The 54,003-nt window shown below is 52.1% G+C and overlaps 1 protein-coding gene across 5 annotated transcripts; it reads right to left on the reverse strand.

Annotated features, from left to right (window-relative positions):
• Positions 1-22,546: 22,546 nt before the first annotated feature.
• LOC133347489 (high mobility group protein 20A-like) lies at positions 22,547-42,971 on the reverse strand. Of its 5 annotated transcripts, none has more exons than XM_061578783.1 (10): positions 42,803-42,971; positions 38,100-38,201; positions 37,386-37,533; positions 36,749-36,961; positions 33,684-33,804; positions 31,060-31,094; positions 30,110-30,188; positions 28,688-28,903; positions 27,847-27,979; positions 22,547-26,894 (listed from the first exon to the last, which is right to left on the reverse strand). In XM_061578783.1, the coding sequence occupies exons 2-10, from the start codon at positions 38,189-38,191 to the stop codon at positions 26,882-26,884; spliced, it is 1,050 nt and encodes a 349-aa protein (XP_061434767.1). In that variant the 5' UTR covers positions 38,192-38,201; positions 42,803-42,971; the 3' UTR covers positions 22,547-26,881. The 5 variants fall into 5 exon arrangements, with proteins under 5 accessions (XP_061434767.1, XP_061427580.1, XP_061419702.1 ...); XM_061571596.1 differs by having other exon boundaries at positions 36,749-36,964; XM_061563718.1 differs by having other exon boundaries at positions 36,749-36,970.
• Positions 42,972-54,003: the final 11,032 nt, after the last annotated feature.

Raw genomic sequence — 54,003 nt, forward strand, 5'->3', positions numbered from 1 at the left:
TATGTAGTTACCCCATGGTGGTTACTGGTTATGTAGTTATCCCATGGTGGTTACTGGTTATGTAGTTACTGGTTATGTAGTTACCCCGTTGTGTTTACTGGTGATGTAGTTACCCCGTTGTGGTTACTGGTGATGTAGTTACCCCGTTGTGTTTACTGGTGATGTAGTTACCCCGTTGTGTTTACTGGTGATGTAGTTACCCCGTTGTGTTTACTGGTGATGTAGTTACCCCGTTGTGTTTACTGGTGATGTAGTTACCCCGCTGTGGTCGCTTAATAAACGTGTTGCCTCCTGAATGTCTCTCCAGTGAACCCGCTACACTTGTACGCTGTTGGTCAGGGTTGCCACAGAGAGGACCAGGCCGCTGAGCCGACACCACTGAGAAGCGTGGGCTCCAATACAAGTCCCATCCGCCAACGGCACGGCCCCGCCAGCATCGCCCGCATTGATCCATGGGATCCGTTCATTTTGTTTTCAAATGCCGTATCAAAGTATGGAAACAAATAAGAATAGGCCAAAATAATATGAAGGTTTTACCTTTTCTCGCAATAAAACGGGAGGTGCTAAGGTGTTCAGCCAACCGCGCTAATCGGAGGTGATGTGTGTGTGTGTGTCTATGTGTGTGTGTATATGTGTGTGTGTATATGTGTGTGTGTATGTGTGTATGTATGTGTGTATGTATGTGTGTATGTGTGTGTGTTGAACTTCTTTCGCACCGTACGTAGCCAGCCGTGACAAACGGAGGTGCGGTGGAAGGACAACAAACTGACCAGGACGAGGGCCACACACGACCGCAGTCACATGACACAATTACGCACAATTACATGCAAAAGCATTGATCATAGATTGCACAAACAACCACAGTCACACACGTGCACGCATATTCTTGGGTTTTTTCGGTAAAGTCACGTAGGTAAAAAATTTAAATTAATAAAAGTAGAGTATGAATCCTTGCAGTCACGAAAGCTTCAAATCTAGAAACATGTGTCTGTTCAAAATGTTCAGTGTACTTCCCGACATGCAACCAGCGTCTCGAGAAGCTGTGACTTCTTGTCTCGTCTGTTAAAAACTCTAACAGATAGGTGGAATTCCTCCCCGTAGAGGGTATTAATTCTAGATTTGAAGCTTACGTGACTGCAAGGATTCATATTCTTGGGTTTTTTCGGTAAAGTCACGTAGGTAAAAAATGTAAATTAATAAAAGTAGAGTATGAATCCTTGCAGTCACGAATAGTCGCGTACGCCCAATAATAAAAAGACGCGCGCCAATGCAGCGCAGTTTAACTCAATCAGATCCATGGTGGTGGTGGCGGTGGTGGCTTTCGTCATCCAGCAGTAGATATATCAAGAGTAGTGTCTGACAATTCATTACCAACAAAACACCACGCTCATTTCGCTGTTAATTTAACCCAATTACGCTCCTTTAATTCCGCGTTAGATCCTGCAAGGTTAATTTAAAATGCTTTAATTATTTCTGCGAGAAAATCTATTTAATTCGTATGATTGTTAATTTATTTTTTCCTCTCTCGTAATTTCCAAATTATCCGGCTGCATAATTGCTTCATTATAGACGCCGCGGACGACTTCCACGACACGGAAAGCGATTTTTTATTTTTGTTGTACCGCATTCTCCAGAGCAGACGACGCTCCCGAAAGTAAGACGCACCCACACAACAGAGACGCCAAAGTAAGACGCACGTGATGATGATGATGACAAGCATGACGAGTATGAGGACGACGATCGTGATGATGATGATGATCGTGGTCGTGGTTTGCCGTGCCAAGTTAAGCGACGGCAGATGCCACCGAATTTGCCGATAGGGCGAGACCCCCCCCACCACCCCCCCACGACCCCACCACCCCACACCACCCGCCACCACCACCCCCCCCACCAACCCCCCCACCAGCACCACCCCCATCACCACCCCCCACCAACTCCTCCCACCACCACCCCCCACCAACTCCCCCCACCAGCACCACTCCACCCCACCACCCCACCACCACCCCCTACCACCACTACTCCCCCCCCACCACCCCACCACCACCACCAACTCCCCCATCACCACCCCCCCACCACCACCCCCCACCACCCCTCGGTAACCTCGTTCCGATCCTATCTTAAAGCCTCACCTCTTCTACCCTGCATATCGTATATGGGCAGTGTTGATTCTATGGGTAGTTTTTTTTTCGATTTAAAGATTTCGTGACTACAGGGATTCATCTTCTTGGTTCTTTCGGTAAAGTCACGTATAATGGAAATAATAAAATAATAAAATATAAATCAAACATAATAAAATAATTCTCACGACGTTTCGGCCACAATTGTATTATTTCCATTCTACGTGACTTTACCGAAAGAACCAAGAAGATCTATGGATAGTGTTGAGTCTATGGGCAGTGTTGAGTCTATGGGTAGTGTTGAGTCTATGGGTAGTGTTGAGTCTATGGGTAGTGTTGAGTCTATGGGCAGTGTTGAGTCTATGGATAGTGTTGAGTCTATGGGTAGTGTTGAGTCTATGGGTAGTGTTGAGTCTATGGGTAGTGTTGAGTATATGGGTAGTGTTGAGTCTATGGGCAGTGTTGAGTCTATGTGTAGTGTTGAGTCTATGGGCAGTGTTGAGTCTATGGGCAGTGTTGAGTCTATGGGCAGTGTTGAGTCTATGTGTAGTGTTGAGTCTATGGGCAGTGTTGAGTTTATGGGACAGTGTTGAGTCTATGGGCAGTGTTGAGTCTATGGGACAGTGTTGAGTCTATGGGCAGTGTTGAGTCTATGGTGCAGTGTTGAGTCTATGGGTAGTGTTGAGTCTATGGGCAGTGTTGAGTCTATGGGACAGTGTTGAGTCTATGGGCAGTGTTGAGTCTATGGGCAGTGTTGAGTCTATGGGACAGTGTTGAGTCTATGGGCAGTGTTGAGTCTATGGGCAGTGTTGAGTCTATGGGACAGTGTTGAGTCTATGGGCAGTGTTGAGTCTATGGGACAGTGTTGAGTCTATGGGCAGTGTTGAGTCTATGGGCAGTGTTGAGTCTATGGGCAGTGTTGAGTCTATGGGCAGTGTTGAGTCTATGGGACAGTGTTGAGTCTATGGTGCAGTGTTGAGTCTATGGGCAGTGTTGAGTCTATGGGCAGTGTTAGTCTATGGGCAGTGTTGAGTCTATGGTGCAGTGTTGAGTCTATGTGCAGTGTTGAGTCTATGGGCAGTGTTAGTCTATAGGCAGTGTTGAGTCTATGGGCAGTGTTGAGTCTATGGGCAGTGTTGAGTCTATGGGCAGTGTTGAGTCTATGGGACAGTGTTGAGTCTATGGTGCAGTGTTGAGTCTATGGGCAGTGTTGAGTCTATGGGCAGTGTTGAGTCTATGGGCAGTGTTGAGTCTATGGGACAGTGTTGAGTCTATGGACAGTGTTGAGTCTATGGGCAGTGTTGAGTCTATGGGACAGTGTTGAGTCTATGGGACAGTGTTGAGTCTATGGGCAGTGTTGAGTCTATGGGCAGTGTTGAGTCTATGGGCAGTGTTGAGTCTATGGGACAGTGTTGAGTCTATGGGGCAGTGTTGAGTCTATGGGTAGTGTTGAGTTTATGGTGCAGTGTTGAGTCTATGGGCAGTGTTGAGTCTATGGGGCAGTGTTGAGTCTATGGGTAGTGTTGAGTTTATGGGACAGTGTTGAGTCTATGGTGCAGTGTTGAGTTTATGGTGCAGTGTTGAGTCTATGGGTAGTGCTGAGTCTATGGGCAGTGTTGAGTCTATGGGTAGTGCTGAGTCTATGGGTAGTGTTGAGTTTATGGGACAGTGTTGAGTCTATGGGGCAGTGTTGAGTCTATGGGTAGTGTTGAGTCTATGGGTAGTGTTAAGTCTATGGGGCAGTGTTGAGTCTATGGGCAGTGTTAAGTCTATGGGGCAGTGTTGAGTCTATGGGTAGTGTTGAGTCTATGGGACAGTGTTGAGTCTATGGGCAGTGTTGAGTCTATCACTCAACACTGCAACATAAACTCAACACCGCCCATATATATCTCTGGGACCTCTGTTTCTAGTGTCGCAGTATGAAAACAAATCAGAACAGGTTGTAGACCCTTTCTGGCAATAAAATAGCCGTTCAGATGTTCAAGCACCGGATCGAGAGTTGCTCCAAGGCTCGCTGTGTTCTACCGCGGGTTTTGTTTGCTTCTCGGCAGATCCGCAGGGGGAGCATGCGGGATGCGTTGGACAATCGTCTCTATAACATCGCTGGGGACTTCCCCTAACGAGTGGTCAGGCAGCGGTCAGGCACGCGAGAGACGTTCGCGCACAGGACGCGGTCACTTTGCTGCGCGCAACAATCCTGTACAACGATGAAGTTTCAAGTAATTACCATCCTTCCATTCACGAGCACGGGAGAGAACTCTGGCGTCGGCGTGCGCGGAGTCTGAGACGTCTCTCACACGCGCGTGGTCCAACAGCGGACGTCTCAGCTCATGGGGAGGGATTCTTTCTGTCCAGTGTAAGTGGAGATTACGTTTATCAGAGAGGGAGAGAGAGAGAGAGCACAACACGTTTCGACTGTGTTTGTATTTGTTATCTTATCTTAAAACAATTTCAATCGACGCCTGAGCCAATGCGCTCTGTGAAGAATTGAGAATGGTGGACAACATTTGAATGTGATGGTGGAGACGAGGTGAGTAGAAAAAGATGAGAAAGAAGCAATGGGGGCGAAGCTGTGATGATGATGGTGGTGGTGTAGGAATTCGGTGACAGCAGCAAAACATTGATGCCAGTGAATGGATTGAATGAAGAGGGAATGAGTGATAGCCATGAGAGCGATATAACGCTGTGGTGCAGTAACGGCGGTGGTGATGAGTGGGGTGATTAAGGGGGGGGGGGGTCGTGGGGTGAGCTGGGGGCAACAAGAAGTGAGTTTTGAGTGAGGAGCAGAAATTTGGTGAGTGGAGGTGACCGCGTGATGTGGGTGAAGGTGGGAAGGGAGAGAGACAGCGTGAAATGAGCTCTAGATAGGAGACTGTTGACTTTTAAACAACTTTTATTGCCGCCAGCAGCAACAGCACTGGAGGCGATTTCGATACTAAATACACAAAGTCACCAGCAAACAAATGAAATTAAACGCTACAAATCCACGCGCTGTGGCGCTAAATGCATCGCGCACAACACGAAAGAAAAGTCACGTGGTGGTGGTGGTCATCGCGCACGCCACAGTGACGAGCGAGCGCTTCAGAAGGTGAACACGAGGGTGCCGTGCACGTGGTACAGAGAGGGGCTTGTCCGGCTCCCCAGCGTTCGAAGAAGACGTGCACATCACCGACATGTGTGTGGTACGCGTGCTCCAGCCGGAGCCGCGCCTTGAGCAGGCCCCTGAACACTGGAAGCGCAGAGCAGCCGTCAGTGTCACCTTCCAGCATCTTCTTCCTCGTTCTGTACACCGCCAACTTCGCCTGAGCACAGGCGAAGTTGGCGAGGAACAGAGAAAAAGAGAGCGACAGCAAATGTCGAGAAGGTAGAGGGCAAGAAGGCGACACGTACAAAGAAACTTTATTTGTTTTATCGTTCTCCGAACCGCGTGGTTGCTGAGCTGCTACTGCGTAGCCGACGGCCTTCAAAAGGGGTCGTCCCATCACAGGCGCGCGGTTCGTTCGGTCGTCAACGCAGCCTCCAGAACACTCGACATGGACACGGGGTTCCGTTTCAGGGCTTCGATAGAAAGATTACACAAAAACACCCCCTCCTGCCCGCCCCGGGCGGTAAATATCCTTGCCACCGAGCGTCATGCTCGCCTGACAGGCCACTATTGAGGGCCCAGACAGAAAGCCCCGACGCGATGCAGATATGCGGCTTGCGAGATTTTCGGGCGAACAGAAATTGCCGCAATTTTCAGATCGAGTCGGACAAAAGGTTGGGGGGTGGGGGGGAGATTCAGAGGCGGCACAAATGCCTCTGCGATTTCATTTTTACCCCTCCCCTCCACCACCACCACCCACCCAACCACCCCGGTCTTTAACACTTTGAGATGTGTAAATGTTTCACCCCACCAAAGAAACGAGCGTTGAGAGTGTTTCGGCTGGCTGTTATACATTTGCACGTGATGATGATGATAAGATGCTTCATTAAAGATATAATTTGCGGCGGCCAGGTCGCTTCTAAAAAAGACAGAGCTATATTATAGCTTAAGTAGGCCTTTACCTGGCAAAATAAAACAATGTTTAGTTCAGAGTGTCGGGCAAATGATCATTGCACGTGGTTGTTTTTGTTTTACTCAAAGAGGGCCTCAACAGTGGAAACTATCGATTCATGGTTGAATTGAAATGTACAAAAACATATCTAGCCTGGAATGTCTCTGCAAATGTTTAGGCAGAGGTGGGTTTAGGCCTTAGTGCCCACGTGTCTTGTTCCACGTGGGCATCTGACAGCCGTCGTTACGACCGCGACGATGTTTAATGTTTTGCTGGTAAGGTAATAAAAGCCAGCGAACATCACTGACGCGCTCGAAGATGATTAGAACCAAATTTCTACCAAATCAGTTGTGAAATTGACTCACGGTGATCACACGCACGCACCTCCCCAACGGCTACACGTTGCATTAAAAATAATAGGACTCATTATTATGTTTTATTTCAAGCTAACAAGTGAGTTTTAAAAATACCACTAATTATCAACGTGTGGCTGCAGCGGCGCACATTCGATCGCTTTATTATTTCTAAGTATGTTTTAATATAAATATCTATCCTTCATTTTAAGCGCCACATGCCGATGCGACTGATGTTAGGCTACGCCATTTCATGCGGCAGAGGGTTAAAGTAAAATGAAATAGAAGGGGACGCTGTCAAAATGTTTGTGTCGAATCCGAGTAGGGGCGGGGGGGGGGTGTTGGAGAGATCTCAAAGCGAAGCTTCGAAATGTCGAGGACATAAGTGCCAACCGTGTCGCGCTCACGCGTGACGCGTCCTCACATTTAACAACAACAACAACAAACAACAATCAATGTGACGCGCTCACTCACTCACACACAAAGATCGAAGCGCCCCGTGTAGCCTCAGCAGGGCCCTCGTTGGGCTCAAGTGCACCGTGCGAGTTCCGTGCGCCTCTGAACACCAGGGCAAGTTGCGTGGCCACAAACCACTGCGGCACGACCGCCTTTGTCTCCCCCAGTGGCGATTATTTATTTTTTACAACTACGACAAATACACCTCGACCGGCTACTCAGTTGGGGCTGAGTCGACCTAGGCGGGCGGGCGGGTGGGTGGGTGGACAGGCGGGCGGGCGATTGTCTGCGAGTTGGCAGAACGCTCCGAAGTGAAAATTGTCTCGTCACCGTGGGAACGACTTCAATTGGTAACCCAGATTCGAGTCGTTCTATTTCTGCACATTTCTGGGCCGCGTCATCACGCGCAGCTAGAGATGTCCGCGTGAGCGCTACGGAGGCGGGGGGGGTTGGAGGTCCGCTGATAGATCCGCCGCTGTGTGCTGCTATGGCTCCCGCAGAAGGCAGTACAGCAAGTAGGTTACCCTACAACCACCGACCACCCCATCACCCTTTTGATGGGATCCAATCGGCGTCAATCCAATCGACGATCGGCAAAACCCTCGACTTAATCGAGGGTTGCTAAGTTCAGTTCGTGAACAAGCAGCGTGGAGCGAAACGTCCGACATCGTATCGACAACAACAACAATAACAACAACACGTGGTGCAACTGCAGCCCGAGGGGCTTCGTGTTACAGTCGTGCCACTGAATCTCCAATCTCAGAAATTGAGTCTTGGTCACTTTGAAATATCTATATATATACGTGACATATGGTATGTACGATATGTTATTAACTTCTTTCGCGCCGTACGTAGCTAATTGGAGGTGCGGGTGGAAATACAACAAACTAAACACTTAAAGCAGTGCCAATTAAACGAGTTCTCAATTTAATATATTGGCGTATAGTGGGGTATATATAGTACTGTAGTGTGTAATAGTGTGCCGTGTATAGTGTAGTGTAGTAGTATTGTAGTGTATAGTCGTGTGTAGTGTATGGTAGCAGTGCAGTGTTTAGTCGTGTGTCTGTATGCATAACTTTTTTCGCACCGTACGTAACCAACGGTGCTAATCGGAGGTGCGGGTGGACGGACCGCGAGCCGAACGCACACAGAGCCGTGCTAGAGACGTGAGTTTGGCAATCAAAGCGATGCTGATGGCCACCTAAGACAACGCAACTCGTTCTTTCTTTTTCGATTTAAAGCTTTCGTGACTGCAGGGATTCATCTTCTTGGTTCTTTCGGTAAAGTCACGTAGAATGGAAATAATCAAATAATAAAAATAAAACATCATCAAATAATTCCCACGACGTTTCGGCCACAACGCAAGCAGCCGTCCTCAGATGGAGAGCAGGACTGTCGAGTAGACATTCAGACTCTGTCTACTCGACAGACCTGCTCTCCACCTGAGGACGGCTGCTTGCGTTGTGGCCGAAACGTCGTGGGAATTATTGTATTATGTTTAATTTTTATTATTTTATTATTTCCATTCTACGTGACTTTACCGAAAGAACCAAGAAGATCGTTCTTTCTTGATTTGAAGCTTTCGTGACTGCAGGAATCCATGCTCCTTGGTTCTTTCGGTAAAAGTCACGCGGCGTAGAAAACGGCGTTGCGATCGCAACACAAGCGGTCGTCCTCAGGCGGACAAAAAATATAATCCAGCAGTTGGAACTGGTTCTTTAGGAACTGCTCATGGGACTGAGTTTTTTGTTGTTCCGCAATGCACAGGGGCTTTGAGTGTTGCCCGCTATCGTTCATGCGTCCAGGACGCAGGGTTTATCTCGACATTCGCAGCCGCCGACGCTGGTGTGGTCGCAGTTGTTGTTGCCAACTCCATCTCCGCCTGCTATTTTAGAAGCGGCTCTGAAAATGACAAAGAGCGACATTGGGAACGTGTCCCCTTTGCTGCAAGTTGTTAATTTAATTACACGGACGTGCTGGCGTGTGGGTGGGTGTGTGACCAATTGTTTGTGATAATTAAAAGTGCTACCGTGAAGAAAGAGTAACAATTTAAAACTAATTAGGGGAGATATTAGCGGCTCAAACGTGTTAATGAGAAAGTGAGTTTCCGGCGGTGAGCGGACGCGCTGAAAACTCATCCCGTTCCGAGCACGGGGAAACGCTTCCACTTACAGCTGTCGACAGGAACGATGGCACCGTTACGTTACTCTGCGTCGTATATTGTTTGCAACAAAGATATAAAAAATAAATTAATTAAATAGTTAAAAGTGATTTGATTTTGTTTGATATGTAACATTAATGTTGAATCTGTTTTAATATATCAAACAATTGCAGTACATTTCACCACGTTTAAAAATATAATATAAATGCGTTTAAGTCCACGAAGGTTCCTCGACTTAAGTTTCTCTGTGCAGGAAATATAATCAGCTGCTGTTGTTGTTGTTGCGATGTTCTCACCTGGCCCCTACTGGATACCTGCGAAACAAAACGCTTCATAGCTCATCGGATTCCTCCACGACAAACACCGACTCTGAGCCGTAACCTTGCAGCGCATCGCTAACTCTACAACACAAAGAGTTTAAACACCCCCCCCCGCACCCCCCCCCCGCCCCCATTATCACCATCGTGCTGCTGTCAAAGCCCCCAATGGTCTCAAATGTGCGGCGGCCGTCATCACGCTGCTGATGTCTAATTATATTATCAGCGAAAGTGCCACCACTACCCCCCCCCCCCCCCGCTTCTGAAAATTCGTGAAGAACACTGGAATAAATTTCGATTTAAAGTTTTCGTGACTGCAGGGATTCATCTTCTTGGTTCTGTCGGTAAAGTCTCGTAGAAGGAAAATAATAAAATAATAAAAATTTTACATTATAAAATTATTCTCACGACGTTTCGGCCACAACGCAAGCAGCATTCAGACTCTGTCTAGAGACCTGCTCTCCACCTGAGGACGGCTGCTTGCGTTGTGGCCGAAACATCGTGAGAATTATTTTATTATGTTTTATTTTTATTATTTTATTATTTCCATTCTACGTGACTTTACCGAAAGAACCAAGAAGATGAATTGACATTCGTTTTTATTTTCACAGGTAAGGCCCACTCAGCTACGTCGCTTTATTTTCAGAAGCTTGAAGAAGTGGATTCATCGTCGTCATCATCATCATCATCGTCGTTGTCGTGTGGATACTTGTAGCAGCAGCTCAATACTCCAAGCGGGTGACCTTCACTTTCAATGTGGTGGGGGAAAAACCGGATGACCGCAAAGAAAAATCCACGCGGACACGGAGAGAGAGAAAGAGACACGTAGACTCCAAATATACAGCAGCAGGCATCGTCAGGGTTGGGATCGAACCCGTGACCTCCTGCACACCAGGAGAGGTCGTTAACATCTCCTAGCCACCGGCACACCTCTGCTGGGTAGAAAGTGGTGGTGGGGGTGCGGTTCGGAATGGGGGGGTGGGTGGTGGATTTAAGAACCTTGCCGTCAGTATTTCAACTGCCTGCACCAGGAGATGGACTCGAAGCATCACGCCAGAGGGTAGCGGCTACGCTGCACGTGTCTGCCTGTAATCCAGCAGCTGTGTGCAGTATGCTGAACTTCATTCGCACCGTACGTAGCGGACCGTCGCTAAATCGGAGGTTCTGACCTGTGGAGAGAGCAGCGAGGAATGGGTGGATCACACGACGATGCTGCCATACCTTGACTCAGCCAGCAGAGGGCAGTACAGCAAGTGGACTGAAAACCATCTGTCCCTTCTGTATGGGATAGAGTCTTGGCCCCTCGGGTTATCTCCGCGTGCTCCGGCTTGCTGTCTCGTTGTATGTTGACCTTCTCTCGCACCACTGAACGCAGCCCACCGCGCTAACCGGAGGTGCGGGGTTAAGGGCAACAAACGAAACACACTCAAAGCGCTTCTAAACAAAATGAGTTTGTCAATCTTGGTGATGATTTAAAAGTGGCTTAGCTCCCAGCGGCTTCCCGATGTCGGAGGGAAGAGCGTTCCAGACGGCCGCGGAAGCAGCGGCATGTGAAAGCGATGCGGTGTGGCCAGCGTCTCTGTTCGAAGTGAACGCCGCGTGGGTTTCACTCTCCAGCACACGAGCCGTGTTGTGTGCGCCGAAGCAGTGGCAGCTAAATGGGCCGGTGTGGATTTGTTACCCGACAAACAAACCCCTTGTTACACCTGGCTGTCGCCTGATGATGCTAGTTGCCATTGCTGGTGAAACGTCGTACTCTGGCGGTTGTAAATGTTGGGGATTTGCTCTCCAACACAACCGGTGTGCGCCTGTGCTCGTGACGAATGGGCCACGTTCTGTTAACGTGGCAAACCTTACTGGTTGTGGCTGTGTCGGGTGGTGGCGGGTTTAACGACACATTTATACTTACGCGATCTAAGCCAAAACAACTCTATTATGGATATGATTGCCCTGAATAAATTGGATGTGTGGGGTGGTGGAGGGTTTCACGACATATTTAACCGCGCAAAAATAAATAACAACAACAACAACCCTTTATTATGGCACGCATTGTCCAAACAACAACAACAACAACAAATGGACAAAGCGGGGGGGAGGTCTCACTCCGTTGGTGGCAACAACAACAACAACAACAAAAATCCTCGCTGAAGGGGGGGGGGGGGTGGAAAATCGTTCAGAATTAATTAGCTAAGCATTTCTCACTGCCGCCGCGATCGTTCGAGAAAGTGTGATAATCACCCCCCCCCCCCCCCCCCCATTGTATCGAGTTGGGTTTTAATGTTTCGTTTTACATCGACACGGCTTTTAGTTATTTTAGTTAAAGGAAAGCTTTTTATTTATTTCTTTATTTTTTTTTATTCCCTCCCTCTCATTATCGTTCCCTTTCTTCCGCCGCGCTGCAGAGCGGAGCGCGCGCAGAAACTGTTAATTTCTGTCAAAGCTTGAAAGAGGGGACGCTGTTTTCCCAGCTGGAGTCGCACAAGTATTGTACTTTTTTTTTGGGGGGGGGGGTTAATTAAAAATATATATCGGTGTTAAAAGATAGATTTATCGCGGCAATGTTTTAAAAAAAATTTAATTTTTTAAATCATTTTTTTAATAATGTTGAGAAAATGAACTGAGGTCTCTTTGAGAAAGTCTTCAATGTCCTTTGGTGGCTGTCGCACATTCTAAAGAGGTTTTTATTCTGCAATTATCACCTAAGAGAACACGCTTTCATCATATATATAAAATCTCATGAAACAAACACTTCTGTCTGTTCGAAATATATGAATCTGCCTTCGAATCGGCTCTACGCATGAGCGCGAACGTGTCCGATAGACAGCGAGAGGGAAAGAAACGAGACGCTGACCTCAATATAAGAAATCCGAATCTTTATGTCGACTGCAGCAAAAATCATATAAGCTACGAAACTCGTTTTACTTCACGTCTCAAAGGCACCGCTTCACTCTTGATTTGACGCTTTCGTGACTGTGGAATCCATACTCTTTGGATCTTTCGGTAAAGTTCAATTTCGAAAGAGACTTCAGCCGGTCGGAGACACACCGGGTCCACGTTTGTGCAAATGTGGGTCATTTACATCGCGAATTACGACTCTAGCAGCACTACACAGCAGCAGCAGCAGCTGGAGTCGTAGTCGCCCCCTCCGCAAGCCACGTGGCGAGTCACCGTGTGTATCGCACAGGGGCAGCTGCCACTGGGGGTGGGTGTCCTTGAGATGAGATGCGATGTAGGCACGGCGATTTAAGATGCTGAGATTTTTATTTTTTAAGTTGGTCGAGTGAGCGGTTGGGTGTGGGCAGTTGGTTGGGTGGGTGGGTGAGTGAGTGAGTGGGTGTGTGGGTGGGTGGGTGGGTGAGTGGGTGGGTGAGTGAGTGGGTGTGTGGGTGGGTGTGTGAGTGGGTGAGTGGGTGGGTGAGTGAGTGGGTGTGTGGGTGGGTGGGTGAATGAGTGAGTTGATGAGTGAGTGGGTGAATGAGTGTGTGTGATTGAGTGGGTCGACTCAATACCACGTGTGATAATACAATGCAATGCTTGTGTGTCTATGTGTCTGAGTGTGTGTCTGTGTGTCTGTCTGTGTCTGTGTGTCTGCGTGTTCCCTGTATCTGCGTGTGTGTGTCTTTGTGTCTGTGCGTGTGTGTCTGTTTGCGTGTCTCTATGTGTGTGTCTGTGTGTCTCTGTGGTTTCAGGAAACGGCGGTCCTGCACAGATGCCATAGTTTCTGTCCGACTGCTACAGCAGAGGTGTAGGGAATTCCAACAGGATCTACATCTCTGCTTTATTGACCGGTCAAGGCCTATGCCACCATCAATGGGCCTGGGCTCTGGGTTATTCTTCGTGTTTTCGGAGTCCCTGACCCTCTGCTCACGATCATTAAGGACATTCATGATGGTGAGCAGGCCCAGATAAAACTACGTGGCCGGGAGTTGGAGCCATTCCCTGTTCACCTTGGGGTGCGACAGGGATGTCCTCTGGCTCCCACATTATTTCACATCTATTTCGACCAGGTAGTTCGGGAAGCCTTCCATAGCTGTACCGGAGGAATCTCCATCTGGTACAGCAGATACAATTGGAGGCTATTCGATGCCCGGGTGCGGTCAAGGGATGGCTCCCTACTGGTCAACTACGTTATGTATGCCAATGATCTGGTAATTGCTGCTCACTCAGAGGTGAAGTTGGAGGCGCTGCTTCTGAACCTGCAGCGTGCCACGAAGAGGTGGGACCTTACCATCAACCCCACCAAAACTAAGCACCTTCCTGGGTATTTTGTGCCATCAGACACTCCACCACCACAACTCCCAATTGGTGATGGGGCAGTTGCAGATAGAGTGGAGAGTTTCCCATACCTGGGCAGTGTGCTTATGACCGGCTTCGGTTTGACAGCAGAGGTCTCGCTCCGAATCGGTCTAGCGGCATTATCTTTTCATCGGTTGCGTAACGCTGCTGTGTGGAAGCTACCTGGTCTGTCGCTCCGCACGGAGCTTTTGGGGACCGCTCGGCCACGGTCATTCCCTCCCTCCTCTACGCTTGCGAAATGTAGACCCACTCCTCTAATGGAACGTCTTCGCCGGTGAGAAACATTCAGGCTTGCCCGCTTGGGAAGCGGATGTTGTGGGTGAGTGGAGGGCGGGTGTGTAGTGGTGTGTGTGTGGGTGTAGTGGTGGGGTGTGTGGGTGTGTAGTGGTGTGGGTGTGTAGTGGTGTGGGTGTGTAGTGGTGTGGTGTGTGTGTGGGTGTAGTGGTGGGGTGTGTGGGTGTGTAGTGGTGTGGGTGTGTAGTGGTGTGGGTGTGTAGTGGTGTGGTGTGTGTGTAGTGATGGGGGGGGGGGGGTGGTGGGGAGTGTGGGGGGGTGTGGATCTTTATATGTTGTTTTCTCAATCTGGTGTATCCACACGAGGGAGCGCCCAACACTTAAATCCTTTCGTACTTGACACGGAGGGGTGAGTGTAGGTCTTCAGCCAGGTATTACCTCGTGTAATTGAATGCAGCGCCACGTAAATTACGAGTCATAACAACAACAGCAACAAAATACGCTCGCGGGTGCCCGCTAAGCAACGTGATTCATGCCGAACGTTTCCTTGGCTGTGGTCTCTCTCCTTCTCCCCCCCCATCTCTCTCTCTCTCCACAGCGCGCCCTTTAGCGGTCGGTCAATAAGTTTTGAGAATTGTGGAGCAGAGCAAAACAAGAGGCAACGCGGTTGTGCCGTGGAAGCAACCGCTCTCATCGATATGCGAATCCGCACGCGGCTAGCGAAGTGAAGATATTGGGGTTGAAATCGGTGCGTCGGATGTCCGCCTTTCGGGAGGCGATAATTCGGTGAGTTTCAACAAGCAGGAGTTTGTTTTTTTGGGGGGCAACTTCCACGTTCTGGGTCTCATCAGCGGCGGAAAGTTAAAGAGACGCGCCTCAGTGCTGCGATTGTGGCCATGGAAACCCACAGAGACACATTGAACATACACAGAGACACATAGAGATACACAGAGACACATAGAGATACACAGAGACACATAGAGATACACAGAGACACATAGAGATACACAGAGACACGTGGAGATACACAGATATACATTTATATACACAGAGACACATATAGATACACAGAGACACATAGAGATACACAGAGACACATAGAGATACACAGAGACACATAGAGATACACAGAGACACATGGAGATACACAGAGACACGTGGATATACACAGAGACACATATAGATACACAGAGACACGTGGAGATACACAGAGACACATGGAGATACACAGAGACACATAGAGATACACAGAGACACATAGAGATACACAGAGACACATGGAGATACACAGAGACACGTAGAGATACACAGAGACACGTGGAAATACACAGAGACACATGGAGATACACAGAGACACATAGAGATACACAGAGACACGTGGATATACACAGAGACACATATAGATACACAGAGACACGTGGAGATACACAGAGACACATGGAGATACACAGAGACACATAGAGATACACAGAGACACATGGATATACACAGAGACACGTAGAGATACACAGAGACACGTGGAGATACACAGAGACACATGGAGATACACAGAGACACATAGAGATACACAGAGACACATGGAGATACACAGAGACACATAGAGATACACAGAGATACGTGGATATACACAGAGACACATAGAGATACACAGAGACCCATAGAGATACACAGAGACTCATAAAGATACACAGATACCCATAGACACACACAGAGACACATAGAAACACAGACATACATAGAGATACACAGAGACACATAGAGATACACAGAGACACGTGAAGATACACAGAGACACGTGGATATACACAGAGACACATATAGATACACAGAGACACATAGAGATACACAGAGATACGTGGATATACACAGAGACACATATAGATACACAGAGACACATAGAGAAACACAGAGACACATAGAGATACACAGAGACACATAGAGAAACACAGAGACACAGAGATACACAGAGACACATAGATACATAGAGACACGTGGAGATACACAGAGACACGTGGAGATACACAGAGACACGTAGAGATACATCGAGACAGAATAGAATCGCAGTGGAGTGTTCAAAATCATCTGGAATCAATCCAGCATCAATGATAGAGCGGACCAGCTTTGTAGGATTCAAGGCCAGGCCCTGTCAGCGAGCACCTCTCAAGGCTGGCGCACCCAACCACCTTTGTCTCCCCCCCCTCCCCTATCCTCCATCATCCCCCACAATCCGTGGTGAAGTATGGTCAAACAACCCCCACCACGAGCCGTAGCGGATTGCCACAGAGGCGTTCAAACAGTCACACGCCTGGACGTCTCTGTGGCAAAGCGCTTCACAGCTCATCGGATTCCTCCAGCATCAATATTCTCATTCTGACATGCGCCGTACGTGGATGATGATGATGACGACGACGACGATGGCGGTGACCTGGGTTTGAACTGGTGCCCCTCTGGTCGGGTGCGTGGGAGAGTTTGCCAGCGGTGGGGCTCTCTCCTTGTGTGTGCGCTACATCTCACTGCAAGGTCTTGGCATCAAAGTAGCCCCCCCCTCCCCCCCCCGTTGCATGAGTGATGAGAAGGCGTCTGGCCAAATGAGAGGAATTCATGTCTGGCATGAGTTCGACTCTTTTAGCGCAACTCTCTCTGTCTCGCTCTGTCTGTGTCCCTCTCTGTCTCTGTGTGTGTGTCTCTGTCTCTGTGTGTGTCTCTCTCTCTGTGTCTCTCTGCGTGTTTCTCTCTCTGTGTGTCTCTCTGTGTGTGTCTCTCTCTGTGTGTCTCTCTCTGTGTGTGTGTCTCTCTCTGTGTGTCTCTCTCTGTGTGTCTCTGTGTGTGTGTGTCTCTGTGTGTGGTAGTGAATCGATGCATTTTAAAAATCGAATTACCTTCCTAATTCGACGGCGATGTTCTGGTGAAACGACGTTGATGGGAGTGACGTGATAGAGGACTTGCTGTACGCACATGCACAGACAAAGGTCCCCCGGATAGCCTTTAACAGGGTGTTGGGAAAAGCGCTGTTTGCGAGCACCTATGAAGGCCGGCACGGTGCACGTGGGTGTGGTGTGGCCGGGATAAGCAAACCCGGCCGCCTTTGTCTCCCCAGGGCTGATGTTTCTACGCAGGCATCCAGGTTACTCAGTTAAGGTTGCGTCGATCAAGGGGAGGTTCGCAGGAGCGGTTGAGGTAATCGTCGAACTTGAGGTAATCGAACTCTGGTCCGCCAGGTTCCTAGCACAGCAGCGAGCGCGAACCACTACGCCAACACTCCCCACCCACTACACTAGACAAAAGACAAAGATCCCCCGTATAGCCTTAACAGACTGTTGGGGCAAGTGCTGTTAGCGAGCACCTATGAAGGTTGCCGCGGCACACGAGGGGGTGGGTGGCCAGAACCACGCTCGACCGCCTTTGTCTCCCTCGTGGCGATGTTTTTACGCACCGCACCAGCTACTAATTTGAGGCTGAGTCGACCTAGACGAAGCCCAGGACCGATTCAGATAATCGTCACCGGTGTTTGCCGTGAGCGGGAATCAAAAAACCCACGTCGCCGGGTTCGTAGCGCTAACCACTACACCACCGCTCCCCACAAAGATAAAGACAAAGATCCCCCGTATAGCCTTAACAGACTGTAGGGGCAAGTGCTCGCACCCACACACACAGGCACGCACAAACGAGGAAGAAGAATCATGCGTACGCAAAGGCGTATTGTTGTTGTTGTCACCGAGCCCTTTGCCCGTCCAAGGACGGGCTGTGTTGCAGTAAATCTGAAACTTGCAGGCGACAAGCAGACCGCGACGTGATATTAATGGCATTAACGCGCGTGCCAGTTTGTAAGGGCGCGGTGACGCAGAGATATTTCATTTTAAGGTTAGGTGAGCAGCTACATAAGCACGTGTGGTTAATGCAGACACGCTTCCTTGCAAAAGGTTTCAGTTTGGTGTTCTAACATCTTAACACAAAACCTGTTTTATCGAGGCCAGAAAGGGGGGAAACCCATTGTGATATTTCGATCGTGGCAAAGGAGGTCCCGTGATGAAGCTCTCAATGTCGTGACGGTGGCATCGTCTTTGTGCTGTTCGCCTTTAGGCGTCCGCTGGCCTAACACCGGTTTGAGACGAGGCTCTAAAGAAAGCTGTCTCTGCTGTGGACCAATCAGTTTTAAAGACAATTCATCAGCATCATCATCGTCACATACTACCAGAGCTGATCAAACGATCGGGCGCGCGCACAACGAACGCGAAAAACGACTCGACGCATCCGTCAACGGCGTGTTCTGTGAGCGGGAATCGAACACGGGTCGCTGGGTTCATAGCGCAGCGCGCTAACCACTGCACCACCGCTCCCCATACGAACACACACACGCACGAACACACACACACACACATGCGAACACACACACACACACACGAACACACACACACACACGAACACACACACAAACACACACGAACACACACACGAACACACACGAACACACACACACGAACACACACACAGACACACACACATGAACACACACACACGCGAACACACACACACACGAGAACACACACACACACGAACACACACACACGAACACACACACACACACGAACACACACAAACACGAACACACACACGCGCGCGCATGGCGTTATTGTCGAATGTTAAACTTTCAATTTGCTTCATTTTGTCTCACGTGGTAATACCATTGCACGGTTTCAATTGTGCGTGTTTTATATAAATATATATATATGTGCGTGTGTGTTGTTATTTGTATTGTTGTTGTTGTTGTTGTGAGTGTGCACGGCTCCCCCAGCTTCTCGCTATCACCACCGCTCTGTGGAGCGTGACGGGGAAATTGGAAAAGTGGAACCCATTAGTCGGGGGGGGGGGGTAACGCTGCACCTTCGACAGGCAAGACCCCCCCCCCCCCCGTGGAGTAATCAGTCGCAAGCAATCAAAATTGGTTGCACGCAACACAACCGGGTGGGGGCGAGGGGGGTCACAGCAGAGACGAACTCCGCGTGCCTGGCGACAATCTGCCCCGTGGAGACTCGTCATCGTATTCCTCTCCTTCTACGTCATCTTCTTCGTCTTCATCATCTTCGTCTTTGATTTAAAGCTTTCGTGACTGCAGGGATTCATATTCTTGGTTCTGTCGGTAAAGTCACGTAGAAGGGAAATAATAAAATGATGAAAATATTAAACAATAAAAAAAAATTCTCACGACGTTTCGACTGCAACACAAGCAATCATCATCAGCTGTGAAATCCACAGCAAAAAAAAAATTATTGCTGTGGATTTCACACCTGGATGATGATTGCTTGTGTTGCAGTCGAAACGTCGTGAGCATTTTTATTGTTTCATATTATTATTTTATTATTTCCCTTCTACGTGACTTTATCGAAAGAACATCTTCGTCGTCTTCGTCTCGCGACAGGTACTAGTCTACTTTACCGAGTTGTTGTCATCATCAGCGTTCAACAGTGCTGCTACTTTGTATTTTGTATTTGGCAGCCAACATCGGCCGTAACAACCAGGTAAGGTGCACCAACTGCACCCTCCCTTCTAGCCCCCCCCCCCCCCACCGTTCATTCCCTGACTACCACATTCAGATAAGCCCCCCCCACCTCCCCCTTAACTTGTATTTGAGATCTTGTCTCTTGGATTTTACCTTCACTTGATACAGTAAATCTGGCCGTGACGGTCCCACGTGAAGACGGAGACTTGTGTTGCCTCCGAAACGTCGTGATTTAATTGATTTATTTTCATTTAATATTATTTTATTTCTATTATGTTTTACCTACGTGACTTTACCGAAAAAACCTAAGAGTATAAGCTCAGTGGCGTTGAAATCTGGACATTTTTTTGTTCCATTCATGGATCGAGTTACTATTTTTTATTTAATTTTACCAGGTAAGGCCCAGTGAGCTACGTAGCTCTTTCTCAGACCTGGCAATCACGAATTATAGTTCAACCGAAGTGGCTTAACACGTGGAAATATATAGCAGCCAAATACTATAAATTCGTAGTGACTTTAAATGTAGAGGGAAAAACCGGAGGACCCGGAGAAAAATCCACACGGTCACGGAGAGAGACGCAAACTCCAAATATACAGCAGCAGCAGGCGTCAGAGTCGGAATCGAACCCACAACCTCCTGTATACCAGGCGAGGTAGTTAACATCTCCTAGCCACCGTGATGATGATGAGAGAGAGAGACACGCAAACTCCAAATATACAGCAGCAGGCGTCAGGGTCGGGATCGAACCCACGACCTCCTGTATACCAGGCGAGGTAGTTAACATCTCCTAGCCACCGTGATGATGATGAGAGAGACACGGAAACTCCAAATATACAGCAGCAGGCGTCAGGGTTGGAATCGCACCCATGACTTCCTGTGTAGCCGGCGAGGTAGTTAACATCTTACCACCGCGGCGCCCCGATGATTATGTCGTTGGGCACACTCGGACCCATACACATCTGGGCAGTTCACCAGCTTTGGTCCAATCGAGGCTGACACTGAATGTCGAAACTTGCTTCTCAGTTTTGTAACCGGTTCAATTCTGCTGGAATGATGCGCTCCCAGGAAGGGCCGTGTCGATGATGGGATGTTGAACAAAAGATTTAATTTTTTTACTTTCCATGTAGAGGACATCTTTTCTTCTCGTTACAACACTTGTATTCTCCACGACGACGATGATTGCGTAGCTTTCGAACCAATTTTTTGTGTTGAGGTCACGGCTGCTTTTTTATTCCACGTCACGTTGTCGCCACCTCGTGGCTTTTGACAACAACAACAACTTTCCAAGCGTCTCCCACAGAAGCGTGAGGACGAAGCGCCTCTGATCATCTCTCCCCGCCGTGGGGCGGCGCTCCTGAGCCAGCGGTGGATATTCCACGTTCCCATGACAGGGGCCCAGTTTTGCCAACGTGACAATTTCCGATGACTCTCCCCACAGTGGTCCAAATTAAACACATTCCTCCGCAGGAATGTGTTTAATTTGTGTTTTGACGATTTACCTTCTCAAAAAATCTGTCCATGTCTCGCACGCCCAGGGAGTGGAGCGTGCACCCCAGCTTAAGATGAAGAACCACTGCTCTAACGGGTAAGTCTGGCCTACACTTCCACGCCGGCGAGATGTTTTGCAAGAGATGGAAGTCACCCCCCGACCCAAACGTTACTCCACCAAACGCGAGCTGCCGATACACCAACCGTGGCCGTTGCTACCGACTTACGGCCATTTGACTTGCGAACTTTCAAAGATACGAACCTGTCCGTACGTCCAGTTGCCTGTTCGGACAGTCGTAAGTTCAACAGCCGCACAATAGATGGCGGTGGTGGCATATACACCTACAGAACGTGAAGAAGCGGTGGCATCTACGTCCACGGGAAGATGATACAACTTTTACAGCCATTCCCCGTGTTTAGTGTACATACCGTATGTTTGGAATCGACAGAAATTGGACAAATCGACTTACGAACAGGCATCTAACTTGTTCGTAAGTAGAAGACTCCCTGTACACTGCCAGAGACAACAGGATACGGCAGACATGAACACAAGTTGGCTCATCGCTTCAACTTCTGCTATGCCGGGAGATGGAGCCGGTGACCCACATCCCGTACGTTGAACTTCCTTCGCGCCGTACGTAGCCAAGCGCGCTAATCGGAGGTGCGGAGGGAAGAACTAATCACAAAAAGCAGTGTAGTGTATAGTGAAGTGTAGTATATAATGTAGTATGTTGTGTATCCTGTAGCGTAGGTATCTTGAACTCCTTTCGCACCAACCGTGCTAATCGAGATGTGGATTTGGAAGTGTAAACTCTACAACCGATGCAGCAGTGGCGTCCATCCCGTGCGTCGCGTCGTCTGCACAAAGACTCGCAGGCTTGGCACGCACATCTAAAGATGATACCGTTGGGGCCCCGGCGTTTCATCCCCGGTCTAGTTGATGTCTGATGGGTGTGTGTCTGTGTGGGAGCGGTAGCCGCCCGGAGCGACGGGCTGCTAAGATGCAGCAAGTTGGCACTGGGGGGGGGTACAGCTGGTGGTGCCTCTAACGGTCATCTCAATCAGCCAGCCCATGGCACCTGGGTCTGCCCCGAGACCTCCTGTCAGCAGCGAGCCTTCGACACTCCACGTGGACTCAAAGTGCACCTGGCCTGGCACAGGCGCCGTGGTGACGTCACCATCACTTAGTGGCGAATGGCGGATGTTGGTATTGGTGGAGCGGTCGTTTAGTGCTACGAACCTGGCAACCCGAGTTCGATTCCCGCTCAAGGCCACCAACACCTGTGACGATTATCTACACCGTCCCTGGGCCTCCCCCCTAGGTCGACTCGGCCTCAAATGAGGACCTGGTGCAGCACGAAAAAAGATCGCCACTGGGAAGACAAAGGCGGCCGGGTGTGGTGCTGGCCACCCACCCCTCGTGTGCCGTTCTGGCCTTCATAGGTGCTACACACTAACAGCACTTGCCCCAAGTATGTTTAAGTCTACATGGGGGATCTTTGTCTTTGTGTGCGTGCATCACAACGCGACGTAACCGCCCCGTGCAATTGCCTCGATAAAAAAAAAAAATAATGACACCTTTGGGACAGTTATTTTTAAAACATCTTTAAGTTTTGAAACAACACCCACCGTCAGATCGTTTGTTAGAAAACAAACAACGTATGCCGAGAGAAAATATAGAATTGCGCTATTTTGACAGAAGCCGTCGATCAAAAGCCACTCGCCGAAATAAAATGTACAAATTATGTAATATCTCCGATAAAAAAAAACGAGACGCCAACAGTTATGAAGAAACAATTGTAATTAAAACCATCCACGCGACAACACTGTTACAAAAAAAAAAGCCTTTCCGAGATTAAAAAAAATGAACTAAGAAAGAGAAATGAACCCCCTTCATAGCAGGTCCAAGCAGCTGCTCCTCTGCGTTAGCGGTGGCCAGGTGGTTCAAGAGGACACGGCTGGAGTCCAACATCACCGGTGCCAGGACCAGCTAACCCCGTTGACGACGAACAAACAAGTCGATTGTGTAGGGCTACGATGGGTTTGGTGACGAGTGGCCGGCATCCGAATACTTCGTTATTTTACACTTTTAAAGCGAGCGAGCCATGGCCGTTGGGGGGGGGGGGGGGGGGGGGGCAGGGGGTTGGGCAATTCTGGCCGCTGCACGGTGCACCGGAAGTTCCGAAAAGTGGCGCTGGGCACTGCCAACGACGTCGCGCACGCGCCACGCCGTGTCCTCGCGGCGCCCCCACCGACCGATCGACCGAACAAGCCAACCGACCCATCGACCGATCAATCGACTGACCGACCGATCGAACAAACCAGCCGGCTGGACGACCAAATGATCAATCGACAGACCGATCGATCGAACAAACCAGCCGGCTGGACGACCAAATGATCAATCGACAGACCGATCGACCGACGGACAGACCGACTGACCGGCCGATGGACTGACCGATCGACTGATCGATGGACAGACCAACCGACCGATCGATCGACCGACCGATGGACAGACCAATCGCCCGATCGATGGACAGACCAATCGACTGATCGATGGACAGACCAACCGACTGATGGACAGACCGATCGATGGACAGACCGATCGACTGATCGATGGACAGACCAACCGACCGATCGATGGACAGACCAACCGACCGATCGATGGACAGACCAACCGACCGATCGACCGACCGACCGATGGACAGACCAATCACCCGATCGATGGACAGACCAACCGACCGATCGATGGACAGACCGATCAATGGACAGACCAATCGACTGATCGATGGACAGACCAACCGACCGATCGACCGACCGACCGATGGACAGACCAATCACCCGATCGATGGACAGACCAATCGACCGATCGATGGACAAACCAATCGACCGACCGATCGATGGACAGACCGATCGATGGACAAACCAATCGACCGACCGATCGATGGACAGACCGACCGATGGACAAACCAATCGACCGATCGACAGACCGATCGACCAATCAACCGACCGACCAGCACCACGCACGATGAACGCGTCGTCACCGGCTCTCCGCTCCAACAAAGATCCAGGCGGCTTCTTGCGAGAACCAACCGTGGCCCCGGTTCGTTTCCGGCTTGGTGGGCGTCAAAAATAGCCAAGCGGAAACCCCCCCCCACCTGTACCGTGGGGGGGGTGGGAGCAGAGGGGAGTGGGGCGCCACCTGCCCCCCCCCCCACCTGTACTGTGGGGGGGGGGGGGAGCAGAGGGGAGTGGGGCGCCACCCGCCCCCCCCCCTGCCACGCTGGTTTGGCTCGGAAGTGGCCAGTGGTGAGCCAACAAACTAAGGCACCCAAGTGAGACGAGGGCTCTGCATCAGATTAAACGGGGGTTCTGTGTGGGACAGGGTGAGGGGGTTCTGTATGGGACAGGGGGTTCTGTGTGGGACAGGGAGAGGGGGTTCTGTGTGGGACAGGGCGAGGGGGTTCTGTGTGGGACAGGGTGAGGGGGTTCTGTGTGGGACAGGGTGAGGGGGTTCTGTGTGGGACAGGGTGAGGGGGTTCTGTGTGGGACAGGGTGAGGGGGTTCTGTATGGGACAGGGTGAGGGGGTTCTGTGTGGGACAGGGTGAGGGGTTCTGTGTGGGACAGGACGAGGGGGTTCTGTGTGGGACAGGGAGAGGGGGTTCTGTATGGGACAGGGTGAGGGGGTTCTGTGTGGGACAGGGTAAGGGGGGTTCTGTGTGGGACAGGACGAGGGGGTTCTGTGTGGGACAGGGTGAGGGGGTTCTGTGTGGGACAGGGCGAGGGTGTTCTGTGTGGGACAGGGTGAGGGGGTTCTGTGTGGGACAGGGAGAGGGCGTTCTGTATGGGACAGGGTGAGGGGGTTCTGTGTGGGACAGGGTGAGGGGGTTCTGTGTGGGACAGGACGAGGGGGTTCTGTGTGGGACAGGACGAGGGGGTTCTGTGTGGGACAGGGAGAGGGGGTTCTGTATGGGACAGGGTGAGGGGGTTCTGTGTGGGACAAGGTGAGGGGGTTCTGTGTGGGACAGGACGAGGGGGTTCTGTGTGGGACAGGGTGAGGGGGTTCTGTGTGGGACAGGGTGAGGGTGTTCTGTGTGGGACAGGGTGAGGGGGTTCTGTGTGGGACAGGGAGAGGGCGTTCTGTATGGGACAGGGTGAGGGGGTTCTGTGTGGGACAGGGTGAGGGGGTTCTGTATGGGACAGGACGAGGGGGTTCTGTGTGGGACAGGGTGAGGGGGTTCTGTATGGGACAGGGCGAGGGGGTTCTGTGTGGGACAGGGTGAGGGGGTTCTGTGTGGGACAGGACGAGGGGGTTCTGTGTGGGACAGGGTGAGGGTGTTCTGTGTGGGACAGGGTGAGGGGGTTCTGTGTGGGACAGGGAGAGGGCGTTCTGTATGGGACAGGGTGAGGGGGTTCTGTGTGGGACAGGGTGAGGGGGTTCTGTATGGGACAGGACGAGGGGTTCTGTGTGGGACAGGGTGAGGGGGTTCTGTGTGGGACAGGGCGAGGGTGTTCTGTGTGGGACAGGGTGAGGGGGTTCTGTGTGGGACAGGGAGAGGGGGTTCTGTGTGAGACAGGGTGAGGGGGTTCTGTGTGGGACAGGGTGAGGGGGTTCTGTGTGGGACAGGGCGAGGGGGTTCTGTGTGGGACAGGGTGAGGGGGTTCTGTATGGGACAGGGGGAGGGGGTTCTGTGTGGGACAGGGTGAGGGGGTTCTGTGTGGGACAGGGTGAGGGGGTTCTGTATGGGACAGGGTGAGGGGGTTCTGTGTGGGACAGGGTGAGGGGGTTCTGTGTGGGACAGGACGAGGGGGTTCTGTGTGGGACAAGGAGAGGGGGTTCTGTATGGGACAGGGTGAGGGGGTTCTGTGTGGGACAGGGTGAGGGGGTTCTGTATGGGACAGGGTGAGGGGGTTCTGTATGGGACAGGGTGAGGGGGTTCTGTATGGGACAGGGCGAGGGGGTTCTGTGTGGGACAGGGTGAGGGGGTTCTGTATCGGATGACCACAAGTGCTGCTTTGGATCAGACGAGGGGGCTTCTGCATTAAGACTCGACTGGGTCTGCATTGGCTGCAAGGAGCGCGGTGCTTTGCGATGAGATGCAGCAGTATCACGCTCTGGTAACGGGCCCCAAGCCAAGGATTCTAATAACACTGGTCAACGAAAAAAAAAATTTCTGGCCTGGACTTTTGCAGCTGTTTTAGACTAATTTCAGGGTGCTGATTCCAAATCTGATCTCAGATTTGCTCTATCGCATCTCATTTTTATGCTATCGGCATACCCCATTTTCATTGATTTTACCCGAAATTAACTCTGTCACTTATGATTGCAAGTTGTTGCGAGTCAGTGACTGCTTTAGTGTTAAAATATGGTGCTGTATTTTTAGGATAGTGTGTTTATAATATCATTTTATGTAGATATCCACATTTATTTAATATTTTTCTTCTGCAGTTTTTATTGAAAATGCAATATTTGATATCTCAAAAACCTGATGTTATAGACAAAAACTAATGCCAGATTTGGAATCAGCACCCCAAAATTACCTTCAAACCGTTGGAATACCTTTTGCCAGAAAAAGTGTGTTGACCAGTGTCATCGGACGAAAATTCTTCAGCGGACCGAGCCGACGGTGTTTCTCCGAGACATTATTTTTTTTTGCCGTGAAAAGTCCTCCGTGGAAAATTCCATTGATATTTCATCGTCGACTTCCGCCAACGGGCAAATACGTCGTCGCAGCTGTCAGCATTTCTTTTTTGTTTAAGCCGTTGCCATTTTTTTGTTCTCATTTTTCCGTTGTGTATTTTTATACATATATCCAGAATGCATCCTTTCTCTTCAAAGATCACGATGAGAGCGCTTCATGGAAAACCCAGCATGTGACTTTCTTTTCTTCCCTCCCCAAAAGCCCGTCGGAGCGTCCCTTGCATTTCAAAGCTTGTCACTGAACACACGCGGCGCACAGAGAGGACAGAAATCAATCGTTGATCAGCGGTATCCGTCGGGGGACGAGAGTTACTGTCGAATCGCTACGAAGGCCCGCCGGTAGCTCACGAACACCGGGGTGGTCCTGTCGGTAGCCACCATGCCAGGCCACCTTCCTCTCCCCACTGCCGTCGATGTTTTAGGCACTTGCAGCAGCAGGGACCAATGTAAGGGCCTGTCGCCCTCAGGGAGGCCCAAGACTGGTTGGGACGTCACTGGCCGTCTTGCAGCGCGCCGTTAGGGGTGCCGTTAGCGGGCGACTATTGTGCGGGCGGGGGTTTGCATGAGGGGATGTGGGGGGGTATGCGGGGGGGGGGGGGATGCGGGGGGGGGGGGTGCGGGGGGGGGGTATGGGGGGGGTCACGGGGACGGGTCGCGGGGGATCGTCACGAGGGGTCGCCACGAGGGGTCGTAGCGTTGGGGGTCGTAGCGGGGAGGGGGTCGTAGCGGGGGGGGGGGGGTCGTAGCGGGGGGGGTCGTAGCGGGGGGGGTCGTAGCGGGGGGTCACGAGGAGTTACAAGGGGTCACGAGGGGTCACGAGAGGTCACGAGAGGTCACGAGGGGTCAAGAGGGGTTCACGAGGGGTTATCGCTAGGGGTCATGAGGGGTTCCCGTAGGGTTCACGTGGGGTCGTCACGAGGGGTCGTCACGAGGGGTCGTCACGAGGGGTCGTCACGAGGGGTCGTCACGAGGGGTCGTCACGAGGGGTCGTCACGAGGGGTCGTCACGAGAAGTCGTAGCGGGTCACGAGGAGTTACAAGGGGTCACGAGGGGTCACGAGGGGTCAAGAGGGGTTCACGAGGGGTGATCGCTAGGGGTCACGAGGGGTTCCCGTGGGGTTCCCGTGGGGTCGTCCCGAGGGGTCTTGGTGAGGAGTCGCCAGCGAGTCTCTGGCGCTGCGAAGGCTTCACCTGTCAAGGCGGGACACCACGTCGCGCACCGTGGCCAGGAGGCCCTCGTTCTCCTGCGGGCTCGCCAGGATGATGTTGTGCAGCTTCGTCATGTACGAGTCGATCGTCTCCAGCGTCGGCGTCTCGCCAGAGCCTGCCGCCAGCGCGCACACACACACACAAGCGTCAACAATGATTGCGAGCAGACACGCACGCGCACAGAGACAAAGGAGACCCTTCCCACTCTCCCCCTCCCCCCCGTAGAGCCTGAACAAACTGTGCTGTTAGGAGCACCCACGAAGGCCGGAAGAGCTCATCTCCCAGACGTTTACACACCGCACCGGGTACTCATTGAGAGGCTCGGTCGACCTACGGGGGGAGGCCCACAACCAGTTAAAAAATATTCGGCTCGATTGTAAAGTGAAAGAATGAAGTGTTAAGAGTGCCAGCCACTCGTTCCCAATTCATGACAGCGCCACCACTCCCCACACACCGAACAACCACTGTGCTGCAATGTGTCTCTTTGTCAGAAGCGACAAGGCTGTCAAGCCCAACGAAGTGGCTCAACCATCCTCATCGCGCGGGAATTTATAGCAGCCCAATACTCTAAAACGCGTGATTCTAAATGTGGATGGAAAAACCGAGAAAAATCGGTGAAAAATCCACACGACCACGCAGAGAGAGAGAGAGACACGCAAACTCCATATATACAGCAGCAGGCGCCAGGGTCGAACCCACGACATCCCGTATACCAGGCGAGGCAGTTAACATTTACGCCACCCTGGCGCCCCCCCCCCCTCCCGTCCCCCCACGTATTCAACCGGCCAGACGCCGAAGGCGGCGCCGGGGCGGCAGACGGTACCGGGCAGCGGCACGGCGGAGAAGCCGTTGGTGAGCGCGTGCCGCAGCGCCTCCAGATGCTGGTGCAGCGCCAGGTTGTGCACGCGCTCCGCGTTCACGTCGCGCTCCAGCCGCTCCACGGCGGCGCGCATGTTCTCAATGTGCTTCTGCAGGATCGCGTTCTGCTCCTCGTACTCCGTGTTCGTCTTGCGCAGCTGCCGCAGCTCTGCCTCCCGCGCTGGGGGGGGGCGGGGCGGGGGGGGGGGGGAACGTGGGTGCAACGACGAAGAAGTGGGGAGATGTCGGTCGATCGGCTGGTTGCTCGGCCGGCCGGCCGGGCTGTTGGTGCGCGGGGTCGAGTGAGCGCGAGAGATGGAGGGAGCTCAGCCAGGCTGAGAGCGTCGCTGCACAGGCCAGTGGGAGGCTGCACAGGCGAGTGGGAGGCTGCACAGGCGAGTGGGAGGCTGCACAGGCCAGTGGGAGGCTGTACAGGCCAGTGGGAGGCTTTACAGGCCAGTGGGAGGCTGCACAGGCGAGTGGGAGGCTGTACAGGCCAGTGGGAGGCTGTACAGGCCAGTGGGAGGCTGCACAGGTGAGTGGGAGGCTGCACAGGCGAGTAAACCGAGCGACCGAGCTCTGGAACGAACGGGGCATCATCACGGCCCCTTTTGTCAACTCGATGCCGGATGAAGACCGTCTCGAGACCGCGTTGGTCGCCGGCTGTTTGTTTGACCGCACTTGGCCGCGCTGGTCAGTGCGAGTCCGTGAACAAGTGGGCGGGGGCTCAGCGTTGCGGCGAGAGTCGAGGTCACGATGAGAAGCCACAGACAAGCAGGCAAAGGCGGCCCACGCGGTGAGAGCCGGCGCCAACAATTGCCCAAGCTCTGGGGCCCTCTACACAGATTAAGGCGTCGTCAGCCAATGAATGAGTTGTACGTACGTATGTTGAGCTTATTTTCGCAGCGTACGTGGCCAACCGTGCTAATCCGAGCGTGCGGGCGACTGATCTCTCAGACGACTGTGGTTTACACTCCACGCTCTTCAGAGTAGGACCTTACGACTACACCCTCCCTGCATCGGCTCTTGCGCTCGACGCTGGGGTACGGGCCTTCTCAAGTGTTGCCCCAAGTCCCTGGAATTCCTTGCCAGCGATGATCCGGCACGCTACGAGCCTCGGTGTGTTTAAGAGTGCATTATTTTCTCGTGGGTTTTACTTAAACATGATTTTATTGTCTCAGCATTTTGTTTTAGTGTACAATTCTTTGATACCCCCTTGAGTGGAGGTGGTATTACATTTAAAATAAATGTGTTTGATGGTTTAGGACAACGAGCTAAACACGCAAAAATGCAGTTCTAAAAGAAAACGAGTTTGTCAATGTAGATGATGATTTAAAAGTGCCTGGGGCACAACGTTTGCCAGGAGCGGGCGAGCGGAAAGAGTTACCTTTGTTGTGGTCGAGAAATTCTTCCGTGAAAATCGGTATGTCAAATACCGACAGCTTGTCTCTCGATTCGTCTTCGTTCTGAAAGGATAAAAACACAACACCACACCACATCGGGGAATGACTAAAACTAAACTAAGAAGCGCCGGTGGGGGGTACAATCGACGCGACTCCATAAGGCGGGTTTCACTCCAACAACACGATGGGCAGAAGGGATGACGTTTACGGATGCCGGCGAAGCTCAAGGCCAAAGCCTTTGACAAGAGGGATACACAAAGATGACGATGAATGTCACACAAATAGATCCGCCGTGTCGAGATGTTAAATCCCTCGCCTTGGTATAGTAAAGCATATCTTTGGTTAAACATACCATTATCCATAAGGCTCTTCTGGGGCTGTATAGTTCCAGCGGAATTGGTTTGGTTACAAAACTGAGAACCAGTTTCAACGTTCAGTGTCTTATGGGCAGATTCAAGCACACGCTTTAAACCAAAGCTGGTGAAACTGCCCAAATGTAAATGCGTGCGAGTTTACCAAACTACATAATACAGAATAAACTACATAATACATTTTTATTTAAAGCTTTCGTAACTGCAGGGATTCATATTCTTGGTTCTTTCAGTAAAGCCACGTAGAAGGGAAACAATAAAATAAAAAATATATAAAACAATAAAAAATTCTATCAAACAATAAAATGCATTTTATTGTTTTAGTTTTTTTGCGTGAATGGATCGAGTTACCGATTCTTTTTTATTTTACCAGATAAGGTCCACTGAGCTACTAGCGTGGAGTGAACCAATGGGCGTTCGACGATTTGCAGGGTAAGCAAAGTCCACAAAGCGAACACACCGATACAGAAACTCGTCGTTAATTCGTCCCCCCCCGAACACCGTCCACCCACCGCTCACCCGAGCCCGACGGACAAGGGAGCAAGAGAACCAATCCACCGTACCTCATTTGACGAGCCATTAACAGAACAAGGTTCCTCTGCGGGAAAGGGGAAGAAACACAACAACAGGCCAAAAGTCGACGTCATTCGGCAACAGCGGATAGGACGGGCGTTGCCCCACCGACTCGCTCCCATGATGCAGTCTCCCCCCCGCCCCCGTGCAGCGTTACCGTACCGGCGAGCCCTCGCTTCGCGCGTCCGCGGTTTCGATCCGACAAACAACTTTCATTGAGCTTCTCTTAGGTGTTTTCGGTAAAGTCACGTAGGTAAAAATTTAATTTAAATTAATAAAAGTAAAATAAAAAATCACGACGTTTCGGAGGCAACACAAGCTTCCGTCTTCAGGTGGAACCGTTACAGCACGATTGCTATATCAAGTACTTTACTTGTGTTGTATTTTACTTTTATTAATTTTTATTTTATTTTTTACCTATGTGACTTTACCGAAAAACCCTAAGAGTATGAATCCTTTCAGTCACGAAAACTTCAAATCTAGAATTTCATTGATCTGTGCGGCCAAGTGGTACGGCGATACGGTAACGCGGAATGATGCGGTCTCGCGATGGCCGCGTACCCAGGTTATTTGCCCCGCCATCTCACTGCGCGGTGTGCGTAGCAGTGGTACATCGTACCTCGCCAAACTTCACCGTTATTACATCACTTACGGGGAGATTGTTTTCGCTTCACGCGTTTTTTTTTTCCGCTGAACGCGAAACTTTACAGAAACCCGTCAACTTCCGCGTTAAATGGGGACTTACTGTACATACAGTATAACCAATGCTCCCCCCCCCCCCACCACCCTTCCCGTTCAGAGCGATCGCAGTCGCAGGAACGCGTTCCCTCGTCAGGATCTCTACCTCCTACGGTAACCCAGGCGACGCTGCCCTCTAGTGGTGGACCGCTGTCATTCCGGCAGAAATCATCCGTCCACGGCTCCCACGTGGCTCGTGCGCCTCTTGCTGGTGCCCTCGTACGTACGTCGAACTTCTTTCGCACCGTACGTAGCCAACCGTGCTCACCGGAGTGCGCGGAGGTGGGGGGGGTGGGTGGCTGAGTGAGTGAGTGTGTGGCTGGGTGAGTGAGTGGGTGGCTGGGTGAGTGAGTGGGTGGCTGAGTGGGTGAGTGAGTGGGTGAGTGGGTGAGTGAGTGGGTGGCTGGGTGAGTGAGTGGGTTGCTGAGTGAGTGAGTGTGTGGCTGGGTGAGTGAGTGGGGTGGCTGGGTGAGTGAGTGGGTGGCTGGGTGAGTGAGTTGCTGAGTGAGTGGGTGGCTGGGTGGGTGAGTTGCTGAGTGAGTGGGTGGCTGGGTGAGTGAGTGGGTGGCTGGGTGAGTGAGTGTGTGGCTGAGTGAGTGAGTGGGTGGCTGGGTGAGTGAGTGGGTGGCTGGGTGAGTGAGTGGGTGGCTGGGTGAGTGAGTGGGTGGTTGGGTGAGTGAGTGGGTTGCTAAGTGAGTGAGTGGGTGGCTGGGTGAGTGAGTGGGTTGCTGAGTGAGTGAGTGGATTGCTGAGTGAGTGAGTGTGTGGCTGGGTGAGTGAGTGGGTGGCTGGGTGAGTGAGTGGGTTGCTGAGTGAGTGAGTGGGTAGCTGGGTGAGTGAGTGGGTTGCTGAGTGAGTGAGTGGGTAGCTGGGTGAGTGAGTGGGTTGCTGAGTAAGTGAGTGGGTGGCTGGGTGAGTGAGTGTGTGGCTGGGTGAGTGAGTGGGTGGCTGGGTGAGTGAGTGGGTTGCTGAGTGAGTGAGTGTGTGGCTGGGTGAGTGAGTGTGTGGCTGAGTGAGTGAGTGAGTGGCTGGGTGAGTGAGTGTGTGGCTGGGTGAGTGAGTGGGTGGCTGGGTGAGTGAGTGGGTGGCTGGGTGAGTGAGTGGGTTGCTGAGTGAGTGAGTGTGTGGCTGGGTGAGTGAGTGGGTGGCTGGGTGAGTGAGTGGGTTGCTGAGTGAGTGGGTGGGTGGCTGAGTGGGTGGGTGGGTGAGTGAGTGGGTGGCTGGGTGAGTGAGTGGGTGGCTGAGTGGGTGAGTGGGTGAGTGAGTGGGTGGCTGGGTGAGTGAGTGGGTGGCTGGGTGAGTGAGTGGGTGGCTGGGTGAGTGAGTGGGTGGCTGGGTGAGTGAGTGGGTGGCTGAGTGAGTGAGTGGGTTGCTGAGTGAGTGGGTGGCTGGGTGAGTGAGTGGGTGGCTGAGTGAGTGAGTGTGTGGCTGGGTGAGTGAGTGGGTGGCTGGGTGAGTGAGTGGGTTGCTGAGTGAGTGAGTGTGTGGCTGGGTGAGTGAGTGGGTGGCTGGGTGAGTGAGTGGGTTGCTGAGTGAGTGAGTGAGTGGGTGGCTGGGTGAGTGAGTGGGTGGCTGGGTGAGTGAGTGGGTGGCTCGGCCTTTCCCAATCGGCTCTCTTGAGGGGGAGGCGTGACCTTTGGTGGGCTCAAGAGGTCCCCGTGGAGCCGGGGGTGTGTGTCGGGCGTTGAGGACTTTTCAATCATTTTGTGGGTGGTTATTGCCAGTCTCCGGATATGTCGGGGGTGGGGGGGGGGCGGCAGGTGGTGTTGTTTGCCAGCACGGGGAGCCAGGCTATTTAAGGAAAAAGTTTGATCGTTTCTTCCTAAACTAAGAGATGGTGGGGGGGGGGGTCGGGGCGGGGGGGGGGGGGAGTTACCTTTTTTCTGCTTCTTCTCGTGCGTCTTGCGGTTGAAGATCTTGTAGGACTCCGTCTGCTGGTACTTCTCCAGCTCCTTCATGTATCGCTCCTTGTCCTTGTCCGCCTCGTCCAAGTACCTCTGGCGGGACACGTCGGTACGATAGCTGATCGGACCGTACCATTGTACTAAAAGAAAAAACTATCAAACTAATTTCGTTATTTTTGTTCACAATAGTTATGCTAATTTTCTCTGCCCCCTCCCTCTCTCCGTCCCCGCCCCCCCTCTCTATATTTAAGGGACCGTCACAGAAACGACCCCTCTCTTTGTGCCGATATGTGTCCTCTCTCTGTGTGCCCTTGTGATGTCTGTCTGCTTGTATGTCTGTCTATAGTTTTCTAGTTAGATTTTTTGTTGCTATTTCTTTTAAGCCTGATGATGATTGCTTGTGTTGCAATCGAAACGTCGTAATATGCTATTATTTTAATTTATTATTTTATCTTTAGACGTGACTTAACCGAAAGAACCAAAGAATAATTCCTGCAGTCACGAAAGCTCCAAAATTAAGAATAGTAGAGGTGTTTGTTTGGGTTAGATCGCGTGAAATTCAAAAGTGCGTCGTAAACCCGCCTCTACATGACGAGGCCGATTCGTCGATTTGGTCGGTTTTACGACACATTTACGTGATGTAACACGACAAGAAAACCTTCATCATGAATACTGGTCGCGAAAGCCTCCGTGTAAAAATACTCCGCTTCATTCGACACCGATTTGGCGACGGATTACGAAACGATGTTAAGGAGTATAACGAGTATATCATAACGTACAGGTTTACGTCTTATAGCGCTGCCTCTAATAACCACGTTTCCTTATCACGCCCTTCGTCCTGGGAGGAAAATTCGTGCGGGGTTCAGCCCATATATGGAAGAAAGTAGGCATGGCCTTGCCTGCAGGGGTCACATCTCTACCCATATATGGAAGAAAGTAGGTGTGGCCTTGTCTGTAGGGGTCGCGTCTCTACCCATATATGGAAGAAAGTAGGCGTGGCCTTGCCTGTAGGGGTCATGTCTCTACCCATATATCGAAGAAAGTAGGCGTGGCCTTGCCTGCAGGGGTCACATCTCTACCCATATATGGAAGAAAGTAGGTATGGCCTTGTCTGTAGGGGTCGCGTCTCTACCCATATATGGAAGAAAGTAGGTATGGCCTTGCCTGTAGGGGTCACGTCTCTACCCATATATGGAAGAAAGTAGGCGTGGCCTTGCCTGTAGGGGTCGCGTCTCTACCCATATATGGAAGAAAGTAGGCGTGGCCTTGCCTGTAGGGGTCATGTCTCTACCCATATATGGAAGAAAGTAGGTGTGGCCTTGTCTGTAGGGGTCGTGTCTCTACCCATATATGGAAGAAAGTAGGCGTGGCCTTGCCTGTAGGGGTCGCGTCTCTACCCATATATGGAAGAAAGTAGGCGTGGCCTTGCCTGTAGGGGTCATGTCTCTACCCATATATGGAAGAAAGTAGGTGTGGCCTTGTCTGTAGGGGTCGTGTCTCTACCCATATATGGAAGAAAGTAGGCGTGGCCTTGCCTGTAGGGGTCGCGTCTCTACCCATATATGGAAGAAAGTAGGCGTGGCCTTGCCTGTAGGGGTCGCGTCTCTACCCATATATGGTCTTTGCGGAACCTGAAAGGAGCCGTCTATTGTATCGATTCTGCTCAGTCGAGCAGAGTATCAATTAATCGAGGGATAATCAGTGCGTCGATGCATTAGCGATCCGTGGATCGAGTAATCTCGTTGGTTAGTATGACTTCGCGCGGAACGTGCGTCTACAGCAGACGGTTAATCTTGCGCAAGCTCCGACCGAATGGTGAGTACGTAACTTATTGTATTTTTCATGTTATTATCATAAGAAGTTATTATATTTAATTTCTAAAACGCTTTATTACATTTAGCATGCATACAGTATCATTATTAAGGCAACTGCCGACACCCCGATGAAGCCCTCATGTATTGCTCATCGGTAACAACAATATAGCGCTGTTGGTAACGAATCTCCATTGGAACCACGTGATAATAACCTCCTATAAAACTAAACTACCAGACTAATACAAGTTTTTATTTTACCAGGTAAAGCCCACCATGCTATAGAGCTCTTTTTACACGCTTTTATTTAACTCACTCAGTCTGTTGTCGTATCCTCAAAAAATCTTGTGACTCAATTTCAACCGTCTTCCCAATGTCATATCGACTGCAAACTTGAAATACCTATGTCATACCTATGTAAAAAAAAATTTAAACGATCATTTTTACGGCTCTAATTGTCCACGCTCAACTCACGTTGGCTGTAAATCACCACGGTCCCTTACGGGCAAACCTCGAAGAGCCACGCCGAGGGGTGGGGGTTGTGGAAGGAGGAGAGGGGCGATGAGGGAAGGGGGCAGGGGGGGGAGGGGCAGCTCGGAGTTGGGGGGGGCTCTCTGACGCTGTGGCAAGCTGCGGGCCCACTTCCTGGAGTCGTGGAGTTCTGCCATTACTCGTACGGTACATTTCATTAAAGCGTGTTTTAAAAAAAAGTATTTTTAAATATTACTTATTCAGAAGCGACCTGGCAATCAACGAAGTGGCTTATCGCGTGGAAATTTATAGCAGCCAAATAACTCCGATGCGCGTCGATTCTAAATGTGGAGGGAAAAACCAGACGACTGGGAGAAAGATCCACGCAATCACCACGGGGAGAGAGACACGCAAACTAAAAACATACAGCAGGCATCAGGGTCAGGATTGAATCCCATGACCTCCTGTATACCAAGCGAGGTCGCTAACATCTCGCCACCGTGGTGCCCCACCCCAATGAAGCCCTCAAATATGGCTCATAGGTCTAAACAAATAGCGCTGCTGGTAACGCATATACATTGGAACCATAGTGACCTCCGATAGCACCGCTTGGTATAGCGCTCCGTTTGACCAAGAACGCATCCTTTGCGCTAAACGTGGTATGCCTGTGTAGGCAAGTGGTGGTGGTGATGGGCAACGTTGTTGGTGGTGGTGGGGTGGTGGTGTGTGCGGGGGGCGGTGGGGGGGGGGGGCACCTGCTTCTCCTGCGCGGGCAACTTGCTCCACTCGTTGCCGAGCATTCTCGTGATCTCGGGGAAGGAGACCTCGGGGTTCTCGGCGCGCACCTGCTCCCGCCGCTCGTTCAGGAAGCGCACGTAGCCCGTGAGCGGCGCCCGCGGGGCGTTAGTGTCGCGTCCCGTCTTCTTGCGCTTCTTCCCCTTGGGCCAGCCGCCCTTCTTCACCACGCGCTGCTGCGGCTGGCGCCGCCGGTGACACGGGGCGCAAGGCAAGGGCGGGTTGCGGAGGGGGGGGGGGGGTGGCGGTGGGGACAAGGAGAGGCAGCGAGCGCGCGGACGGGGGGGCGGGCGTTAGGGGCGGCGGCGACATCACGACGTCGCTATCGGTGGCGGTGTCAAGATGCGCACGGCGATGGGGGGGTTGGGGGATTGACAGCAGCACAACGATGATGGGAGGCGTTGTCACCATTTGCGTATTGTCCGGGAGGGCAGCACGTCAGGTGGCCGCACTGAAGGCCGCCCGGGGGGGGGAGGGGGGGGCTCCAAGGGGGGGCCAAGTGGCCTGTTGGGGCCTTGCGATGCGGCGAAACGAATAAACACAGCGGCGGCAGCGGAGGAAAGGGGGGGGGGGGGCGGACGCCGCCGCCGTTTGTACCTCCTCCTCGGCGCGCGGCTCCGTGGCCTCGCCGCCGTGCGGAGACTCGTTCTGCGGGAGCTGCGCGTGGGACACGTCCTCCGCAAACTCGGGGCTCGCCAGCGCCTGGGAGACGTTGCCTGCAAACGCGCCCTCCCCGGCCGGCAACCTGCAGGCGCGCGAGCGGCAGATCGCGGGCGACACGCGCGCGGGCGTGAGGGCGCGGGCGGTAGGGGCCGCTGGAGATGTATTGATTACATCACCCACGCGCGTCTCCGCTCGTTCACCACAAGTGACGTTGGTCGGTACGCAGCGAGTACGCGGCATCGCCGTGTCATCTGCACACGTCGCAGTGTTGTTGACAAACGTGTTGAGCTTAGTGCTAATTGTGCACCACTGCCAGCGGGTTTTTTAATTCATTATTATTTATTCACTCATGGTCCACCGCAAACAGCACCCGCACCAACTAGGGCTGATGCAGATACCTGACGATGCACAAATGGAAAATTAAAAACTCTTCAACAGACCATACAACGTATAACGACGCAATGCACCGAGACCCACAGATACGAAGGAGACATCACGGCGATAACACTCCGCCGCCGCTCCCGACGCGGTTTGTGCGGCTTGACCACCCGAACGTGAAATTGTAGCTGTTGCTGTCCTGCGTCTGCATCAGCCGTACGAAAAAACAACAAGATTTGTTCAGCCATTAAACTTTTGGAGGAAACTCACGAGGCGTCGACTGCGAGGTCGGTGCTCTCCTTTGAGACGTCGTCGTCTGCAAAGAGCGTGACGAGGGTGGGGTTCGCCATCAGCCCATCCATCCTCCTCTACCTGGAGGAGCCACGGACAGAGAGAGAGAGAGAGAGAGGAGACGGGAGTGAGGAGGTCAAGGGCAGCACAAGTGGGTTGACGACTCTGGGGGAAGCGGGCGTCGTGCAAGGTGGGTGGGTGGTGGCTCACAATGGCCATTGTTGGTGATGCCCCGGGAAAAAGGCAAGCGGCTGCTTGCGCACGGCGGGGTTGGGTTGCGCGAGGTACAAGTGGTTTTAATTGCGGGGGGGGGGGGGGGGGACGCCGTAGCAATAAGGCCGAGACCCACTGATACATTTCATCAACGGGGACGGTGTCATAATGGCCACGTGGCAAACAAGCCTGAGGGCAGCGTGCCTCTTCCACGCAGTGGCTGCGTGTCCGAGGCCCGGGACACCTGCGCCACTGCGGCTGTCACGTGCAGTGCGTGCGACGTTCGTTACAAGCCGTCGGTGGCTGTGTAAATCACCCTTTGTGAACACGCGCTTGCTGGTGTCATGTTGTCCTAGCCGAGCTGTGATGCAAGCGACCTGTGCACATATTGGACGAATGGAACGTGGTAAAAACCACTCTTTGAAGTTCACAAAGCTTGACAGACCTAATAATGGGCACGAATTTAAATATTGTTATTCTCCTTGAGCGCTGAATAGAGATAACATCAATTCGAAGTTGGTTAAAGAGTGCACGGATAATAAAAAATAATAATACTCCTTCATGGATTCTCACATGGCTAAACAAAGGACATCAATTAAAAGACAATGAATCTCAGCGGAATACATTAGCGAGCCTGCATAGCATTTGGGCATAATTAGATACCCACTTATCACAGTATCATAGTGGGCTTGACACGGTCAAGTAAGTACACCACTGTCAGCCATGGTCGAGCCGCTGTTGGATGAAGGCCTTCCCATGGCGTCAACAACTCCGACATACAGGCCACTGCAGCTCTCCAATAGCTGGTGGGTGGGGGGCAGGCGTGACGTCAGTACGACGTAGGAACCGGGCTCAAGCGCTGTGGGTGGCGTCACGTGCGTGATGACGCCACCACCACCACCACGCACACTTCTCGAGACCGCCTCCGCACGGGAGACACAGCATGAATATCTAACGATGATGAAGACGATGATGATGGATCATAGCCGATTGTTTGAGACTGGTGGGTGAATGGCAGCGAAAGGAGAAACGTGGGTTTGAGGGGGCCGACCACGGCAGGGATGGCGCGATGAGATATCGGTTCTTGGGCAGGATTACGATGGATTGCGTGAGTGCAGGACCGCTCGGGGGATGGGTGACAATGTCATGATAAGAGGCCTTCATCCAGCGGCGAAAAAAACCACGGCTTGTAGTAATCTATGGTTTAAAAAAAAGGCACGGGCAGATTGGCACACCTCAATAAAATCGCACGAGTAACTGGCACGGAAAGAAAGCAAACTTCAACCGGTTCCGATGGTCTAATAACAGAAATATATTTTCTTATTTACCCAGCCAAGAAAAAAGCTGCATTGGGTCCTGAAGACGAATTTTCAGGAGGGTCCTGCACTGCAATGTTTGAAATTGTGAGATTGATAAATCATTCAACTTAATTATAAAGCCACGTGGTGATACTAATAACCCACACGTCTCGACTGGTAAAAGGGGCACCTGCCAATCTAAACACTGTACGGTCAAAACCAATCTCAATGTTTTCCCAAAGAGAATAAAAACATTTCAGAAAGTTCAACTAGTTTACAAAAGAAATTGTACTAAATAGAGGGTTCGTACATCAAGTAGAACACAATTAGATACTGTATTGCAAAACACCAACAACCTACGATGGTAACACATCAGTTGGTTAAATAATGGGGCCCCACTTCATGCAATGAATCTCAATATCTAGAATTACTCCGTGGGCTCAGAGTAGTAAATCAAACTTCAGGTAATAGTTATGAAACAAGACACTTGGGGGTACATAGAAAAACATCAACTAATTACCGGCCATAAGCCACAATGGTTGAATAATAAACACCAACATAGAATCTCAATGGGGTTAAATTACTTCAATGAGGAAATATCACTGGGGCTCACAGTACACCAGACAGACTGAAGGTGAAACACATGAAGTGGTAAGAATTAGTAGTTACCTGCACATTGAAAATGTCAACAAATTGCTGAGCTAAAACTGAAATGGTTCAATCAAGGGCTGCCGTAGCGTGTCAAAAAGCTTATGAATATACACTTCAATGTTATTATTGCTGTGAGTTCGTGTACATTACACGTCAGGCTATTGAAAAGGGACCAACGAATCAACGCAAAAAGCTTTCGGTGGTTAAATAAAAGGGCGCCGATTACAAGAGGCTACGCATGGCAAAATGCACCGTTAACTCGATTCTTAAAATAAGAACTCATCTCACTGGGCTAATGTCGAAGTGAAGTTAATATCTCACAACAATCATGAAACAAAAACGATTTTATACACCCCAATAAGTGAGTTTAACACACAGTAGGCTTTCACGACCAATATTATCCATCAAAGGTTTTTTTGGGGGGGTTAGATCGCATCAATATGAATGTGTCGTTAAACCCGCCACCACCCGACACAGCCAATTAGTAAGGTGTGTCACGTAAACAAAAAGTGCCAATTAGTTACGAGTTCGAATTGTAAATGTAGTGCTGAACTAGTAACGAATTTGGCACGTTCTATTTACGTGACAACCCCATCACTAATTGGCCGTGTCGGGTGGTGGCGAGTTTAACGACACATTTATATTTACGCGATCTAACCCAACAAAGAATCCCCCTATGGACCCAATAAGTTATCTTTACACAAACATCGAATGGTTGAACGGCGGTCACCAATCAAAACCAGCAAATCATCAATTCAAGCAGCATCACGGCTCGATCAGCGACTTTCTTACCAATAATCTCTATTTTTGCACACTCCTATCGTGTTTCGTGTATTCGTTTGATGTTGTAACCATGTCCCCCCCCGCCAATACTTGACATATGTGAGGGGGGGGGGGGCTTTATAGCTCATCGGATTTCAGTCTAAAACAAAGATCATGATTCTTAACGATATCGACATCTAACCTCGAATCCACCATCGTTGGAACCTCCGTGGACACTGCACGAGAGAGACAAGGGACGTGACGTGCTTCCAAAAACGCCATACTTTGCCGGTAACCTTTAACAGACTGTTGGTGGCAATCTTCTTGGTTCTTTCGGCAAAGTCACGTAGAAGGGAAAACATAAAATAATACAAAATTTTACATGATAAAATACAATTCTCACGACGTTTCGGCCACAACGCAAGCAGCCGTCCTCAGGTGAAGACCAGGTCTGTCGGAAAGACAGCGTCTGAAGTGTTGGGGCAAATTCTGTTTGCGAGCAGCACCGAGGGGGGTGGGTGGTCAACGACCCCGCCCGGCCGCCTTTGTCTCTCTCTGTGGCGATTTTTTTTGTTGTTTTACGAATCGCCACGAGGCACTCGATTAATCGAGGTCCGAGTCGATGCAGGGGAGGCCCAGGACCGGTTCAGATGAATCGTCACCGGCCTGCCGGGATCGTCGCGCTAACCGTTGCACCACCGCTCCCACAAAGATGCCCCGTGTAGCCTGCAACAGACTGTAGGGGCAAGTGCTGTTAGCGAGCAGCACCTGTGAAGGCAACACGCGCAGCCGCCTTTGTCTCCCCAGTGGCGATGTCTACTACACACCGCACCAGGTACTAATTTGAAGGCTGAGTCGACCTAGGGGAGGCCCAGGACCGGTTCAGATGAATCGTCATCTGTGTTGGTGGCCGTGAGCGGGAATCGAACTTGGGTGGCCAAGTTCGCAGCGTAGCGCGCTAACCACTACACCATCGCTCCCCACACACACAGACACACGAACACACAGACACACACGAACACAGACACACGAACACACAGATACACACGAACACAGACACACGAACACACAGATACACACAGACACACACGAACACACACAGACACACACGAACGCAGACACACACAGACAGACACACAGACACACACGAACACACACACAGACACACGAACACACACGAACACACAAACACACACACAGGAACAGACAGACACACACACACGAACACACACAGACACACGAACACACACAGACACACGAACACACAGACACACGAGCACAGTCACACAGACACACACACAGATACACACGAACACACAGACAGACCCCGACACACACACACACACGAACACACACAGACACACGAACACACAGACACACACACACGAACACACAGACAGACACACAAACACACACACACAGACACACAGACAAACACACGAACACACAGACACACACACAGACACACACACGCGCCTCCATCATCTATTCAACAAACCGAGGCACTCGTTACAAAGGCGGTGCCGCACGCTCAGCCCACGTCGCTCCACCACCACCACCAACAACCACCACGGGCAAAGGGCCCATTTTTAAAATATAAAAGAGAGAGAGACCGACCACAGGCCTCAGGCTTGCGCCAAACAAAAGCGCGATTTTTAGTTTTTATATTTAAGGCGTGGGGTGCGCGTGTGCGTGTGTGGGGGGGTAGCGTGTGTGTGTGAGGGGGGTTAACAGTTTTGCAGGCGCAACGCCGCCAACCTCTCTCGTCGCTCGCTGCGCCCGCTCGCCCCTCACGCTTCACGGCCGCATGCGGAGACCGCGGGGAACCGAGGGCCCCTCGCTCGCTCGCTCGCCCGCCGCCCGCCGCCTGGAGCCTGGAGTCCGGTGCAGAGGGCCTCGTCCTTCTTCACCTGCGGGGCCGTCTGAGGGCCCGTAGCAGCGGGAAGGCCCAAGCCGCGCTCTCATTGGCTGAGCCATCGCTTCCCGTGGGGGGGGGGGTGGGGGGTGTGATTGCGCGATTGCTATTGGAAGAGAGATTTGTAAGGGGCGGGGGGAGGAGGGTGGGAGGAGCTATAATTGTAACCGGGATGCCATAGCAGAGGGTTTACCTCTAGCGGGTATGGTTTGCCATGTTAGAGGTTTTACCTCTAGGCTTGGTTTGTTTGATAATGTCTAGAGGTACTATAGCAGAGGGTTTACCTCTAGCGGGTATGCCTTGTCATGTTAGAGGTTTTACCTCTAGGCTTGGTTCGTTTGGTAATGGCAAGAGGTACCATAGCAGAGGGTTTACCTCTAGAGGGCGTGGCTTGCCATGTTAGAGGTTTTACCTCTAGGCTTGATTCGTTTGGTCGTGGTTAGTGGTACCATAGCAGAGGGTTTACCTCTAGGGGATACCACTTGCCATGTTTAAGGTTTTACCTCTTGGCTTGACAATGTGTAGAGGTGCCATAGCAGAGGTTTTACCTCTCTGGGGTAGAGGCTGCCATGTTAAAGGTTTTACCTCCAGGCATGGAGCTGTAGCACCCTATGTAGCGGTACCATAGCAGAGGTTTTACCTCTATATGGTATGGCGTGCCATAGTAAAGGTTTAACATCATCCGTTTAACAAATAAAATAAACTAAAACTGTAGATTTGGTGGTTTATGACGATGTGTAGAGGTACACTAACAGAAGTTGAAACCTTTAGGGGGCAAGGATTGCCACGTTAAAGGTTTTACCTCTCAATCTCGGTGGTGAGAAATGTCCATGTCTAGAGGTACCATAGCAGTGGTTTTACCTCTAGCTGCGAGTACGTATGTTAATGTAGAGTGGCATTTGTAATTGCTGCAAACATTGATACACGGAATGTAACAATCTTGATTTGAATGTATGTTTGTGGAAATCTATTGATGTCGATCGATTCCATGGTTCGCGTTAAATATGTATTCACACACTTTAGCGGCATCAAGTTCAGCACAAGCAAACAACGGGCCCGGCTTCGGCATGCGGTGTTTCATACTCTTAGGTTTTTTCGGTAAAGTCACGTGGGCAAAAATAAATAATAAAAGTGAAAATAATAAAAATATTAATAAAAATATTTTTTTATTTCTATAATTTTTACTTTTATTATGAATTTTTCCCTACGTGACTTTACCGAAAAAACCTAAGAGTATGAATCTTTGCGGTCACGAAAGCTTCAAATCTAGAATGCGGTGTTTCATCAGCAGTCACAGGCCCGCCACAAGCAATGCTGCTGCAGGCAAAGGGGCCGTCCATAAATGACGTCACGCACCTAGGGGCGGGTGGGTGGGTGGGGGGTCAGACATTTGTGACGATGTGTGACGAGGGGGGAGGGCGGGTTTAAGAAATGTGACGTCACATCAAAATGCGCAACTTTAAATAAATACAGACAACACGTTCTACTTACTTAAATAGACTTTAGTTTAAAGCGATTTGAAGCATTTTTATTTTGGGGGGGGGGGGGGCAGAGCTTTGTGACGTCATATTTTAGGGGGGTCTGACTTTTTGTGACGCCGTGTGACGAGGGGGGAGGGGGCAAAAATCGTAAAAAAATCGCGTGACGTCATTTATGGACGGCCCCAAACCCCCTCTCCCTCTCTCTAAGACACGGGGGTCCCGCTGAGTTCAACGCAAAACCATTGCTGGCGGATCGGCAGGGTTGCCTTTGGCGGGCCTGACTGCTGATGAGACACGGCATCTCGAAACTTGGCTTGGAGTGGGTTTTATCGGCGTTAAGGCACTAACCGTAATAGGGGCCGTCCATAAATGACGTCACGCGGCCGTCTGGAACGCTCTCCCCTTCCGATGTTAGGGAGCCACGGGGAGCTGATGCACTGTTACGTCACCTCGATCAGGGGTCGGCAAAACTGCGGCTCTTCGTGGCCGTGATGAAGGAACCACCATCACCGTCTCGTATCCACGTCCATTGCGGCTCTTGAAATAACGAGTTTTTCTTGAACGAATTAAAAAATGAAACAGAACTGGCTCTTCTTTCACCTGAAGACGGTCGCTTGTTGTTGCGATCGAAACGTCGTGATCTATTATTTTTCTCTCTACCTACGTGACTTTACCGAAAGAACCAAAGAGTATGGATTCCTGCAGTCACGAAAGCTTCAAATCAAGATTGGATCTTGTTATTTTGGCTGCCGACTCCTGATGTAGACTAATTTCGTTTATAACTGTGTTTTAGTGTTTTTAGTTTGTTGTCCTCCCCGCCGCACATCCGATTGAGCACGGTTGGCTACGTACGGTGGTGCGACATGAACTCAAAACAAACGTGTTCACGTACAATGCGCTATTCAAAAGTGACCAAGACTGGATTTCTGAGATTGTAGATTCAGCCGAACGACCGGGAACACGAAGGTAATGAACTCGCCGCTGCGCCCCGCAGATTTCCAGTCGAACCACGACGCGTCTCGAGCCGGGACCCTCGCCGAACGAACGCCCCGCGTCTCGTTGTCATTGTTGTTCACAGCACACGATGATCGTGGCCTGCGATGGTGAAGCGCGCAAGCCGGAGTGGCAGCCTGGGCAGGGAACGCGTCCAGGGGGAACGTCCCCCGAGGAGATGGAGCACGTGCTGGATGGAGATCGCAGCACCACAAGAAGAATATCGTGGCCGTGGTTTGCACGGTGGAGGCTTTCATCCGCAGTGGATTGAACGTGGCTGGATTGATGATGATGATAAAGGTAAGTGGTGTTCTCAAGCCAAATTATTACGACTACGATACCACATTGTCCGTGCGTGATTTCTGGACACCGCACACCAACGGCAGTGCCGCGAGGATGAATTAAAGCCAAGTCGATGTGGCCCCGTGCCCTCCCAGTAAAAACATGGAACGTGGGGCCAACGTTGGGTCAACGTTGGCCCGAGCACACGCCACAACCGCGCTCCCGGACCGCTAAATGTCGAGGTGAGGCACTGGAGCTGCCGTGAGTGGGATGCGGCCGGTCAACCCGAAGGGAGTCTTGGAATCAAACACCGAAGAGCTCTTTATTAAATTCACGGCGAGAAAACAAAATTACAACCGAACGACAGCAATAATAACAACAACAACAACAAGAGAAATTGCCACCGACGTCACCCACGCAAGCTCGTTCGTGGCATCCGCGAGCTGAAATTGTGCAGCGAACGGAACGGTTGAGTTTGTTCTTTCTTCTTCGTCTTTTGGACGACAGCGATGGACCACAGGCCGAGTGGGATGACGCGTGGCCTGCAAGTCCACCATCGCGTGGGGTGCGGTGCAAAGACGGAGATCGCCCCGTGCAGCGCGAACAGACTGTCGGGGCAAGTGCCATAAGCGAGCGGCACCTATGAAGGCCGGAACGGGTTCACGAGTGGGTGGGTGGTCAGCAACCACGCCCGGCCGTCTTCGTCTCCCCAGTGGCGATGTTTACACACCACGCTCCAGCTACTCATTGGAGGCCGAGCCGACCTAGGGGTGGCCAAGGACTGGTTCAGACACTGGTGCTGGTGGCCGCGAGCGGGAATCGAACCCAGGTGGCCGGGTTCGTAGCGAGGGGCGCCAGCTGCTGTGCTGCCGCTCCCCACAAGCGCACACACTTGGCCCGTGGGACAAGGGGGGGTGGGATCGGTGGACACCACTTGGGGTGGCAAACGTCCACCAGTGTGTCCCACAGTAGGTGGACAACCCAGCAAACGTGCAAACGTGAGGCCACCGTCGGTTGATGTTGGGACCCGACATTGTTTGAATGTTTAGCGGGCAAGCTTCGCAGTGCTCGTGCCATCTGTTTTTTTTTGTAATTTACTGACGTCATCTTTATTTTGACACTTCATATAAGATGCTTCATTTTCACATTGGGGTTTTTTTTTTAAATGAACAAATAAATATAAAAAATATCATTAAACTCGTTACGATACCCGTCATTAACCAAACAACATTTAATCAAAGAGAGCTACCACGTGAGCCTTGCTATGAGACGCATGCACGATCTGTAGAGAAAATCGTTTGCAAAAAAATATTCAGTTTAACACGTAGTAGTAGTAGGGCTTTTGCAACCAATATTATCCAGAAGAGGTTTTTGGGTTAGATCACGTAAATATGTGATGGTAAACCCGCTACTTGACAAACCTAACTAATTGGCTGTGTCGGGTGGTGGCGGGTTTAACGACACATTTATATTTACGTGATGTAACTCAAAAACCTCTATGATGGAAAAAAAAATCTTGGTTGGCGATTGGGGCGAGCCACGGTTGGTACCGCACGACATTTTTGACCCCACGACTCCGGCGGGAACGACTGTGCAACGAAAATTAGGCCTAAATGTTTAGATATTGTTTTTTTACGATTGATCCTAAAGCCCTCCAACGTGGGCTGTGGCGTTGGTGGCGTGGTCCTGCAGTGAGGCTCACGGTTCGAAAATCCATCGGACGCCACGTTTAATACCGCGGCTTTAACAACGGTGATAGTAATAGCATCCGTAGTAATACTACTCTGCACGATGTGTTTCGCAGCGGACGTTAAATATCCTCACACCCCCAGAACCCCCGACGTTATTCGCAAAGAGCAGGCCATTTCGCGAGTAGGGCATTGTGTGCAACGTTTGCCAATTTACCCTGAAAATTGGGATTATGACTGGCACACTCTGCAAAATGCGACTATCCGGTCTCTCTCCCGAGTTGTCACCCGGGGCTAAACCAAGTCATACAAAACCTGGGAGGCTATGCGGGAAGCAGTGAGTCAAGGGCTGCGATGCTACATGCACCGTTGACATTTTTGCGTGATACATTAGGCTGGCGGCTAGCGGGCGTCTTACGCAGGACACGGCTTCACCCATTATTGCTACGGCAATGTCGTCATGCTGTTCTGCCACGCGAGACGACGTCAAATTTTGCTCCACCGTACCAACCCGGTAAGCGTAGGAACGTCAGGGGGGTCGGGCGGGCAACGTTCGCTCCGACGGTTCCACGGCCGAACGCCGATGACGCTGGCCCAACGTGGGGCCACGTTGTTTCCCGGGAAGGGACCTGTTTGCGCCCCCCTACGTAAGATAGCCGCGGGGAGAAAAACGAGGAAATCGCTTCCAACAATACTGCTGCAGTGCGCGTGTGAGGCTCGTTTAAAAAGAGAAAACCAAACCCGTCTGGCTCGTGTAAACATGTCACATTCTGTAAATATGCTCGCTTCAGCATGGCTCGACTTTTGTAAGTAACTAATAACTATCCTACGAAAAAATTATTGATTTTAAAAACACAGCTTGATAAAAAGAGACCAGTCTCAGTGTTGCGATTTAGGCTGACGCCAGCACGCACGCACGTCACGCACACACACGCAATCATATTAATCATGAATCCTTCATTTGTCTAACAAAAAAGACCTCGCAGAGTCCCACGTTATCTAGAGTCTGGCTCCGTGCGCGAGCAAATCGAAGAACCCGCACGAAAACCCGTGCATACGAGGTGGTGGCGGTGGGTGGTGACGGTGAAGCTCCACACAGATGGATTCAAGAATCCACTGCCAGCGCTGACAATTTGTATATGGCCACCAGCAAACCCCACGCCAACCACAGATGGTGTTTATCGGGCGGTCTCCCATCCAATTTATGAGAAATGTTGCCTCTTCCGAAGACAAAAAAACACTCAATCATAATACGTGGAAATTTCAAACCCTTTCATTTGTCACCCATATAAGGGCATGGAATAATTGGTCCTAAGAGTGTGGAATGTACCACCTTCGAGTTTGCTTGGAGGGAGAAGTTGGATTTCAAGGTCAATAACACGTGGGAACTTCCTACAATCTCCTCTAGACCCCCCCCCCCTCCTTCTCCATAATGGACTTTCCCTTAAAAATCTCACCAGTGCCATGAGGAATGTTTTGTGTAGGTGATATAGCATGTGTGTGTGCGTGTCTTTGTGTGTATGTTAAAGTATAAACAGTATAAGGAATGAAATGTAAACGTTTTGGCTTTAAATAAAAACAAGATCTGTGCTCTTTCTCATTGTGCGTCGTGGGCCCGTAAGAGGAGTACGAGGCTGAGCCTCCGGGGTGGACAATGTGACAGGGATGATGGAACTGTTGTTGGCAGTGGGTGCCATAAACACCACCACCAACAACAACAACAACTCAACGCATCCACGTCAATAACACCGGCGGATAATCCCCCTGGCTCTGAAGAAGGGCCCCTGCCCGAAAACGTTGGCTCTAATTTTTTTTTAACATTTTTAACTTGTTAGGACCACACACACACACGCACGAGTGTTACTGACGAATGCGTCGAGTTTGTGCGTTCGCTTCAAGATTATTCGCGTGGGAGGAAACCGGAGCGCCTACCAGAGGCAACAACCTACTTCCTGTACCGCCACCTCCCCAATCGCCTGTGTAGGCTCGGGAGAGGGAAGGGGTGGAGGGGGGGGGGGTGTCTCTCGCACACCGTAATCCCTCCACGGTCCACCAACCCTGCCTCAAAAGGTGCTCGGGTCACAGGCGCGTGGGGCAAGGTAACGGGGGCACGGTAACGGGGGCACGGTAACGGGGGCACGGTAACGGGGGCAAGGTAACGGGGGCACGGAGGGAGGGGAGTGTGCGATAAAACCCCCGCGACGGAATCCAACGTTGACGCTGCGAGCTCCTGAGACTCCCCGAGGGCCGGGCGGCCGTGGCCCGTGCCTCCCGATGCGAGCGCACGTCGCTGCTTGCGCCGGATGTGAGGTCCTGAGAGGCGACGCTGCTTAGACAGCTGGTGAAGAGGGGTGGGGTGGGGGAGTGACCGGGGTAGGAAGAAAGAGGAAGGGTTTGTGGGGCGAGGGAAAGGGGTGATAAGGGACGGACACGACGGGGAGAAGAAAGAGAATGTCGAGGGGGAGGAGGGGGAAAAGGAGGCGGCAAGAGGTGAGATGGGAGATGTGGTGAGAACGGGAGAGAGGAGGAAGACAACAGCGGGGGGGGGGCGAGGGGGGTTATGGGGAAAAGGAGGGAGGGAGGAGAAGTGCTACGTCCGTCGTCCCATCTCGATGGTGTCCGCTGGCCGGGTCGTCGGCTTGGCCGTCTTCGCGGCGGAACGGTTCCTCTTGAGGGTTCCTGTGGACACAGCGAGGGGGCGGGGGGGGGCACGGTGGGGGGGGGGGGCACGGTGGGGGGCAACGAGGGGGGGGCACGGGGGGGCAACGGGGGGGGGCACAAGCCAGGTGAGCGGGGGGGCGACCCGTCCCGTCGCTAGACGCCGTGTCCCGTGTCATCCCATCCCGTCGCCCCGTTGTATCCTGTCCATCCCGCCCCGCTGCTGCATCGCCCCGCGGGTTAGAGGAGGAGGAGGTACGAGGGGCGTGACGCGTGATGATGTGCAGGGGCAGAGAGGCGGCTGGGATAGCGGCGGTGGTGCAGCGGGCAGCGCGCTGCACCACCGGCTCGGCGGGTCATCGGCGGCGACAATCGTCTGCCCCTGGGCCGCCTCTCTCGGCCTCCAGTGGGCACCTGGAGCGGTGTGCGGGAGACGTCGCCGGCCCCCCGCCCACCCTCGTGCGCCGTGCCAGCCTCATTCGGTGCTCGCTAACAGCACTTGACTCGACAGTCTGCTAAGGCTACACGGGGATCTTTGCCTTTTGCAGGGCGGAGGAGAATGGGACAAGGAACTTGGAGGTAGCGATGGGTGTGACGCGTGGTGTGTGGTGTCGAGCACAGGCGGTGCATGGGCCAGTCGTCCTCGGTCACACACATTGCACCTGGTCTGTCCCGTGACCTCCTGCCAGCGGGCGTTCGACACTTCACGTGGCCCTAAAGTGCACCTGCCTGGCACAGGTTGCCGTAGTGGCGGCTGTTGTTGCAGGGTGTACATGTGGTGCAATCCGCGCGTGTAGTGTCTGTAGTACATGTGGTGTGTGCGGTAAGTGCGGTGCGTGCCTGCGGTGCCGTGTGGTACATGTGGTGTGTGCGGTACGTGTGGTGCGTGTGGTGCTGTAGTGCATGTGTGCGTGCGGTACGTGTGTGCATGTGGTGTGTGCGGTGTCTGTAGTGCGGTGCATGCGGTGCGTGCGGTGCGTGCGGTGGCTGGCACCTGGCAGCGCTTGTGGGCCGGGGCAGCGTGGGTTGCTGGTGGGGGTGTGGACGCTGCACACGCGGATGAACGCCGCCATGAGCAGCACCAGCGCCAGCGCCATCAGCAGTACGGCCCACCAGTACCTGGGGGGGGGGAGGGTCACGGTGGGGGGGGGGGGTGGGTCACGGGTGGGGGGGGGGGTCACGGGTGGGGGGAGGGTCACGTGGTCAGCGAACGTGTGTTCCTGGTGTCCAAGTTCGCGAGCGTCTTCTGACCCCGTGCCCCTATTGGACGACTTCTGTGAAGAAGAGCTTCACGGCTCATCGGATTCCTCCTGCTGCAGTATAAATACCCGTTCCGTCAACCGCAAATAAGCGCCGTCAGCCTCGCGGTGGCCGGCAGAGACCCCCCGAAGTCGTTCGATACGAGCAGGCCGCCGTCGTGCGCCGGAGTGACGCGTCACGGCGGCGTCGTGGTCACTCACGACGATCCACTCGGCGTGGTCTCGTAGAGCTGTGGGTCGAAGATGGCCTTGCGGAGGCGCGCCAGGGGCCCGTCGGCGTCCACGAGGCGGCAGCGCGAGAACACGTCGCAGTAGCCGCGGAAGTCGTTGCAGGCGGCGCCCGGCTGCAGCGTCACCACGTGGCCCGAGAAGTAGCGCTGCCAGCTGTCCGAGCCCGTGCTGGAGCACGAGTCGGCGTTGCCTGGGGGGGGGGGGGTCGTGGGGGGGTCGTGGGGGGGTCGTGGGGGGGTCGTGGGGGGGTCGTGGGGGGGTCGTGGGGGGGGTCGTGGAGGGGGAGAGGTTGTGAGGAGGTTACACTCCAGAACTCGGGGCGATGTGTGGAGAGTGTGTGGGGTGTGCGGGGGTGTTTGGGAGGGGAGTGGCGGTGTGTGTGGGGGGTGTGTGGGTGTGTGTGTGTGGGTGTGTGTGGGTGTGTGGGTGTGTGTGGGTGTGTGGTGTGTGTGGGTGTGGGTGTGTGTGGGTGTGTGTGTGTGTGTGGGTGTGTGTGTGTGCGTGCTAGTGGGGTGTCCCCAGTGTAGAGGGGGCGATGGCGACGCGGGCTGCAGGGCGTCTCACCCCGCTCCATGCAGCACACGTGGCACAGCTCCTGGTCGTCGGCGTTGGCGCAGGCACACTCCTCCAAGCCGTAGCGCTCGCAGATGGAGCCCTCGCACAGCTGCGGGGGGCACGGCGGGGGGCACGGCGGGGGGCACGGCGGGGGGCACGTGAGCCGGCGGTGACGATGATGACGATGATGAAAACACAATAGTGGTGGTGATGTCGTTGGTGGTGATGACGATGTTCACGATACTGTTGCTGCTGTTGGTGGTGGTGCTGGTGGTGCCGGTGGTGCCGGTGCTGGTGGTGCTGCTGGTGGTGGTGATGGTGGTGCTGGTGGTGATGGTGCTGTTGGTGATGGTGCTGCTGGTGGTGGTGCTGGTACTGCTGGTGGTTGTGATGGTGCTGCTGCTGGTGGTGGTGCTGGTAGTGCTGCTGGCGGTGGTGGTGCTGGCGCTGGTGGTGGTGCTGCTGGTGCTGCTGCTGGTGGTGGTGGCGGCGATGGCACGTACCCCCTTGAGGCACACCTGGGTGCCCGCGTTGCACACGGTGAAGTCGGTGCGTGGGGGCGACGGTGGGCACGGCGAGGAGCGCCCGTCGCAGCGCCCGTCCAGGGCGCACTCCGACGCGTTGCGGCACGGCTCGGCGGCGCCGCGGTAGCGGCACTGGCGCGTGCAGCACGGGCCCTGGGAGGGGCTGGCGCCGCGGCAAAGACAAAGACAAAGGTTCAACCCCACCGTGTAAAGCCTGCACGGGCCGTTTGGGCAAGTGCTGCGGAGCGAGCGAGCGCCGATGAAGGGAGCGTGTGGCCGCTTTGTTGAGCTATCATTCATATCTCGGTGGGCTTTACTTGGTAAGATAATTTTGTTTAGTTTCATGTAATATTGTTTTATTAGGGTTTTGTTTACCTTTCCTAGACCTCGTGCCCCTCACTGGACATCTGTAAGAAAGAGCTTCATATCTCATCAGATTCCTCCAGTAGAGATATTCTGATTCTCCCCAGTGCTGCCGTTCACATGTCAAACTGGGAACGCATTTAAATTATTTTACTGTGAAAACCATTTAAATTATTATAAACCATTTATACCATTTAAACATTCTTTTTTATTTTACCAGGTAAGGCCCACTGAGCTATGTAGCTGTTTTTTCATCACAAATGATCGCTCAACAAAGTTGGCTATCATCATCATCATCACGTGGAACACGATGCAAGCCAAACACTCTAAACGCGTGATGACGTCGATATAATGTGGAGGGAAAAACCGGGAGGACCCGGAGAAAAATCCACGCGACCACGGGGAGAGAGACACACAAACTCCACATATACAGCAGCAGGCGTCAGGGTCGGGATCGAACCCACGACCTCCTGCACACCAGGCGAGGTAGTTAACATCTCCTCGCCACCGTGATGATGATGAGAGTGAGAGAGACACGCAAACTCCAAATATACAGCAGCAGGCATCAGGGTCGGGATTGAACCCACGACCTCCTGTAGACCAGGCGAGGTAGTTAACATCTCATCGCCACCGTGATGATGAGAGTGAGAGAGACACACAAACTCCAAATACAGCAGCAGGCGTCAGGGTCGGGATCGAACCCACGACCTCCTGCACACCAGGCGAGGTAGTTAACATCTCCTAGCCACACACACGTGTACACACACACACACACCAACTACAACCGCCACTAAGTTGCGGTGACGCCACCACGGCCCTTGTGCCAGGCTAGGTGCACCTTGAGGCCACGTGAAGTGTCGCCCGCTGGGAGGAGGTCATGGGGCAGACCCAGCAGGTGCCACGGGTCGACTGACTGAGATGACTGAGATGACTGAGATGAGTGGCCGATGCACCACCCGTGCCCCCTACTGTGCCAACTTGCTGTGCTTTAGCCACCCGGCGCTCCGCAC

The sequence above is a fragment of the Lethenteron reissneri genome, chromosome 1 (genome assembly GCF_015708825.2).
Source record: "Lethenteron reissneri isolate LAM-NWPU_2019-01 chromosome 1, ASM1570882v1, whole genome shotgun sequence".
NCBI classification, from domain to species: Eukaryota; Metazoa; Chordata; class Hyperoartia; order Petromyzontiformes; family Petromyzontidae; genus Lethenteron; species Lethenteron reissneri.

What these genes read in the sequence shown, in the direction of transcription:
- LOC133347489 (XM_061563718.1), bottom strand. Translation starts at nt 38,191, where the DNA reads ATGGATGGGCTGATGGCGAACCCCACCCTCGTCACGCTCTTTGCAGAC. An exon ending in CGAGAAGAAGCAGAAAAAAG is followed by an intron (nt 31,095 to 33,683) that starts GTAACTCCCCCC and finishes CCTTTCCCGCAG; the next exon opens with AGGAACCTTGTTCTGTTAAT. An exon ending in ATTTCTCGACCACAACAAAG is followed by an intron (nt 28,904 to 30,109) that starts GTAACTCTTTCC and finishes GCCCCCCCCCAG; the next exon opens with CGCGGGAGGCAGAGCTGCGG.